The sequence below is a fragment of the Gobio gobio genome, assembly GCF_949357685.1.
Source record: "Gobio gobio genome assembly, chromosome: 22".
Lineage (NCBI taxonomy): Eukaryota > Metazoa > Chordata > Actinopteri > Cypriniformes > Gobionidae > Gobio > Gobio gobio.
Window position 1 is genome coordinate 15,574,394 of NC_137118.1, and position 72,089 is coordinate 15,646,482.

General features: G+C 38.0%; 3 protein-coding genes across 6 annotated transcripts in view; all 3 read right to left on the reverse strand.

Annotated features, from left to right (window-relative positions):
• Positions 1 to 2,593: 2,593 nt before the first annotated feature.
• dpysl2b (dihydropyrimidinase like 2b) lies at positions 2,594 to 30,776 on the reverse strand. Its single transcript, XM_079804936.1, has 14 exons — positions 30,492 to 30,776; positions 19,753 to 19,841; positions 19,294 to 19,478; positions 16,359 to 16,523; positions 16,132 to 16,193; positions 11,270 to 11,350; positions 10,822 to 10,890; positions 10,591 to 10,711; positions 10,050 to 10,206; positions 8,621 to 8,762; positions 8,238 to 8,408; positions 6,287 to 6,466; positions 4,245 to 4,410; positions 2,594 to 4,038 (listed from the first exon to the last, which is right to left on the reverse strand). The coding sequence occupies exons 1-14, from the start codon at positions 30,531 to 30,533 to the stop codon at positions 3,947 to 3,949; spliced, it is 1,722 nt and encodes a 573-aa protein (XP_079661062.1). The 5' UTR covers positions 30,534 to 30,776; the 3' UTR covers positions 2,594 to 3,946.
• A 15,551-nt stretch (positions 30,777 to 46,327) lies between these two features.
• On the reverse strand, positions 46,328 to 69,132 carry bnip3lb (BCL2 interacting protein 3 like b). Of its 3 annotated transcripts, none has more exons than XR_013815597.1 (7): positions 68,823 to 69,110; positions 61,448 to 61,667; positions 59,243 to 59,315; positions 59,037 to 59,134; positions 56,464 to 56,613; positions 48,072 to 49,241; positions 46,328 to 47,381 (listed from the first exon to the last, which is right to left on the reverse strand). XR_013815597.1 is itself a non-coding variant. In XM_079804926.1 (6 exons), exons 1-6 carry the CDS (start codon positions 68,899 to 68,901, stop codon positions 49,193 to 49,195), a joined length of 669 nt encoding a protein of 222 aa, XP_079661052.1. In that variant the 5' UTR covers positions 68,902 to 69,132; the 3' UTR covers positions 46,328 to 49,192. The 3 variants fall into 3 exon arrangements, 1 of the variants encoding a protein (XP_079661052.1); XR_013815598.1 differs by having other exon boundaries at positions 46,328 to 47,597; positions 48,969 to 49,241; positions 68,823 to 69,050; XM_079804926.1 differs by having other exon boundaries at positions 46,328 to 49,241; positions 68,823 to 69,132.
• Positions 69,133 to 70,012: 880 nt separating this feature from the next.
• Positions 70,013 to 72,089, reverse strand: part of ppp2r2ab (protein phosphatase 2, regulatory subunit B, alpha b) — a gene marked incomplete at its 5' end in the record, with an annotated part of 25,815 nt that continues 23,738 nt past the window's right edge. The window contains one exon of one of the 2 annotated variants that reach the window (XM_079803822.1): positions 70,013 to 71,231. In XM_079803822.1, coding sequence (XP_079659948.1) covers positions 70,952 to 71,231 — 280 coding nt within the window. In that variant the 3' untranslated portion in view covers positions 70,013 to 70,951. The remainder of the gene's footprint in view (positions 71,232 to 72,089) is intronic. The other variant, XM_079803821.1, reaches the window with a different exon arrangement.

The window sequence follows — 72,089 nt, forward strand, 5'->3', positions numbered from 1 at the left end:
CCCATTCAAGTTAGTGCACACATATTAGGAGTAGTGAGTAGTGAACACACACACACTGGAAACGTGGACACACACAGTGACCGGGAGTAGTGGGCAGCCATTTTGCTGTGGTGCCCGGGGAGTGATTGGGGGTTAGGTGCCTTGCTCAAGGGCACCTCAGTCATTTCCTGCCGGTATTAAGAATCAAATCTGCAACCATCAAGTTACAAGTCCGACTCTCTACCATTAGGCCATGACTGCCCCATGTCCCTTTAGGGGCTCCGTAGTTTCCTCACTTTGGAACAAACAAGTGTGTGTCTTTGAGTACACACTAAGCATACAACAAATAAGCAGCAGTGAATTTGCAAGGTTAAACCTTGTCAGTGCTGGAATGAACTAGAGCTTGTGTGTGTTTGTGTGTATTCCCCTCTGTTGAGTCACAGAGGAAAAGGCAAGCAATGGAGAATGATGATACAGGCCAAGATTTTGCCGATGTGCATGAGGGAAAAGAAAACAGCTGGAGCATGGGTTTACTAAATGAAAAACAGACTATACAAGAAAAGTTCCGCCATCGCTAATCCATGTTGAGATTTAAGCAAGGCACATTTAAACCGGTTTTTATTACTTCTGTTTACTTAATACTATGCCTCCTTCGTCTGGGCTGAACATAAGGTTTAGCACCATCCACAAAACGTGGATTATCGTTACTGTTAAAAAAACCTCATAAAATTAAAACGACAGTTTTGTGGCATTAAGTCGATGTCGTTTTAAGGCTAATACTCATAAATGTTAGCAGATAAACACATTTTAAACGTACAGTCTTTCCCTTCAGGATAAATGAACCAGAAATATGGATGATTCTTGTGCCTACTACACATTTTTGTCCAATCAAATGCACTCTGGAATGTCCCTCCCACAATACCACACACAACAGGCTAGCATTAGCAAATACCAAATCATAATTAATGGCTGTGATGTACCCTAAAGCCATTTAAAATGAAAAGATGATCTTTCCATGTGTTCGGCCAAACTTCCTGTCTCAGTAGGAAATGTCAAACACGGGAAAAGAAAACTGTTAATGCACCATAGGTTATATCAGCTAACCTAGCGAGCTAGCTGCTCGATGCATTGCCCTTTTGGCTTGTAGGGCATTTTTTTTTTTCATGTTTTCAGACCAACTAAAACAAAAACAAACAGATTAATAGAAATATCTCATTCATTCTTTGATAAAAACACAACAACACCACCAAAACATGGAGCTGCCATCAGCACAGCTGTTGAAAGTCACCTTTAACATACTCCATTTTATTTTTATATTATGACAGTATAGCATTTTACTACGGCACTAAAATGGATGTCGACATTAAGAATGGAGCTGACAACTCATACTCAGAAAAGCCTTTCAAAAGCACTATGACGAGTAAAGAGGAAAAATCTGGCACCTTGTATCGGTTAACCGGCTATTTTTACATTTAACAGCCTTTCAGTTGTTCTAAAAAAACATGAACAAGCTCTTTTGTAGCAGTACTCAACGCGATCAGTACATCTCCGGCACAGCTTAGTTAAAAAACGAAACAAAAAAGACATTAGAAAGTTGCGGCATAATCACTCAATACTGTAAAATCTCACGACTCACATGGCATATTCGTACTGCACTGTAACCAAACCTACAGAAACATCCGTCTGTGTGTTTTTTTTAGCCCTAAAGCCTAAATTATACTTCGCTTTTTACACATAGGAAAATATCATCACAAAAATGTCATCAACATAGTTCATGAGCAGCTTGTTTCCGCCACAGAATACAAAAATAAAAAAGGTAATTGCGACTTTTTATCTAACAATTCAGATTTTCTTCCCTCGCAATTCTGGCAAAAAGTGATAAAGTCAGTATTGTGAGATATAAAGTCTGAATTGTGAGATATAGATTAAACTCGCAATTGCGAGTTATAAAGTCAGAATTGCGAGTTATAAAGTCAGAATTGCATGATATAATGACAGAATTGCATAATATTAAGTCAGAATCGCGAAATATAAAGTCATAATTGCATAATATAGTCAGAATTGTGAAATATAAACTCGCAATTTTGACTTTTTTCTTGCAATTCTGTCATTATATTACGCAATTCTGACTTTATAACTCGCAATTCTGACTTAACACTCAATTCTGACTTTATACCTTGCAATTCTGAGAAAAAAGTCGGAATTGTGAGATGCAAACACAATTGTGACGAGTAAAAAATAGATTTTTATAACATCTTCCATCATAACTTCGATGAGAAATAGAGCGGACAATGGACAAGGAATGAAACATTCTAATGCGCATGTCGAGCGGCCGTATTCGCGTATTAATATCTCACAATTCTGACTTTATATCTTGATATTCTGACTTCCTATCTCACAATTCTGACTTTATATTTCGCAATTCTGACTTTATATCTCATAATTCTGATTTAACACTCAATTCTGACTTCATATCTCGCAATTCTGAGAAAAAATTCGGAATTGTGAGACGTAAACACAATTGTGAGATAAAAAGTTAAAATGTTTTATTCTGTGCCAGAAACAAGCTTCCATAGATTTTTGTAATTGCGAACATGTTTAGAATTTTTTTTTTGCTGATTAATTTGTCCACAAGGTGGCAATACTAGCCATGGTAGTTGTTTCATAGTCGAAAAAAGCAACGGGAGGATTAAAAGATTGTGGGAGGGATTAAGAAATACCTGTAACTCTATTTTAAATAGTAAAAAATGTATTCATAACTTCGACGAGAAATAGTGCGGACAATGGACAAGGAATGAAACATTCTAACGAGTATGTGTCGAGCGGCGCACGCCTGCAAAATGCGATACACATACGCTACTTGTTTGTGTCAAAATTGCAGTATACTTTAGGCTTTAGTGCATTAGGAAGTTGTTACTAATTTCACAGCGTCACATCCACGTTGTTCTTTAAAAGAGACGATGTCCTTTAGCTAACACCTGCTAAATTTGTAATAATTCTCTCAGTAACAGCTCACTGTTTCTTCACGGCCAAATACAACCTTGACTTTCTCTTATTCTTAACCTTTAAGTATTAAAGCAGCTTGTACAAAAAAGAAAGAAAGATCGAATTTATTTTTTTTCGAATGAGGCCAAAACAAGGTTTCCAGCTCGAATCACTTGTGGTCCTCTCTTATTTTCTGCACCGATGCTAAGCTGCTTGTTTTTACATGCGGTTTCTTCTTAAATAACATTAACATTGCTAATTAAATATCTCAGGTTGTGAAACAAAACATGGTTTTTAATTAGCAACCACTGGAAAAGCTGTCTTTTATTGACTGGTACAGAAATAATCGCATTAAATGCCACAAAAAGGGCACGGGCGGAATACGGTCAGGTGTTCATATTGGTGTAAACTGATTGTTTGAGTAAAAAAAAAACACGTAATTAAAAAAATCCTAAAAAATATAGACATTCCTAATGTTACAGATTAAAAGTCCTAATAGACTTTTAGCCACGAACAATGACACAAGAAACCCAGTTCTCTAACCCATGCCTTGTTAATACGTAACAATGCTAAACAGCTTCTCTAGTATACACACTTGATCCCTCTGATTTCAAACAGCAAATAAAGTTAAATACAAAAATAATAACATGACTCATGGTGGGTAGAAAGTACAGTATAAAAATCATACAATCAGAAGTGCTCAAATGTGGATGTTACATTTTTCCTTCTCTCTTCACATGAGGCAAATACTTTTTTTTTTTTTTTCTCTGGATGTCTCCTTTAGGAAGTGGTGTAGGGTTGGGAAAAGAAAAACAAGGGAAAAGGTCGAGAGCTCGGGGGTTGGGAGACTAGGGAGAGAAGAATCATAGGCCCTGTGGAGGGTTCGGTTCTTGATGTGACACGGTGGTCCCGGCAAACACCTCCGTTTATAGACATCCCTCCCCCCAACCCCTTATTCTCCTGTCCGCTGGAGGACAGGGGTCTAGCCCAGGCTGGTGATGTTGGCCCTGCCACCAGGGGGCGCAACAATTCGCTGGGTGTTGCGGCGGGGGATGTTGTCATCAACCTGAGCGCCTGAAACGGATAAATCAAAAGGAAATCACCTTATGATGCATATATATATTTAATTCTGGCTGGTACAGATGGCCCGATAAATCAAATCAAATCAAATAAAGTAAAATAATATACATTTAAATAAAATACTACGAGTGAATTTAGGTACTGATATGTCATGCATCTCAATTGATTTCTAATTTATATAGGCTACTTGCGATGCTCACCAGAAAGACTGAAGCCAGACTGGTGCAGGTTGCGGACCGGTTGAGCGGGCAGCTTGGCAGGAGAGGTCTTGGCAGAGGAAGCGGGGGTCACAGCTTTAGGTGTCACTGAGACTTCACAGACCGGCCCGTCGTAGAGACCCCGTGGGACGCCCCTCAGTTCAGCAAGCTATGAAAAAATAGTGCATGATAATATTAGTAAAACACTGATAACCTAAAACATTTAGAAAACCACAAGTATTTATACAGTATGCATACACCACTTATACATTATAAATGTCTTTACTGTTACTTTTGATCAATTTAAAGGAATACTCAACTATTTTTGAAAATGGGCTCAGTTTTACCGTTTTCGAATCCATTCAGCCGATATCTGGGTCTGGCCGTAGCACTTTTAGCACAGCTTAGCATAGATCATTGAATCTGATTAGACCGTTAGCATCTCGCTCAAAAAATGACCAAAGAGTTTCGATATTTTTCCTATTTAAAACTTGACTCTTCTGTAGTTACATTGTGTACTTAGACCGACGGAAAATGAAAAGTTGCGATTTTCTAGACCAATATGGCTAGGAACTATACTCTCATTCCTGCGTAATCAAGGAACTTTGCTGCCGTACCATGGGTGCAGAAGGCGCACTGATATTACGCAGCGCCTGAAAGTAGTCCTCAGCTAGGTAAGGTAGTAAATATCTTCTGAATCGTCTCTCACAAATGTCTTCTTGGTTACAAGGTTCCTTGTGCAAGGTTGTCACGATGGTTATGTTGACGGAAGTTAGCCTATTTTCAGGCGCTGCGTAATCTCATTGCGCCTGCTGCACCCATGGTACGCCAACAAAGTTCCTTGATTATTACGCAGGAATGAAAGTATAGTTCCTAGCCATATCATTTTCCATCGGTCTTAGTACATGATGTAACTACAGAAGAGTCGAGGTTTAAATAGAAAAATATTGAAACTCTAACGGTTTAATCAGATTCAATTATATATGCTAAGCTATGCTAAAAGTGCTACAGCCAGAACCGGAGATCGGCTGAATGGATTCGAAAACAGTATAACTCAACTGTTTAACTCTGGTTGGAAAATGAGACTATTTTCAAAAATATTGTAGTGGTCCTTTAATACATCCTTGCTGAATAAGAATATAAATGTTGTTACAAATGTTGCAAAGCTTTCTATTTCAGATAAATGCTGTGCTTTTGAACGTTCTATTCATCAAAGAATCCTGAAAAGAAATGTACACAACCGTTTTCAACTGTGATAATAATAATACATTTTTCTTGAACAGCAAATAAGCATATTAGATATTAGCATATATGAAGGATCATGTGACTGATGACTGGCGTAATGATGCCGAAAATTCAGCACTGCATCACAGAAATAAAATACATGAAAAAAAATATATTCAAATATAAATCAGTCATTTTAAATTGTAAAAATATTTCACAATATTCCTGTTTTTACTGTATTTTGCATCAAATAAATGCTGTCTTGTTGAGCATGAGGCTTCTTTTAAAAACATTTAATCATATATATATATATATATATATATATATATATATATATATATATATATATATATATATATATATATATATATATATATATATATAACGTATACAAAACTGCCTGTCAAAACTTTGAAATAATTACAATGTAATGTGTCTCTTATGATCACCAAGGGTGCATTTATTTGATCAAAAATACAGTAAACCATTAATATTGTGAAATATTATTACAATTTAAATGCTGCTGCTCAAGATGTTTTTTTTTTTTTATTATAATCAATGTTGAAAATAACAATGCTGCCTTGGTGAGCATAAGAGACTTTCAAAAACATAAAAATAAAAAAATTATAACATATACTTTTGTCCAGAAGCTTATATTGTATTTATTTTAAATCAGTATTCTATAAAACAAAATATATATTATTATAATAGAATAGTTTATAGTATAATATTCTATAAAAATTATATTGTAAAAAAAAAAGTATCTATAGATTTCAGATTAGAATACCTGATTAAAAAAAAAACTTTGATCTATAACTCACCCTGCTGCGAGCCTTTATCCTCTTGTAGACATAGTCAGGGAAAGGCTTACGGGTCACGTAGCGTCCAGATCCCTCTGTGGTGTGGAGATTTCCATCCTCCAATACGATCTTTCCCTGGCTGATGACCACCAGGGGCACCCCACGCACCTCGGTACCCTCAAAGATGTTGTACTCCACTGCCTGTAAAACAAGAAGCAACGGCGAGACGCTGCATGTTGAAACTTTGTTTCAGGCTCAGGATCAGCACACAACCGTACTGTTCATTTGCAAACATTTCCAACGTCATTTGCACAAATACTGCTCTCCTGGAGGGATAGTTATGTTGCTCTAAAATTCCTTTCATGCATGAAAGCATGAAATTCCGGTGAAAATGGAGGTTGATGATATCCCATGTTGGAAATCATTATTGATCCTTTCAGACAGCTATAGAAATACAGTACAAAGAAAACACAGAATGTTGGAAATGAGAGGGAGTGAATGAGGGAGGATGTATATTAAAGTTTACAGGGTGTGTGTGTGTGCTGGCACGTGTGAACACCCTTCAGAATGCTACTGGCGCTTTGCTAAAAGCAATACAAGACGTCCCATAAGACCTAAAAACAGCATGAGGTTATTCAGTGAACTTGATAATCAACACACACACATGGTCATACACCAAGCGGTTTCCCACGTCCTGGATACACACACACACATACACATTGTGTTTTCATGTTTTAAAGGGACTTTCCATAGACATGATGATTTTTGTACTGTACAAACTGTATATTCTATCCCCCTACACTAACCCTAACCCTAAACCTACCCGTCACAGAAAACTTTCTAAAAATTTTCAAAAAACATAATTTAGTCTGATTTATAAGCTGTTTTCAACATGGGGACCAAAAAATGTCTCCACACGGACAAAGATTTCGGATGTTGCCATCTTTGTGGTGACATTTTGGCCTGGACCACACACATACCCCACACACAACATTCAAAAGACAGCTGAAAACTCATCTCTTCCGTGAGTACTTGACCTCATCTTATCTAAAAAAAAAAAAAAAACTATTTTCCTCTATTCCGTCCTTATTCTAGCTTATGCTACTCTAGGCAGTGTCCAAAACTTAGTATTTCAGGCACTTTTTGTAATTTCACATGACGGATCACTTCCTGTATTCCTCAGTTGTTTTGGATAAAAGCGCCTGCTAAATGAATAAACGTAAAGCCAATGTGTTTTAAGCTCATGAAGACAAATAGAAGACATTAAAAAAAGATCATCATGGCGTTCTGCACACTGCTACGCCTCCAAACCAGGAGGGAGACATCAATTACCCAGGCAGAGCTGAGAATGACATCACTCGCATGACTAACATGCCCACGCCCAACATTTGGTCAGCACAACCAATGTTCTATGGTCAGGACTGCAAACCACGTCCTTAAAAACACAACTTTCCTCACTGGTTAACTTATACTGAGGGACATAAATTTGAAGGCATGAATACAAGTCAAATACACACACAATCATTAATGTTAGGAAAGTAAATAGGGTCAATTTGGATTTCTCTCGCTTGGCATGGAGTGTTTGGCATGGAAATGGATATGACAATGCTGATATTTTCGGTCTTAGTTGAACAGATCTGCTACGCTGCTGCTGCAGAGCACGTACGGGACTTGCTACTGCCAATACACACACGACACGCTGCTGTGAGAAAGTAAGACATGCTTCTGCTGTACAATATAGCATACATGAAATAAACATAGCAGATGGAGCTGGGGAAGGTGGAGGGTTTCTGAAAGTGTGCTGCAGCAAATGCTGACCAAGTATTTGAAGGATGAGCAGCGAGCTCATTGGCTACTGATACAGCAGGAACCAATCATCTGTGCCCCATTGAGACTGATGTGATTGCAATCTAGAGTTTCACGACAGAACTTTGTATTGCGTGTCGGTTTTAAATCTGACAGCAGAACTCACCAGATTGTGGGTCTTTGCTGAGATGATCTTCGTAACGTCCGGGTCCCACAGAACCAGATCAGCATCTGAGCCCACAGCAATGCGGCCCTTGCGTGGGTACAAGTTGAAGATTTTAGCAGCGTTGGTGCTGGTGACGCCCACAAACTGATTTTCGTCCATTTTTCCAGTTACCTATGAACACCAGGGACCACAGGGAGAGATTTGTCTTGTTTGTGTTTGTGTCCACTTGAGTGTGCTTGTCTGTTCAGCTGGGACTATTTAGACTCACATAATTACTGACTGATTTTGTTTAAATGATTGAAGGAGGAGTAGAATGCTGCACTGTAGCAGCTTGTGATTAAATGTCACTCCTTACTGTTTGCAGACTAGTATTTCTGTCTCACCACACATTTGTCCCAGATGATGGACATCCTTTCCTCAGTGCCATTGGTTCCTTCAGGGATGAGGGTGAAGTCATCTTTACCCACAGCTCTCTGGGCGGTGTTAAAGGTGCAGTGAGAGCTTCCTGTTACCTGCAGATCCCCACTATGAGACAAATATCATGTTAAGACAAAACAAATGAGAATGTTCTACAAACAGTTACATTTATATACTAAGCAAACCCTTTTTACACTTAAGTCACGCCTTCACATCTTTAAAAAAATCAAACTATCAAATGGACAAAAAATTAGAACTAAATGGAATAACATTTTATGGAATAAAAAATGTAACTAAAATTCACAGGTTTTGGTCTTAAAAGTGCCTCAGAACTCATTTTGGTACGTTTACTGTAAGTTGTGATCACGTCTCAATCCACATTCTATTCACCATTATTTTTCTCCATTCACCATTATTATATTTTTTAATGGTGCTTTGACCATTTTTTTGATTATTATTATAATCATATTGCTAAAAAGTAAAAATATGAATGGATTATTATTAATAATAATAATATGTGTTTTATTATTGTTATTTAATATTAACATTTCGTTATTTTACTATTTTATCCATTGATCATTTTATATTACTATTATTATTATTATTATTAGCATCATTAAATGTCATTAGTCTTATTATTATATTGCTAACAATAAAAAGTGTATAAATTAAATAATAATAATCATTATTAATATTGCTAAAATACTAATTTAATATACTAAGTACTAATTAATAATACAAATAATAATCATGTGTATTATTATCGTTATTTAATATAATTTAATATCAAGATTTCTTTATTTTATTATTTACTATATTGTCATTATTATTATTATTACCATCATCATTATATTGATAAAAAAACTATGAAATGATAAAAACATTATAATTATATAATATAGCATATAATAATGTATTAATTAATAATAATGAATTCCTTACTTTTAATAGTATTCAATTCACTATTATTATTCATTCATCATGTGGATTGTATTTTTATATTATTATTATTAATATTTAAAATAATACAATAATTGTGTAATTTTTATTCACTTTGAATATTATCTTGTAATTATATTTTGTATATTCAATTTCATAATTTAAAATAATAATAATAATTTGATTATAATTTCTTCAATTTGATGTAGCATTAAAAGTAAACCACACTGCAGACCTAAACTGAACTGTACTCAGACCACTTCCTGAGTTGAGTTGAGTTTGCTTCAAAGTCGTCTGAGTTCATTTGGAACTTACACACATTAGCCACAGTTCTTTGAACCGCTCTCAGGCCCCATAAATTAAGTTAATATCTCCTGGTACACTTAGGGCTCAACCACCAAAACGAATCAAATCAGCATTGCATACTACAAATAAACAGACATTAAATGATCTAACCATGACAGCAGTGAGTTGAGATAGTCCGGTGTGGTGGGATCTGGACTCAAGGGTGGGGACGTGACGTAGGCGGCGGCCTTGGCCCAGTTCTTGCTCCAATAGTGCGAGCCGTCCGTGCCAAGACTTGCTGTGATTGGCTCTCCATACACTACGGTGCCTAAATGGTTCAAAGATACTGAATTAGGAACAGCATATATAATTTCGCTCTAATTCCCTTGCCTAATTCTGTAGCCTGACCACTATGATGTCATTCCTTGCTGTCTAGCCAAGAACAGCTGAGTCATAGCATGCTGTATATTTTTTTTTGCGCACGACTGCAGTGCATCCCTGCTCATAAAACCTGCCTCCTTGCTTGTCCAGACTTATAATACCTCATTTTAATAGCGCGGAGAGAGTGGGATTTGATCAAACCACATCAGAATGTTCTTCCATATTGGTAATTCAACCTTGAATGTTTCCACTAGACTTGGGTACGTTGATAACTTGTTATTAGGGTCGCCATATTTAGTTTTCTATTACAATACATTATTTTGTGTCTCACCTTTTTTCCTGGCCTGGGCGATGACATCAGCAGCACTCTTGCTCATCACCTTGGTGACGTAAAGAGGGCAGTTGGTCTGATTGGCCACTGTTACAGAGCGGTTGACCGCTTCCGCCTCCACCTAAATGATCAATAAAACCAATTCAATACTAATGTTTTCTTCTACTGAACTTCAGGAGAAAACTGTGAGAGAATGGAACATTTCTTTTCCCAGAATTCACTGCCATTCACCTCCTCTGGACGACTGAGGACATGTCCCTCTGGTCCAGTGATCCCCAACTCCAAAATCCTGCGCTGCTCCTGTTGAAAGAACGACAGAAGGAAACAGAGCGGGATGGGAAGATAAGAGTAGCATGAGATCACTGAATATATATTCTCAATATATATACTGTATACGTTAAAAAACAATACATTTTATCTCCACAACCAAACTTTGCCCTCATTACAAAGAGTTTGCTTATCTTTATCATGATAAATACACGTAACCCTGAGCCAAAAGTCATCTGCAATTAATTATTTCGACCTCGTGTAGGAATATTTGCTTCAGTTTTGCTTGCCAATATAAAGTCTGAGTGTTCATTGTGGAACATATGTTTTGATTTAACATCTCCAAACAGTTTATTGTTGATAGTAACTCTTGAGTAATGGAGCTCAGTGCTGGACTCTCTGAAGATCTCACCTCGGCTATGATGTCTCCGTTCTCAGCATGGACCTGAGCGATGGCTCCGAGGTCCCGAACTACACTGAACACTTCGTAGATCTGCACAGAAACACACATTTGAACTCGCTTAAAATATGACAGAAGTGTGCTTAAAACAAATGCAATGGTCACCGCCAGACTATTCAAGCATCATTTGTTTATACATTGCCATGGGACTCTATTTAGACATACTTTCCTCCTTTTTGCACAATTCTCTATGAGAATTAGAACATAAACAACCTCAAAAAACTTGGTACAGTGCCCCCTAAAACTGTGATGGTAACAGATGGAAGACTTTAAAAAAACACAAAAACATTTTAAATGCAGAATTCCATGATTGATCAATCCTGGGAGAAATCATGGCATTTCTAAGTACACTGGAGTATCATGCTCCAACGTATTTAAAAAAACTATGGTTTTACTATGGTACATTTCCAAAATCATGGTAATACTATTGGAAACTTTTCTAAGTGTATAGTTAGGGTTAAACAACAAAAGTCACACTAAACAGCAAAATAAACAAATAAAATAATAGTTTAAAAAATCCAATGTAATTCAAAACCTTAGTAACACCATGGTATTTGTGTATGTACATAGTCAGGAAAAGTCATATTAAAGGGCTAGTTCACCCAAAAATGAAAATTCTGTCATTAATTACTTACCCTCATGTCGTTCGACACCCGTAAGACCTTTGTTCATCTTCGTAACAGAAAATTAAGATATTTTTGTTGAAATCTGATGGCTCAGAAAGGCCTCCATTGGCAGCAATGCATTTTGCACTCTCAAGACCCATAAAAGGTAATAATAATAATAATACATTTTATTTGTACTGCACTTTACATTTGGAACAAATCTCAAAGTGCTACAGTTAAGATCATTTAAGAAGGATAAAATACCAATAGATTGAATAGTTAAAGATTGAAGGTACTAAAGACGTTGTTACAAAGTCCATCGCACTACAGTGGTTCTACAATAATTTTATGAAGCAACGAGAATAGTTTTTGTGCGCAAAAAAACGAACAAAATAACGACTATATTCAACAAGTGCTTGTCTTCCGTCTAGGCCTCTGATGTGAACAAAGCACCACGACGCATGCGCGAGAATATGACGTAGCGCTGGCGTTCGGGCATCCAGGAAATGCACACTTTAGCCCCATTTTGACCACTATGCCTAGACCTAAAGCACGATCAATGTAGAATTCAACAGCTTAGATACGGCGCGTGCTCCTCGCTTCCAGTTCATGTGTCAGAACGCCGCCTCTACATCATATTCTCGTGCATGCGTCGTGGTACTTCGTGAGTTCACATCAGAGGCCTACATGGAAGACAAGGGCTGTGTTCGAAATCGCCTATTCCCTACATTAGTCCACTGATATAGTCCACTTTGAAAACGAGTGAGTGATTTCAGACACTAAGTGCGCCGGAAAGGCTGCCGTTTTTGCAGTTTATGCTTGCTGTTTATTTGAAACGTAGCAAACCGGCAGCTCCAGTAATAATGAAAAAATGTATCTTGAACTCTGCCACGGAAACTAGCATGTATAAAACTTAATCAAACAATATAATAATCATTTTAAAAAGGAATGTATACCTGTATGCATGATATTGCGCTGGACCAGTGCGGTTTGGAAGATGGATGGACGATTGATTCAGCTGTGTGGGCACTATTTGAGGGAACAGCCATTTAGTGGTGTGCGAAACCATAGTGGACGATTATTAAGTGCACTCATTCAATCCCTCAATGCACTGCAATAACGAGTTTACAACCGATGTATGCTCGACGGCTAGAGAATACCCATAATGCACTGTGAGAGTCGCGCCGTGCATTGTTCGGCAAAAGGCGGATTCGAACCACGTCAAACCTTGACGCCATGCGTCTTACCGCTACACTATTTTTACTGCGCAAAATTTTGAGTTTTCCGTAGTTTTGTCTGCCTCAACCAGACGTTTAGTAAACAAGCCGATATATTTGTACTTAATGTAAATTGCATCTACTCCAGTAACATTTTTCCGTGAAAGGGCCCACCCACATTTTTTTTTTATTCTGACGCCCATGCAATATAGTATTAATAGTAGCCTACTATATAGTATAAAATATATACTATACTATGTATATTTTATACTAAAAACTATAAAAAAGTCTTTATTTTTAAATTAAATGCTTATGAGTTACTTTATTATTCATTACCCTTTCCCAGTGTAAAGAGCTATAGGGTTAACTTTAAGCTTGTTGGCTCGTTTTTGGAGTAGTGGAGTAATGGAGAATGAGGGTACATGGGGCGAATCGGACAGCGGTAAGTTAATTCATTTAGAGTGCGACTCTCACAGTGCGTTGAGAGTACACAGACTGGTTGAGAGTGAGAGCGATTCAAAAGCATAAGGAGTCGTTTCTCGTTTGCTCTTGCGGGGCTTTGCTGTCATACGCCGATCGGTCTGCGCAGCGCTGGTGCATCGAACAAGCATATTCTCCAGCGCGTACATCTACTGTACAGGGAGTGCAGAATTATTAGGCACGTTGATTTTCTGATCATATTTTTTTTCCAGGCACATTTGACCAATTCCAAACCACAGTAATCCTAATAACTACTATTGATTTAGTATTTAATAATGTATAAGTGATATATAATTGTTCATGAAGGCTGGAAATGAAAATCACCTTATATTCAGGTGTGCAGAATTATTAGGCATGTTTTCTTTTACAGATAAATTGAGCCAAAAAAGAGATTTAACTCAGACTGAAAAGTCAAAAAGTATGAAATGCCCATGAGAAGGATGCAATACTAATGCAATACTAGACATTGCAGTTAAGGCATGACCATTGGACAGTGAAATGCTCGTTGGGTCAGCAGGATCTGACAAAAACAGGTGGTGAAGAAAAGACACCTGTTAACTGCAAAAGAATTAAGAATTAAGGTGAAGAATTAAGGGTGAAACCATCAGGAACCCTTTAGTCTCCAGCGCCACCATTTTCCAGAGCTGCAACCTACCTGGAGTCTCCAGAAGTGAAGGTGTCAGGATCTCAGAGACTTCAGTTAGGTAAAGAATCCTAAAAAAATGACCCCCACTAGATAAGAATCACAAGCTGAAGTGTTGTAAAATACATGAAGAAGGTTTTTTTATAGGCTTTATGGACAGATGGGTTGAGAATGACTCTTGAAGGACCAGCACCACATCCTCTAGTACCACTGTTTGAAGAATTCATCTTCCAGAATCTGGCAGTACGTTTTGGGAGTTCATTTTTAGTCCATCTCTGCAAAACGGACTTCAGGATGGACTAAAATGAACTCCCAAAACGTACTGCCAGATTCTGGAAGATGAATTCTTCAAACAGTGGTACTAGAGGATGTGGTGCTGGTCCTTCAAGAGTCATTCTCAACCCATCTGTCCATAAAGCCTATAAAAAAACTTTCTTCATGTATTTTACAACACTTCAGCTTGTGATTCTTATTTAGCTGGGGTCATTTTTTTAGGATTCTTTACCTAACTGAAGTCTCTGAGATCCTGACACCTTGCACTTCTGGAGACTCCAGGTAGGTTGCAGCTCTGGAAAATGGTGGCGCTGGAGACTTAAGGGTTCCTGATGGTTTCACCCTTAATTCTTCACCTTAATTCTTAATTCTTTTGCGGTTAATAGGTGTCTTTTCTCCGCCACATGTTTTTGTCTGACCCTGCTGACCCAACGAGCATTTCACTGTCCAATGGTCACGCCTTAACTGCAATGTCTAGTTTTGCATTAGTATTGCATCCTTCTCATGGGCATTTAATACTTTTTGACTTTTCAGTCTGAGTTAAATCTCTTTTTTGGCTCAATTTATCTGTAAAAGAAAACATGCCTAATAATTCTGCACACCTGAATATAAGGTGTTTTTCATTTCCAGCCTTCATGAACAATTATATATCACTTATACATTATTAAATACTAAATCAATAGTAGTTATTAGGATTACTGTGGTTTGGAATTGGTCAAATGTGCCTGGAAAAAAAATATGATCAGAAAATCAACGTGCCTAATAATTCTGCACTCCCTGTACACTCGTTATTGCGGTGCATTGTGGGATTGAATGAGTGCGCACAAAAACGTCCACTATTGTCTCGGACACCACTACAAATGGATGTTCACTCAAATAGTGCCCTATTTAAGGGTATAGGGGGGCGATTTCGAACACAGCCAAGCACTTGTTGAATAAAGTCGTTATTTTGTTTGTTTTTTGCGCACAAAAACTATTCTCGTCGCTTCATAAAATTATTGTAGAACCACTGTAGTGAGATGGACTTTGTAACGACGTCTTGAGTACCTTTTATAGGTCTTGAGAGAGGAAATGCCATTGCTGCCAATGGAGGCCTTTCTGAGCGATCGGATTTCAACAAAAATATCTTCATTTGTGTTCCGAAGATGAACGGAGGTCTTACGGGTGTCGAATGACATGAGGGTAAGTAATTAATGACAGAATTTTCATTTTGGGGTGAACTAACCCTTTAAACTTAAAAATTAAATAAATAAATGTGCTTCAAAAAATACCATGGTTTGACCATGATACATGTCCAAAACCATGGTAATACAAGGCTTTTTATTAAAAAAAGAAAAGTAATATTATAATGCACACACACACACATAATAAATAAATAAAAATACAAAAAAGAAACCAATGTACTTTTAAAATACCATGATTTTGACCACATTGTCTTTATGTATGTATGTATAGTCCAAAAAATGGCTTCATTTTCTTTTCTTCTATTTGTCTCTTTTGATTTTGTGGTTAAATATGACCCGGGTGTGTTTTTGACAGGTGTCATGAGATCCTAAGAGACAAGTAAGTAGGTGCAACTCACGGAGGAAGTCATACCTGGGAATCAGTGAGCTGGAAAACGTCTTTGTAAGCCAGGTAGACGAGGAAAGAGTTAATGCCTGCACACAAAGACGGGGTATGAAATTACAGAGGGAAATGTCGGTGAGACATTAGGTGAAACAGCACAGCAGCAGAATTCCTGACCGATGGAGTAAACGCTAACTCGGGTGGGTTTGTACAGCAGATACAGATGTTCACACGAGGGAATGCTGGCAGTGCTTTACCGTGATCTTTGACGAGTGTCTCCATCTCCTCTTGAACACCCTTGTGCCATTCGGTGATGTCCATGTGAAGGGAATAGTCGCAGCACGCTTTGCTGTCCGCCCATTCCCGCCACTGATTGAAGGCTGAGATCAAACTTGTCCCGGGTTCAGCCACCACATGATCGACTGTTCAAACACACACACTGGTTAGGCAGATATTAAAGAGCTCCTACAGATTAAAAAGCACTTCAATCAGTAAAGTAATGCTGCTCTGAGCTGAAATGAGGACAAACAGAGACATTAAAACAGTCTCTTGTACTATTTAAAGCACACTGTCTCCATCCGGTCTGCCATACTGTCAGACACTAAATGATGGCTTCATCCTAAAGGATACAGACGACTCCGGCACTCCGCCAAACATTACAGCTTTGATAACACTTACGAAAAAGTATAACACAGCAGTTATTGGATAGCAGGTCTAACCAAAGCTTAAGTGTGTTATCTGTATTAAGACCATAGGAACCAAAGGCAAATTGGAGAAAGTGTGAGTGGTGCTTGCTAGGACATTACTAGATGGTTGCTATGGCTAGAGTTTTGCTTACTGGCCCAAGTTTCTGTGATTTTCTGGTTCCTGAATATTAGCTAAGTTGCTAAGGTGTCCTGAGTAGTGTTAAAAGCATTACTATGCATTTTGCTCAGGTGTTGTGGGTGGTTGCCATGGGGTTGCTAGGTGGTTGCTTTTGGATTGTTGATGGCTTCAAGGGCAGCGATAGGGCATTACTATGCATTTGCTCAGGTGTTGTGGTTGGTTGCCAAGGTGTTGCTAGGTGGTTGTGGGTGGTTGCTATTGGATTGTGGTGGCTTCAAGGGCAGCGATAGGGCATTACTAAGCATTTGCTCAGGTGTTTTGTGGTTGGTTGCCAAGGTGTTGTTAGGTGGTTGTGGGTGGTTGCTATTGGATTGTGGTGGCTTCAAGGGCAGCGATAGGGCATTATTATGCATTTGCTCAGGTGTTGTGGTTGGTTGCCAAGGTGTTGCTAGGTTGTTGTGGGTGGTTGCTATTGGATTGTTGGTGGCTTCCAGGGCAGCGATAGGGCATTACTAAGCATTTGCTCAGGTGGTGTGGGTGGTTGCCAAGGTGTTGCTAGGTGGTTGTGGGAGGTTGCTATTGGATTGTGGTGGCTTCAAGGGCAGCGATAGTGCATCACTATGCATTTGCTCAGGTGTTGTGGGTGGTTGCCAAGGTGTTGCCAGGTGGTTGTGGGTGGTTGCTATTGGATTGCTGGTGGCTTCCAGTGCAGCCATAGGGCATTACTATGCATTTGATCAGGTGTTGTGGTTGGTTGTCAAGGTGTTGCTAGGTGGTTGTGGGTGGTTGCTATTGGACTGTGGTGGCTTCAAGGTCAGTGATAGGGCATTACTATGGTGTTGTGGTTGGTTGCCAAGGTGTTGCTAGGTGGTTGCTATTGGATTGTTGGTGGCTTCCAGAGCAGCAATAGGGCATTACTATGCATTTGCTCAGGTGTTGTGGTTGGTTGCCAAGGTGTTGCTAGGTGGTTGTGAGTGGTTGCTATAGGATTGTTGGTGGCTTCCAGGGCAGTGATAGGGCATTTGCTCAGATTTTGTGGGTGGTTGCCAAGGTGTTTCTAAGTGGTTGTGGGTGGTTGCTATTGGATTGTTGGTGGCTTCCAGGACAGTGATAGGGCATTACTATGCATTTGCTCAGGTGTTGTGGGTGGTTGCCAAGGGGTTGCTAGGTAGTTGCTTTTGGATTGTTGATGGCTTCAAGGGCAGCGATAGGGCATTACTATGCATTTGCTCAGGTGTTGTGGTTGGTTGCCAAGGTGTTGCTAGGGGGTTGTGGGTGGTTGCTATTGGATTGTGGTGGATTCAAGGGCAGCGATAGGGCATTACTAAGCATTTGCTCAGGTGTTGTGGTTGGTTGCCAAGGTGTTGCCAGGTGGTTGTGGGTGGTTGCCAAGGTGTTGCTAGGTGGTTGTGGGTGGTTGCTATTGGATTGTGGTGGCTTCAAGGGCAGCGATAGGGCATTAATATTTACTCAGGTGTTATGTGGTGGGTTGCCAAGGTGTTGTTAGGTGGTTGTGGGTGGTTGCAATTGGATTGTGGTGGCTTCAAGGGCAGCGATAGGGCATTACTATGCATTTGCCCAGGTGTTGTGGTTGATTGCCAAGGTGTTGCTAGGTTGTTGTGGGTGGTTGCTATTGGATTGTTGGTGGATTCCAGGGCAGCGATAGGGCATTACTATGCATTTGATCAGGTGTTGTGGGTGGTTGCCAAGGTGTTGCTAGGTGGTTGTGGGAGGTTGCTATTGGATTGTGGTGGCTTCAAGGCCAGCGATAGTGCATCACTATGCATTTGCTCAGGTGTTGTGGGTGGTTTCCAAGGTGTTGCCAGGTGGTTGTGGGTGGTTGCTATTGGATTGATGGTGGCTTCCAGGGCAGCCATAGGGCATTACTATGCATTTGATCAGGTGTTGTGGTTGGTTGCCAAGGTGTTGCTAGGTGGTTGTGGGTGGTTGCTATTGGACTGTGGTGGCTTCAAGGTCAGTGATAGGGCATTACTATGGTGTTGTGGTTGGTTGCCAAGGTGTTGCTAGGTGGTTGCTATTGGATTGTTGGTGGCTTCCAGAGCAGCAATAGGGCATTACTATGCATTTGCTCAGGTGTTGTGGTTGGTTGCCAAGGTGTTGCTAGGTGGTTGTGAGTGGTTGCTATAGGATTGTTGGTGGCTTCCAGGGCAGTGATAGGGCATTTGCTCAGATTTTGTGGGTGGTTGCCAAGGTGTTGCTAAGTGGTTGTGGGTGGTTGCTATTGGATTGTTGGTGGCTTCCAGGACAGTGATAGGGCATTACTATGCATTTGCTCAGGTGTTGTGGGTGGTTGCCAGGGCATTGCTAAGGAGTTACTACATGGTTGTTATGGTTGTATACACATACTGATCATGGTGGTTCCTCCAGCCAGTGCAGCGCGGGTGCCTTGGTAGAAGTCATCTGCAGCAGTCATGCCCCTGTCAGGCATCTGGAAGCGTGTGTGCACATCAATGCCGCCTGGCATCACCATACGTCCATGGGCATCGATAGTTTTCACCCCACCGGGCACTATCAAATTTTCTCCAATTTGCCTGTGGGTGAGATTGAAAAAAGCAATACAAGTTATCCAATTTGATGAAAATGAATTTAATTTCAAGGGCCAAACAGTTTGTCTTCTGTCTGTCTGTCTGTCTGTCTGTCTGTCTGTCTGTCTGTCTGTCTGTCTATCTATCTATCTATCTATCTATCTATCTATCTATCTATCTATCTATCTATCTATCTATCTATCTATCTATCTATCTATTTAAATTCCTCTCATTTGATTAGCAATCTGTTATATATCAATTTAAAATCCCTCATACTCACTTGATCTGGCCATCCTCCATATAGATGTCGGCACAAAACGACTGATCATCATTCACAATCTTAGCCCCTTTAATCAAGAGACGTTCACTCTGTAAAGACAGATAGAAGTTGCCTTAGTATCCTATCAAATTACATGTGCAAACTGTCGATTCACCTTGGCACAACACTGACGAAAAAGTGCTGCAAGGTGAAAATGGTGTTAGAAGCATTAATTGAATATACACTCAACATTAGTCAGCACTCATGAGAATACAACGTAATATACTACAAAAATACAAATTTAACAGGAGCCAGTAAATCCGAGCTTATAAGGCACCAGTATAGAGTCACCCACATTCTTTTTAAGAAGCATCACTCAATTCTGTGGCCTTCACAATTCTAAACACATGTTCACCATGGAACATTTATCTGTCACTGTGCTACAATGTGCTCTGTTAAAAATGGAAGACACTGATTCACTCTCTTACAACCTGAGCTGAAACTGCTATTTCTAGTCTAATATGTAATGCATCAGTGGTGGGGATTTTGATTCATCTCAGTGACTCATTTGAAGCCATTCGCCAAAATGATTAGTTCTGATTCGCTCACTGATTCCTTTAGTGACCCTTTCAACAGGGTACAGTTACACTAGTAGAGTGAGTCTTTTGTGTGTTATGAGTGAGTCAATAATTCACTCAACCAATTGCATAAAGACACTAGACCTAAAAAATGCTAGAAGTCTTATTACAATATGCATGTCTACAAAATTCCTATACAGTTAGGTTTATATCAAAATTGTGTATGGTCATTTTTACAAATTTATACACATTCATAATTGCTTCACCAACTTTATCTCCATGTAGTAAACAAGACAGAACTGAAGGAACTACAAGCAGATACTCATTCTCAATGTTTCAATTGTTCAGTTCGTTCACGAGCGAGATGTCCCAGTTCATTCAGTCTCGATCAGACTAAAAACACTGACTCATTTTGTGAAAGGGGGCGTGTTCATTCAGTAGATAAACCAATGAAATGCTCCTTCACAGCCTGCACTCGAATTCTATTGGTTTGTCTTTTACACGTCAGTGAATGAAAACGGTGATACAGTACAAGTGGACAAGAATGATCTATTACTTATTTACTTCCAAATACAGATGTTTTGTTTGTTCGTTTTTTTATCTTGATCTTTAAGTTTTTTTTTTTTTTTTTTTTACAGATATTTAAAATAAAACTTGTATCTTTTGTAGTAATTCAATAAATAATTACTTGAGTAAAGAAAAAATAAAATAAAATTATAAATTATAAATTAAAATAATATATATAATAAAATAAAATTTTAGTAAATAAATGAAGAATTTTAATTATATAAATGTGGAAGCAAATAAATTTATATATAAAAAAACTATTTATTTACTCCCCAATTTATTTAATTTGGTCTTTTACAGTATGTCTGATGCACAAAAACCTAGAAACTGCAAATAACGATAACAGAACTATTATATATTATTAAGTCAGTTATTAAGTGATTATGCAATAATAGTGTGATTAACATGAAAATAAGTGAATTTAAAAAATATTTATTTATTTGCTACACAAAGATGATATAATAATGAAAAATAATCTTTCTGAATTAATTACATAATTGCTTGAGTAATGCAAAAATAAATATATTATACATAAATATTAACATAAAACTATCATCTTTATATAGCATAAAACACTCATTCAATGAAAGGGGCGTATTTGTTCATTAGGTCTAAACAATAAAATGCTACAGGAAAGCAGTTTCACACTGCATTGAACAAAAACAAAAAAAATACACAGTACAATAAAGTGAACGAGAATGAATTGTTAATAGTTCGCTCGAGTCATCCCAGTGTCCCAAAGTGTCCCAAATTGGTACTTTATACATTTCCCAAGCAATGAATGAATAAGATATAAATAGTTTATTTTTATCTTTCCATACAGCATTATGCCTCTCTACAGTGTGAAGGGTAAAGTTGGATCGACACCCCGGTACGGACGCCACCACCCAGGATTATCTTTACATTCAGAGCCCCAGAAGAACATTCATTTTTCTGAAAGGGGAGCAGTGGAACAATTCCAGTCACAAGGCCCTCGGCATCGTACGGGGACAAAGGCGGCTCTGTCTGCGTTTCTGCCTCTTTGCGTGCTTGTTGGCAACCCAGCAACATGAGGCCCTGGGTGGCTTCCCAAGCCCTGCCCTGATTCACTTAGTGATGAAAGAAAATACTCCAGTGACCTGACATCTCCTACTATACACATCTCAGGCCAACATTAGAAGAAAACAACGCCAAATACATACTGTAAACCCTAACGCTCAAACTAATTAATTGGTTTTGAATAGGGCAAACTTAAACAAAAGGTTTTTCGAATATTTTTTATTTATTTTGAGTTCACAAAACTGACACATTTGAAGTAATCTGAATTTTTCATTGTTTTGAGTTTTATGAACTTGTTTCTTTTAATAACTTAAATTTAACTGAAACTGGGCAAGGATTTCTATTTCCCAGCATGCTTTGCCATGGCACTAAAATTAAGTGTTATATAATGTTTTTTTCTGATAGATTTAGTAGTGATTAATGCTTATTTAGAAGAGTTTCTGTTATGTTGGGTTTTTTGGGGGGTTAACATCATGGTGACGAGTGGAACATACTTGGTTTGAGAACCGATGTTTAAGGTGCTGTATGTACGTTTTTGAATAATTTTTTTTTGTTTTTCATAAAAATACCATAATATATTTGCAGATATGTAGGAAACATGCTAAATTCACCAACTTGTTTCTCAGAAAAACAATGCTACAGCCAGTTATTCTAATTTGAAATGTGCGTTCCATGTCGGAATGTCTGTTTTTGTTTTGGTCTGTGTGATAACGCACTTTGCCAGTTTACCCAAAAGTATTTTGACACCACAGGTTGCCAGTTGGCGGAAAACACAGCGTATTGTTGCCATGGAAGCCAGCATAAAAAATAGGTCAGAGATCGCAGATTCAACCCGACCTAAAAAGCCTCAGCATCCATCGAAAAATCTCTATGAACGAGAGCATATTAAAACACAAATAAATCAATTCATCAACCTACAGTGTGGCTTTACAGTGTGTGTACAACCTACAGTGTGGCGGGGGAAACAACGCTCTCCAATATTTAGAATTTGGACAGCAGTACCAAATTCAATCCTACATACCGCACCTTTAAAGGATTAGTTCACTTTAAAATGAAAATTACCCCATGATTTACACACCCTCAAGCCATCTTGGGTGTATATGACTTTGACTTAAAAATGTATAAAGTAAAATATCTAGTTCCGGCGGATTGCCTTACATTTTCAACTTACAAAGAAAGTGTAACGCAAAATAAAACAAAAGTGTCCAACGTCATACGTTACACCAATTATGCCTGTTTCGTAAGTTGAATACGGAAGGTGGTGTGGTGGAAGGGCCCTGTTCACTGCCATAATACAACTTGGAAGAGCCAGAATATTTATATATAACTCTGATTGTATTCATCAGAAAGAAGAACGTCATATACACCCAATATGGCTTGAGGGTGGGTAAATCATGAGATCATTTTCTATGAGAACATTTTTTAACCGTAATTATTACATTATAAACCTTTAAATTATATGGTGCTGTCCCTAAAAACCTAAAACGTTACTGCCGTATTTTCTACGGTAAAGTTCTGGCAACCACAGCTGCCGTTTTTTTCCCGTAAATTTTACGGGGATTTTTTTTACAGTGTAGTGTGATTAACATGAAAATAAGTGAATTTAAAAAATATTTATTTATTTGCTACACAAAGATGATATAATAATGAAAAATAATCTTTCTGAATTAATTACATAATTGCTTGAGTAATGCAAAAATAAATATATTATACATAAATATTAACATAAAACTATCATCTTTATATAGCATAAAACACTGTTTAAAACACGTTTTAAAAATGTTTAAAACACATTTTAAAGTGAACTAATCCTTTAAAATGTTCTACACTCACCTAAAAGATTATTAGGAACACCAAACTAATACTGTGTTTGACCCCCTTTCGCCTTCAGAACTGCCTTAATTCTACGTGGCATTGATTCAACAAGGTGCTGAAAGCATTCTTTAGAAATGTTGGCCCATATTGATAGGATAGCATCTTGCAGTTGATGGAGATTTGTGGGATGCACATCCAGGGCACGAAGCTCCCGTTCCACCACATCCCAAAGATGCTCTATTGGGTTGAGATCTGGTGACTGTGGTGGCCATTTTAGTGCAGTGAACTCATTGTCATGTTCAAGAAACCAATTTGAAATGATTCGAGCTTTGTGACATGGTGCATTATCCTGCTGGAAGTAGCCATCAGAGGATGGGTACATGGTGGTCATAAAGGGATGGGCATGGTCAGAAACAATGCTCAGGTAGGCCGTGGCATTTAAACAATGCCCAATTGGCACTAAGGGGTCTAAAGTGTGCCAAGAAAACATCCCCTACACCATTACACCACCACCACCAGCCTGCACAGTGGTAACAAGGCATGATAGATCCATGTTCTCATTCTGTTTACGGCAAATTCTGACTCTACCATCTGAATGTCTCAACAGAAATCGAGACTCATCAGACCAGGCAACATTTTTCCAGTCTTCAACTGTCCAATTTTGGTGAGCTTGTGCAAATTGTAGCCTCTTTTTCCTATTTGTAGTGGAGATGAGTGGTACCCGGTGGGGTCTTCTGCTGTTGTAGCCCATCCGCCTCAAGGTTGTGCGTGTTGTGGCTTCACAAATGCTTTGCTGCATACCTCGGTTGTAACGAGTGGTTATTTCAGTCAAAGTTGCTCTTCTATCAGCTTGAATCAGTCGGCCCATTCTCCTCTGACCTCTAGCATCAACAAGGCATTTTCGCCCACAGGACTGCCGCATACTGGATGTTTTTCCCTTTTCACACCATTCTTTGTAAACCCTAGAAAAGGTTGTGTGTGAAAATCCCAGTAACTGAGCAGATTGTGAAATACACCGTCTGGCTCCAACAACCATGCCACGCTCAAAATTGCTTAAATCACCTTTCTTTCCCATTCTGACATTCAGTTTGGAGTTCAGGAGATTGTCTTGACCAGGACCACACCCCTAAATGCATTGAAGCAACTGCCATGTGATTGGTTGATTAGATAATTGCATTAATGAGAAATTGAACAGGTGTTCCTAATAATCCTTTAGGTGAGTGTATATTGCTGTGCTCATTCAGCAATTCACCCTTCGCCGGGAGTTTGATTGACAGGCGATCTGACCAATCATAATCCGCCATTCGCCGAATTCGCCATTTTTGTCCGACAAAGCAGTCAAGAGAGTTTGTAGATTAACTTTGGTGGACTTGAACTTGAAAAACGGTGTGTACTGACGTCTTTCCGCGGTTGAAACAACATTCCTTCTTTAGTCCATTCATGTTTATTTGATACAATAAATTAACTAGAAGGAAGAGATGATCGGTTCACATCACAAGCAGCTTTAACTGAGGCACTACAGCGACCTGTGTCACCACACATTAAAAAGCCAAAAAAACGGTATTTATTGTATACATTTCTTTAAAAAATTACAACATTTTAGAGTTGAGACTTTAATTCATATTAAAAGTAACCTGCTCTGTCCTGTCTGTCAGTGCGTTGTCAGTATCCTCTCTGCTCTGCGATGTGTTTTTCACTACGTGAGAACATGCGTGTGGTGTGAGAGCGCGGCTTGTCGGACATAGCAACGGTAACTAAAGGGGGCGGGTCTTTGCGAACGGTCAATTGCTATGTGAATGTTTTCAAAGCATTGTTACCAATTAGCAAGTTAGCATTTACTGAATTAGCTAGTTAAAGCTAGCCAAGTTTCCTCTACTAAAAATATTTAAATTGAGATGACATGATAACTTTAAGTTAAATGAATGAACTACACTGAAAAAAATGGTGTGTTGGATTTACATGATTTAATCATGTACATCGGTTCCACATGATTCAATTAAGTTAAACAAACATCATTTGTTCACATAATTTCAACATAATGGAATTGAGTAATTTTTAAGTAACCGAATTGAGTAGTCTCACAATGATTTTAATATGGCTCCCTAACAACAGTGGTGCACACGGGGGCTTAAGACCCTGCCTCTTTAATCTAAACACATGTTTATTTTTTTATATTTTTGTTGTCACTTACTGATCTATAACACAGTACTCAGTAGCTTTCATTATATTTGCCAGCAATAGCACATCATATATGTTTTAAGTGAGAAAATACTCATTAATGACATGTGCTGAGTCAGTCCACAGCCTAAGCAATCGCTCCGCTCTTCTCCACTATGGTAACCCAGTGTAATTTAAATGGTTCGAATAATTCCAACAAAATTAAACATTAAACACTAATAAACAATAAAAAGTCTCCCCCTTTTTCTCATATTGCCCAAAAACACATAAAATAACACTAAATTTCAACAATTTTACTCTAGTCGTCAAGTCCCAAGCAAAGCATGCTGGGAACTACAGTTTCAGCAAAAATCATTTTCGAGTACTTAATTGGTTCACATTCACCCCAAATAATTTAATCTAGTAGATTGCACATTTTAGAGAATTATTTAGATATTAATCGAAAGCAATGAAATCATGTTAAGAAGAGAAACACAAATTTGTTGCGTAGATCACAAATAATACGATTAAGTAAATTGGACATGTGTTTTCCTGTTTTTTCAGTGTAGCTTACTCAAATATTTCAAGATCAATTAAAATGTCTGAGTACAAAATAAAAATATGTAAGTTCTGCTTACTTAAAAATGTCTTAACTTGGAAATTTTGATGTAACTGAGTTTTGCCAACTTATTCAGGTTTACAGTGAAACGATGCTTCATTTCCTTTAGTATTTAGTGAGTTTAATTAATAGACAAACCATCAGCTTCTACAGAAGAAGAACACATTCCTACTTTTAATGTCCATATCTTTTCAGAGGGGCTTCTGGGACCATGCAAGTGGCTTTGGCGGTCAGCCACACTGAACAGCTGCTTCATAACATGCATTACATAACGCCAACAATCAGTGCAATCCATTTCCTCAGTCCCTGTGCACAAACCAACCAATCACAGCCGTCTATGCCGGGCTAAAGCATTGTGACATCATCTGAAAGGTTATAATGTTAACTAGAGGAAGTCTGAAAAAAAAAAACAAGGACTCCATGAACTGGTGCTTGTTTTTGGACCTTTTCCAGAGTCACAATGCTGGATATCTAGCGCGTGAGAACACTCACAGGAAGTCTTCTGGTTCATGTTTATAATAATGACCACTGCTTGCCATAAATGATAACGTGAGTTTGAACAGACATGCTAACATAACATGTCACATGAATATTAATAGTATGGTATGAACCATAAAGGACAGACTAATTTAGTGATGCTTCGTGCTCATTCCCACTCGAGAAATAATAATCCAAGTTGACTGACTTCCAGTTTTGGGGGTTTAACTTGCAGTTCCATCGCTCACTGATTTAGAAACAGATTTAGTTGAGTCAGAATCTAGTTGCCAGCTTGATCCGCATATGATCCTCTTTCAAAGAAAACTGAAAGTGTGCCTTGTATGTTTGCGTATGGTGCCTTTTTCCCCTATGAAGTCACTATGTTATTTGGCAGGTATGAGTCAGAGATTGTGCTTTGTGCTGGGCGTGAACATGAGACACAACAACAGGTCAGCAGAGCATTCTGGGACAGGTTACTGGGTTGCACTGGAGCTGCTGCGGTTGCCATGGTAACCAGATGCATGGGCTGAGGAAGGTTTTTATTGGAATCATTTACCCTGTAGATTCAATAACTGCAAAATTCAAAAAAGTACATGCAAAAGAATTATGATATAATCTTAATTCCTTATTTTTTCAAAGATTTCTTATAAATGTTTAATATTTATACAATACTTATTTACTATTTATAGATTTACTAAATGCAGATAATAGCTGAGTTTTAAATACATATATTTTTTTATTTATTTACTAAATAAATATTATATTTTATTTGAATAAATATGTATTTATTTATTTTACTTTAGTAGGCTAATGTATTTAATTACTACAGAACCATGATGGATATTTAAAATAAAAATACCATCTTTATTTAGTAAATAAATGAATATATATTGTAAATACATTACTTACATAGTTACTAAATACAGATGATAGTCATATCATAAATAAATATGTATTCATTTATTTACTAAAATATTGAATGTGTACTTATTTCCTTTACTTAAGTAATTTCTTTAATTACTACAGAACCATGATACATATTTAAAATAAAACTATCACCTTTATTTAGAAAATAAATTAATGTAAATACATTACTTATCTACTTACATATTTTTTTACTTAAATTTAAATATTAGTTAAATATGTAGTATTTACATAAATACTACAATATTTAAGTAATATTTAATACTTAAATATTTTTAACAGATGATAGTCTCATTTTAAATAAAAAAAAATCAATTTATTTACTGTTTTACTGTAATAAATATTTATTTATTTATTTCCTTTACCAAGGTAATTTAACTACTACTAATATTTCAAATAAGACTTTCTAAATAAATGCATTTACTAACTACAGATTTTTTTGTAATGTTTATTTATATATTTGCTTTATAAATAACTGAGTAGGGCAAAAATAAATACATATCAAAATATCAAACTTTCATCTTTAGTAAATAAATTAATTAATATTGAAGCAAATATAACATTTAAATATTTGCTCACAATTGATTTATTTTTGTCTTTTATTGTAGGTCTGATGCTGAAAAATCTAGAAACGGCAAACAAGAACTATCATCCGTCAAGTAAGTTAATAACACGTGGTTATGTAACAACGCCTGCAAGTTATTAACATGAAAATAATTGAATTTACCTATGCAGTCAATTAATTTATGACCATAAAAATTCTTTACTGATATCTGACCTCATAACTACGGCTAAAAGTGACCAGGCAGGTGGTGACTTAAAGCTAACATTCATCTTTAATGGGGCACAAGAAGGTGTCAGTCACTTTCCTCCGCCTGTCTGCGCAGCTGACCAATGCAGCTGGTCCGCCCAGACCCACCCATTAACCATTCCAGCCAGCCTACATCACACCAGCCATGCTGCCATATGCTTGTGTGTCAACTATGTGTGCATCAAACCACGCCTGTATCTATTTATGCAGGAGAAGGGGGAAAAAAGACAGGAAGTACAGATCTAATAAGGTCAATCCGAGTTTGTGTCTGTCATTTGCAAGGCCATTTCAATTGCTCTTAAATATGCGTTCTACAACTAGCACCAGAACAATTCACCCAATTGTGCTGAAGCTTTCAGAAGGACAATATTTATGCACAGGGTCTTTGTGTCACAGTGTTTGGGAGGTCCGCAGTGAGCAATTTCGGGTCGAGACTGCACATGAATTCCAGTACAGGGAGAACAAGAGGTGACGACTGATGGGGCCAAGCTGTGACTACAGTTAACGGATGCAAAAACCGGGAGACATTTGCACTCGGGATGTCAATCGACAGATCTGTTTCGAAGCGTTTAATACTTTACGATGTGCCATAGGCGCAACACTAAAAGACTAGGGGTGTGGCACAGACTCCACAAGCATTTCTCTCCATGAGGCTTCAAATGGGGCATTCTCCTCGCAATATTCTCCCTTGTTTCTTATCTGAATGCATTCCTTGCAGCATATTTGAATCTTTTTGCTATAGGGATGTAGCCTCGGACTGGCTTTCCTCCAACCTCTTAGATCTTAGTAAGAGCTGGATGTGGTTTCCCTAACATGCTGGATGTGGTTTCCCTAACATGCTGGATGGAAACCACAGCCCACCTACTTCTCATTCAACATAGCTTAGAGGATCTAAAAGGGTGTCCTGAAGCTCTCCCGCAAAACCTCAGCTGAAAGTGCTTCCTTTGAAAAGAAACAAAGGCACACCCGCCACCAGCCGAGCCGAGTGGGAGCTCCATTCGACCGTCTCCGAGCAGCTATTTGCAGCATGTATTACAATAAAACAGATCATATTAGGTGCATTGTGATGCCATACATATATGTTATAATCAGAGGGGTGGGGATGCACGATAATGTATTGTGGCCCTACACAGTTATTTCAATGCATGGCTTGGCCAAATGCAAAAATACATATAGGTCATGAAGTGCACCTATTATAAATCAAGCCCACTGTACTGAGGAAGGAAATATGATAATTTCCCCCAGGTTTTCCATGCGTTTTTCCATTATCCTGTAGCCTACCGCTCCCTGAAACACGTTAGTGTGCGTTTTGTTTGCGTAAAAGTCACATTGGTCAAATAGCCTAGATTTGATCGTTGGTTGTTTAAATGAAATTATTAGATAAACGGTGGACTCATATGCTTTATTCGTTAAAGAGTGTAACAGTCAGCAAGGTAACGCTGCAAACAGCTTCATTAATTATAAAGGGAACGTTTCCGTTTTGTTGCGTCGCGATGTAGATGGGGTGTGAATCTCAAACCAATGCTGCAGTACCGCTTCAAGAACTATATGATAGACTTTGACAGCTGAATTTCGCTTTAAAAAAAATCACAAGCTAACCGGCTCCAAGCATCCGAGTAACGTAACATTCTCGGAGCGTTCTCGAGCGTCGCGTTTAGCTCGAATCGGCGTTCACGAGCGTTGCAAATCAAACACATTTATTCTCAGGATTTGAAACATCTCTAAACATGCTTTATACCAAGCAAATGATTAAAGAAGATATTCCATAACTCACGGTTATGCGGGGAATATTCTTCTTGCCCTGATAGCCAGACATCTTCGTTCTGCTCTATTCCCTTTGACGAACCGTTATCACAGTAATAATGGATGCAACGATCTGTTTGGGAGGGGAAATGGCTCGGTTTAGGACAATTTTTGCTGTCGGCGAACGGAAGAGGCAAAAGCGCTGGAAATGTAAAGGACAAAGGACCTGTGCCCAATATCTCCTCTCCACTGATGCACCAAGTCCACCCAGACTGTCTGAGACAAAACGAGAGATTTTCATAGAGGAGAGAAGCGCGCATGCGCACAACCCCGCCCTGGATAGCCAGCAGCTCCTCCTCTGAGTCCAGAGAGGGTGACCAATGTTTCAGACAATGGTTTTAATGGCACATCACATCAGTGTTTGCATGATCTGATCAAAACGGAAACGATTTTTTTTTAATGAAAAAAAAAAAACTGTTTTAGCAATGAATATTAAACATGATTTTATGCTAATGATTATGCAGTTTAATAGGTCAAAGACGTGACATTTGTTTCTGGGACAATTAATTAACTGCAAGTTTAAAAAAACACATTTAAAAAAATCGATTTATAAGGATAATGATTTGAATTCGCTACGCCTCACCAATGTGTAGGCCTATATAAAAAATTAAAATATTTTAAATATCTGAATTAAAATGCATGTAGATAGGCTACTTTAGTGAGCCTAAAAGTCCAAAAAAGGTCTAAGTGGTGTAACTGTCTGGATATTGTAAAAAATAATAAAAAATATCTTATTAGAATTTCTTGAAGAAAAAAAAGAAAATAGCAATAAAGCATTTTCATATTATTCATTAGGCCTATTTGATTCATTGTTTGTGATATAGGCCTACTATACATATATATATAGAGTTTTGATCTTGACATTTCTAGACCATTTTATGAAAAGGCTTGTTTTATTCAGGTTTGTTTTATTCAAAACCAAGAAAACAACTATTCAAGCTTTTTGCTTTTTACTTTGAATATTTTGTTTGAAATGGTTTGATAGTAATGCTGTGTGCACAGTAAGCAAATAACATAAATGTGATTGCCTCAGATTGCCATTATGAGTAACAAAACAATATGTTTGCACAGTTTTAGCTCAGGCAATTCAGAATATAGTACATCATAAAACCACACTTAATACCTTTTAACATCAATCGTTTGCCTCAAATAATGCGCAAAGACTATAGCTCAACATCCGGGTCTGTCTGGCTACTTTGGTCTCGATGCAGTAGACTTAAACATGCTATTGATCTCTGCGGTCATTAAGGCCCGTCAGTGAGGAAACAAGGAGTGGCTTTAAATCACACTTGCCAAAAAGAACCATTTCCTGTTTGGTATGGATGACAAAGCGCTTTTTGTATAGTATCATGTACAACAGTAACAGCATTCAGTGAAATGGCTATACAGTTTTATGTGAATAAGGAGGTTAATTCTGAATATAAAGAGGGAAAACAGGCATATGAGCTTTTTAACAGTTCCCAAGTTATTGCTCGAAAGCCCTATTGGGGCACACTTCAATCATCGTTCGGCTTCATTGTCTCTGTAGCTATGGTTACCGCATCCAGATACCAATACCCACACATACATCCTCTTGAATTACTGGGCTCTTGGGAACAAGAACTGGACTGTAAAGTCCATTGTACATTTCCTTATTAAAAAATGAACTAGAAGGGCTGCACCTTATTTCTAAATACAAACCTTTGTGAAGTATAGACCTTATGCACCAGTTATTGCAGTGGCTCTGTTTATTTCTATGGCATGGCTGTCGAAGAGTAATTAGCTAGTGAAGTGGATTAACTTGTCGTAGTGTTAACGAAAGTTATCATGAGCAGTGTAATGTTTGAAGCGGAAATCATAACAAATGTCAGCAGACCGGGAAGATTTTAAATCGAGCGGTTCATCCATAAATCCTTAAGATCTTACCTTAAGTGGAAATGCAAACCGGAAGACAGAACACAACAAGAGCAGGGCCGAAAAGGGGCGTGGCTACATAAGGTCTATAATGACCACTGAAGTTGTACGCATCCTTGACCTTTTTACTGTGAGAACAACAGAAAAGAGCCTTAAAATAATTCACAGTTTTATTCACACGCTACAACCTTAAAAATAAGGAGGGGATATTGTACAGTCAGCTGGTTGTTAGCGCAAAAATGAAGGGTGATCAAATTTTGTATCATCCAGAAGGAATACATTTTACGATAATAGCATATTAATCGACGATAATCAGCTGCATATCACTACTTATTAAATAAGTCAATAAATGGACAGAGTTTAAATAATTTTGTCATACAAGAATAGGAGTGTAGGAGATTGGTTATATACAGTTTTAGAGCTGTCAAATCGATTAATCGCATCTGACATAAAGGTTTTTGTTGACATAATATATGTGTGTGTATATATATTATTATATTTAGACATATTACATATGTGTGTGTATATACACAGACATGCAAACACACACACACACACAACTAAACTGAAATAATGTGGGCTGTCGACACACACACATATACACACACTCATATATTATGTAAACAAAAACTTAATCGCGATTAATCGATTTGCCAGCACTAGATTTTACAAAAATGTTTGACAACAGGATGCTGCAATTGACCAATCAGAATCAAGTATTTCAGAGAACAGTGTAATAGAGTGCAACAGTGCCCGCCCAATCAGAATCAAGTATTTCAGAGAACAGTGTAATGGGGTGCAACAGTGCCCGCCAACTTTTCTAAGTGCGCTGGTTCTGTTTTTTCCCATTAATTTCTCCCACCAAAAAAGGCTTATTTAAAAGAGTTATAAGCCATGAACCAAACCTACCAGCTATGAGGTGAATCACTAGACTGGGTAAACCCAGCCCGATCTGCCGGCGATTTCACCCAGCAGCTCAGGCTGGAAACCTGTACATATTTTTATCCTGCTTCTGTTACAAATTTGCGGGGACCAATCACAAATCGGCTTATCCACCTGGCACGCTATAAGAGGGTTTAACACAATGACGGATAGAGAAGCGATGGATCTTTGGTCTGATTGGTTGAAGGACTCTCCAATTGCGTACAGAGTCATTTGAACTATGCGCATTGATCACGCCTCTTGTGGTCTGATTGGTTGAAGGACTATCCAACTGCCTACAGAGTCATTTCAACTATATTGATCACACCTCTTGTGCAGTAAAAATACAGAGCAGACTCCCCAGACTCCCCAGACTCTTAAAAGATTGACACAATCACAGCACTTCAAACTTTCATTTAAAGAAAAAAAGTATTTGAAAGTCGGACAAAAATACAAAATGGCTGAAAATACAAAAACAGTGAGGGAAAGAACTACAATCCCATGAAGCATTGCAAACAGTATAATCGTATAATATCAGTATAATATATAAAATGTTGATTATATTATTGCAAAATATGCTTATATAGTGAAAAATTGAAATATTTTGAGAGGGTAGGGAAACCGACTCCATTACATCATTTGCAGTGCTTTATGGGAGTGGGCGGAGCTAAAGAGATTTGCATTTTGCTTGTTTCGACTCTGATTGGTGTAATTTTCTGGACAGCATCATGGGTAATGTAGTTTTTCCACTTTGAATTCTGCTGTTAAACATGATTATTTTAAAACTAAGCTGAAATAATGTGGGCTGTCGACTTCAACAGATGCAAATACTATCAACTAACAACCTCGTAGCTGACAGTAAGGCTGACTTTAAAGGTTTATATTTTAAATCAAATAAGTAATCAATTTACCTATGGAGAAAATGAATGGAGTTTTTACTTCTGGAACCTGACTGTTGCACTAGGGGTGCAGGGATAGCGTCAAAACCCGATTAAGTGTGTGTGTGTGTAAATTACAATGTAAAGCAAAGCGTACAATCGTTGTAGAGCAAAAAGAACAGTCAAGTTATGTTTACTCATAAATTGAAAAATCCCATTATAAAAACCCCACAGGAAAATCTGGAGGGAACCAGTCTTCCAGGTTTTGACGTCATGCCTGCAGCAATAAGTTCACATTTGGACTGCAAATTTATGGATCGATAACAAAAATCATGTTATTAAAAGAATCAAGGAATTTTACTGTAAGTAAGAGAACAAAAACATTCACAAACCACTTTGGGTGAAAACATATGTCAAACGTTTTAATGATTTTATACAGTATTCATAATTAACTGGATTCTAGTAACCATCTTACCTTATTAGCTACATTGTGGAAACCTACCTTTCAAATTAAGGTAGGCCTACCTATATAAATATACTCCAAGCTATATGTTTTTGAAAACTGTTGATTGTTATTATAAGCAAGGGAGGCTTCATTTGAATGAAGATTGATATGCAATCAGACTGCTTCCACCCACATGACAGTGCACAATCCCTGCAGCTCTTACCTTGTCGTTTAGGTTCTGCAGAATCTCTTTTCCGGCACTTCTCCTGATCTCCACCTTTCGTGGTTTGGAGACATCCTTCTGCCTCTCGATCACCCGACCTTTCCCTGAGGACAGCGAGTCAAAGTCCAGCGTCTTGTTGTCTGACGAACCCTCCACCGGGCAGAACATGCCACAGAATTTCTGCCGTGGCTGGTTGGGGCTGGAGCTTCCCATGTTCTGGAAGAACCCAGGCAAATCTCCGATAGCAGACATTTCTCTCAGTGAATACTGTCAGATGGATGCAAAGGCATGTAAACCTCCGGTTAGAGAGTTCAGTGGACACTGAATGTTAGTTTTTCCATAGGGAGGTGAGAAACAGCATCACATGTGAGGCGAGGAGGTTCCTACAATTCCCAAATGCAATTTTTTCTTCTAATGAGATTATAATTAAAATAAGAATCATCTAAGAAAAAAATAAAATCCTACTGGGTGAAAATATCAGAAATTAAATAAAACATGATTGACATTATGATATGATTAAATGAGTTGTCAAAAAAAATGTTTTTTATTATGCACACCATTCAGCCCTGCATATAACATGCGATTGATCGCAACTAGCAAACACTTCAATGAAAAGCCCTTTAGAAAATATGCCTACTCATGTTGAACAATCTGTTGGACAATAGAAAACATGAAGGATTTATGCAAATAACTGTAAACCATGCAAACGATGTTATGCTATGTTATTTAACGCAACGCATCAGGATTTAAAAGCATTATATCGCGATGCCAGATAGACAGACAGTTAGAGAAAATCCATGGATGTTACCGTACAGTAGAGTGAGACCGACGGAGGATGAGGTGATGCTCTGCTGGAGAGATGAGAGGAGAAACAGCGGAAGCGATGCGGTTTTTTGAGGGTTAACGATGAAATGTGTCCACAACTGAGGGCTCTTTCCCCGGATGACTTGTCACTTAATGTCCATTGTGTGATAGCCTACTATTGTTAGCGTTCACACCGTTTGTTTGGTGAACACGCGGTTGATGTGGTAGATAAAGATAAATGTATGTTAGGTTTAGTCATAGAATGGATAATGACTCTTAATGTTTATTGTTTTCTTCTAAAGACTCGTTGCTCTGTTAGTTGAAGCGCCACGCCCATGCAGGTTAAAGTTAAGGGCGCTGTCCTTTCAGCACCACGCGCTGGAGTCGCGACCAATCACGGAGGTTATAATAATTCATTTGTTTATATGACTTGGATTATAAATGGACTAGCTCTTGTGCTCCGTCTGAGCTTTTCTTATGCACATGTGTCAGATGGACGTAAAGCATTTGACTGTCGTGTTACGTATCGTTTATGAAGGGAAATGTATAAGGACTTAAATGGATAGTTCACCCAAAAATGAAAATTATCCCATAATTTACTCACCCTGAAGCCATCCTAGGTGTAAATGACATTCTTTTTTCAGACGAATACAATTGGAGATATATAAAAATTGTCCTGGCTAATCCAAGCATTAAAGCTGCTGTCCGTAACTTTTTTGTGTTCAAGATTTACACAAAATGATATAATGAGAATGTACAACATGAATCCATTTTCCAAACCGTGTTTTTGTCTTACCCTGAATCATTATGTTAAACTTATAATAAGTGTTTATATTGGGACTATTTCAGACCGGTCTGGTAGGAACTGCTGCGGAGGAGCACAGTCCCTGCGTGACTTGCCATAGACATAAACAGAGAGAAGTAGCTCCGGCTCGAATGTTCTTCCGCAAGACGCATGCAGTTCTGTTTATTAATATTAACCGCTAGAACACAAAAAGTTACGGACTGCAGCTTTAAATAGGCAGTGAACGGGAGCACAAAATGTGAAGCCCAAAAAAGTGCATCCATCCATTATAAAAGTTACTCACACAGCTCTGGGGGGTTAATAAAGGCCTTCTGAAGAAAATCGATGTGTTTGTGTAAGAAAAATATCCATATTTAAAACTTTATAAAGTAAAATATCTAGCTTCCGATAGACCACCTTCCATATTCAATTTACACAGAAAGAGTAACGCTTCTCGCAGTTCAAAACTTATATGTCCAACGTCATAAGTCGCGCCAGTTCCGCTTTTTCCGTAAATTGAATACGGAAGATGTTCCGCCGGACACTACACTCTTAAAAATCCTGGGTTAAAAATAACCCAAGTTGGGTTGAAAGTGGACTAACCCAGCAATTGGGTTGTTTTAACCTTGTGGTAGGGTTAAATGTTTGCTTAAAACAACCCAATTGCTGGGTTAGTCCATTTTCAACCCATGTTGGTTTATTTTAACCCAGCATTTTGTAGATATGTTATTTTATAACTTGTTAAATATGGGTATTTTTCCCTACACAAACCCATCGCTTCGCTTCAGCAGGCCTTTATTACCCCCCGGAGCCGTGTGGAGTACTTTTATAATGGATGGATGCACTTTTATAAGCTTCAAATTTTAGGCTCCCATTTAGTGACATTGTAATTCTTTTTAATATAACTCATATTGTATTCGTCTGAAAGAAGAATGTCATTTACACTTATAGGATGGCTTCAAGTTGAATAAATCATGGGGTAATTTTTCATTTTTGGGTGAACTATCCCTTTAACGATTCCACTTCCATTTTCATAATTTTGAAGAATAAATATTTTGGGGAAAATGTAGGACTATTTCTTATTGCTTTAAGTAGGCTACTGTCTGTAGTCACATGATGACATCATTTCAGATTATATAATTTTAAATACAAATCTGTATATATTTTTTGTTGTTGCATGCATACATTTACATTTGTCCTATATTGACTATATAGCCCATATGACAAAAAACTGAATTAACAAAAATTTGGTAATTTATTTAATTATTATTTAATTTATTTGATAAAACAACAAAACTCGATGTCTAATTATTCTATTACACTTTACCATTTACGAACAATCAGCCAATAACTATACTGATTTAAGTCTCAGCTTTAAGAAAGTAAGGCCCAGATTAACAGAGAGGGTTTGGGTTAAGCCAGGATTAAGCTTTAGTTCAATTAGGGCATTTAAGTAGCTTTTATAAACGTGTCTTAGAAGAAAACAAACATTACTGGTGTGCATCTTGACACATAACAATGCTCTGACATATTTTAAGGTATGTCAGTGCAAATTGCTTTCATTTAAATCAGCTCAAACATGCATTGCAGTCTGGGACTAGGCTTAAATCGGGGAAAACAGGGGTAAAAGTTTTTGGCTCATTTCGAGTAGGACGACATTACGCTACTAAATAATATTATGTGGTTCAGTAACTGATCCAACTGATACATAGAGGTTTTGAGTATAGCTAGAAAGAAGTGGTCCCATTTTTTTAACCAATGAGGTTCATTCTCGTGTTATGCATCACTTTTGAGCCATTGCAAGAACCAACGAGGTTAATTCTTGTGTTACGCATCACGTTTGAGCTTTTGCAAGAACCAACGAGGTTAATTCTTGTGTTACGCATCACGTTTGAGCTTTTGCAAGAACCAACGAGGTTAATTCTCATGTTACGCATCACGTTTGAGCTTTCGCAAGAACCAACGAGGTTCATTTTTCGTGTAACGCATCACGTTTGAGTTTGGCAAGAACCAACGAGGTTCATTCTCGTGTTACGTTTCACGTTTGAGCTTTCGTAAGAACCAACGAGGTTAATTCTTGTGTTACGCATAATGTTTGAGCTTTCACAAGAACCAATGAGGTTGATTCTCGTGTTACGCATCAAGTTTGAGCTTCTGCAAGAACCAATGAGGTTCATTCTCGTGTTACGCATCACGTTTGAGCTTTTGCAAGAACCAATGAGGTTCATTCTCGTGTTACGCATCACGTTTGAGCTTTCGCAAGAACCAACGAGGTTAATTCTCATGTTACGCATCACGTTTGAGCTTTGGCAAGAACCAATGAGGTTCATTCTCATGTTACGCATCATGTTTAAGCGTTCGCAAGAACCAACAAGGTTCATTCTCGTGTAACGCATCACGTTTGAGTTTGGCAAGAACCAACGAGGTTCATTCTCGTGTTACGTTTCACGTTTGAGCTTTCGTAAGAACCAACGAGGTTAATTCTTGTGTTACGCATAATGTTTGAGCTTTCACAAGAACCAATGAGGTTGATTCTCGTGTTACGCATCAAGTTTGAGCTTCTGCAAGAACCAATGAGGTTCATTCTCGTGTTACGCATCACGTTTGAGCTTTTGCAAGAACCAATGAGGTTCATTCTCGTGTTACGCATCACGTTTGAGCTTTCGCAAGAACCAACGAGGTTAATTCTCATGTTACGCATCACGTTTGAGCTTTGGCAAGAACCAATGAGGTTCATTCTCATGTTACGCATCATGTTTAAGCGTTCGCAAGAACCAACAAGGTTAATTCTCATGTTACGCATGACGTTTGAGCTTTCGCAATAACCAACGAGGTTAATTCTCATGTTACGCATCACGTTTGAGCTTTCGCAAGAACCAATGTGGTTCATTCTCATGTTACGCATCATGTTTAAGCGTTCGCAAGAACCAACGAGGTTCATTCTCGTGTAACGCATCACGTTTGAGCTTTGGCAAAGAACCAGTGAGGTTCATTCTCGTGTTACGCTTCACGTTTGGGCTTTCGCAAGAACCAACAAGGTTAATTCTCGTGTTACGCATCATGTTTAAGCGTTCGCAAGAACCAACAAGTTTCATTCTCGTGTAACGCATCACGTTTGAGCTTTGGCAAGAACCAACGAGGTTCATTCTCGTGTAACGCATCATGTTTGAGCTTTGGCAAGAACCAACGAGGTTCATTCTCGTGTTACGCTTCAGGTTTGAGCTATCGCATGAACCAACGAGGTTAATTCTTGTGTTACGCATCATGTTTGAGCTTTTGCAAGAACCAATGAGGTTGATTCTCGTGTTACGCATCAAGTTTGAGCTTTTGCAAGAACCAATGAGGTTCATTCTCGTGTTACGCATCACTTTTGAGCCATTGCAAGAACCAACGAGGTTAATTCTTGTGTTACGCATCACGTTTGAGCTTTTGCAAGAACCAACGAGGTTAATTCTCATGTTACGCATCACGTTTGAGCTTTCGCAAGAACCAATGAGGTTCATTCTCATGTTACGCATCATGTTTAAGCGTTCGCAAGAACCAACGAGGTTCATTCTCGTGTAACGCATCACGTTTGAGTTTGGCAAGAACCAACGAGGTTCATTCTCGTGTTACGTTTCACGTTTGAGCTTTCGTAAGAACCAACGAGGTTAATTCTTGTGTTACGCATAATGTTTGAGCTTTCACAAGAACCAATGAGATTCATTCTCGTGTTACGCATCACGTTTGAGCTTTTGCAAGAACCAATGAGGTTCATTCTCGTGTTACGCATCACTTTTGAGCCATTGCAAGAACCAATGAGGTTAATTCTCGTGTCACGCATCATTTTTGAGCTTTTGCAAGAACCAATGAGGTTCATTCTCGTGTTACGCATCACGTTTGAGCTCTCGCAAGAACCAACGAGGTTCATTCTCGTGTTACGCAGTACTTTTGAACTTCCGCAAGAACCAATGAGATTTGTTCTCTTGTTTCACACAGTTTTGGTTGAGCTTCTATTTATGTTCTCTGATCAATGTTTATATGTGAATAAAAGCCTAAATTCAATCTTTTCATCATATAAAGCAATTGAGTCTCTTCAGAAAATCGATCAACGATCTCTTTATGAGCTTTTTGAAACGTCAATAGTTGCGTAGCTGTCTATTCTGGGTTTGGAAGGACATGAGAGTGAGTAATAAATGACAGAATTTTCATCTTTGGGTGAACTAACCCTTTAATCCATTAAAAAGAACCAAATCACAAGGGTCCTAATCCGTTCGAGAATTTTTTTCACGCTGTATTCACAGTGGTGGCAGCGCCATCTTTGAAAGCCAGGCTGTGAAGGATAGACATCCCTTCAGTGGGTTGTTAATGTGTTTTCTTAGATTGTTCTGCTAACAAAACACTGCAAAAATATATTTTCAATACATTTCTGTTGACAAAAAACTACAAACAACATGAGATGTGGAAAAGTATAAGTGATTTAGGAGCTTTATGCAGATTTTTACACCGGACACCATTGAGATATCTAACTCTCATAGACTTGCTTTCATTCTAGTAATAGCTCTGCTCTGAATAAGGTCTATAGCAACACATAGTCTTATTATCCTATTCGAAATAGTTTGCGTTCAAGTAAAAAGCCCATATATTTCGCTCACAAATATCTGATGTTGCTGTTTTTGCTGAGTATGTTGGCAACTGGTACAATTGGTGGAGAGTTGGAGACACATTCTGTTCGCTTCTCCAAAGCGCCCTCACAATAATAGCTCCGAAAGCCCAGTTTCCATAACAACAACATGCTACCCCGCTCAAAAGAGTCACTGCATTAGCTACTGTCTTTGCAGGCTGTTGGGACTGAGGAGGGAAGAGGGAGACAGTTGTGCCACAAAAGGAACAAAGGATCAACTCGGTTCCCAAATCAAACATCAGACATACATGCATAAAACTGATGCTGCAAAGAGAAAACTTAATAGACTTTTCCAAAAACACTCCTCTGGTTAACAGGAGTCATTATGTGGCTCAGATAATGGCCTTGTGTTGGAGCACACAAGCATGCATACCTCAGTCATCATTCATTACGGAACCTCAGAACACCTGTTTCAGCCAATCACAAGACTGGAAATTCAATTACAGCTCCTCCCCCTACAGCCTATGCGGTTGCCATGGGTTACTGCGAGGAACACTAGACTAATTCAAGCAGGAACTACATTTCAAAATCTCTTATTTTAAGGACATACATTATTTAAAAGAGTATAAAATACACACAAAGTCCCCACGTGTGACAAATTATTCAGTACTTTTAAACTCAAATAATTCTGCAGTGTGAATACGGCACGGATAAAAAATTTTTTATTCATGTCAGAGCAGCATGTAGGCTATTACGGTTCATGTCGACGTCAGTGGATAAAACTTAACGTATTCGTTTTCTGATTCGATTTGGGCACTGGATTGTATGTACTATTTATTTTTATTTTAATACATTTTTAATTTCCTGGCAGCTAAAGTTAATGTGCCATTGTGAGTATGTGATACATCTTGTGCTTGGCATTGATTAATTAATAATAATAAAAAAATCTGACTCGATTTGTGTTGTGCTGAAGAAAACGCCCTACAGCAATTGCCGACTCATCCATCATTTGACAGGAGCAAACTGTGAAAAAAAGATCTGTAGTTGTAGGCAACTGTATCCATAAGCAGATACCACAAGATAATGGAATACAGATACAATATCCAGCTCGGTTAGAATGAGGCACACCCTTAATTTCCCATATGCGCCACTAGAGGGCAGTTGAGGAACGCTTTGGACTGCTAACTCCATCTAAACTTGATTCATATTTAATTAAATTAAAACAAGGTGAACTCACAAAGGCAGTTTGGGCGCTTTAGTGTCGGTAAATTGGTTTCAGCCTCTTAGCTGTGGGCAAATGCATAGCACCCCTCGAGGATACTACAAATGAATTTAGCATTTCAAACAAAATCAATGGATACAATGGACTCAGTGCTAATAGCTTTTCTGCACACTGCTGTAAAATCGATATATTAAGCATTTCGACAACAGATATCTCATATAAGATGCCCTCATAGTCATAACTGGCACTGCGGTGCTCATTCAACCCTTGGTGATCCATAGGGAACTGTGAAAATCCACATTATCTCAGATGACACAGCAAAAATATGACAGGCATTTCATATTCACAGTTAGGATGAGGGCATGGACTTTTAGAAGAACCATGAGTCAGATAAGGCCAGGAAGTTGCAAGAATGGTCCAAACTCGTGTTTAGGAGGAGCTGATCTGCCCTATCTCAATGAGAAAATAAGCCACACTAATGGGAAGAATGTAGTAAGATCATACGAACTGAGAGCTGCATGTAAAATGACAAATGGTTGATGAAAGGACCACAGACGTCACTGTCTCTGGTCTGGTCTGGCTCCAAAGTAATCATCTCACAGAAGTATCAACAACAGCTCGGTGTGTGAACTGTTATAGAGCCGAGGGAGATCTGACCTCGGGTCGAATTCCCAGACGTGTGCTTCGAGCTCTTAATACAGGCTAATTCTGGCTGCTAGCATTGCTGGGTGGTTACATATTCTATGAGCAACAGTCATAGTGATGACACAGCAAAAAGTGTATTTTTATTGAAATAATAAGAAATTGACAAAATTGTGCAAGAATGACAACTAAATGTGCACCACTGAAGTTCCATTACTGAACAAGTAAAAACATGGTTCTTTATCTGATCCAATTACAAATAATAATCATGTTTTGAGTGGACGGGCCGGATTTGGCGGGAAATGTTCAGTAACTTTGGTGGCAGACTTTGTAGGATTTTTATTTTCTAAATTCTTCTTCTTATTGGTGGTTCTTAAGGTGCGGTCACATTTACCATTGTTCAGCACATTTACACAGTCATTTCAATATCCATGCAATAGTGAATTTCCGGTAAGGGCGGAAGATTTTACCAAGCGTTCTCACGTCGAATTTGCTGCGGATTCAAGTTTGTTGAACTTTGAACATGTGAATTCACTGTATTGACCAACATGAAGAACTGAGGTTAGAAAAACAACTCTACAGGTAACATGCAATTATATTCTTAAACTATGGAAGGTTCTTCCACAAAATAAAAAGGTAATTGCGACTTTTTATCTTACAATTCTGACTATTTTTCTCGCAATTATGCGCTTACATCTCACAGTTCTGACTTTTTTCCCCTCGGAATTGAATGATATAGCCTAAGTCGCAATTGAGAATTGCTAGATATAAACAAGCAATTTTGAGGTCAAGTCAGAATTGTGAGAAAAGTAATTCGTAATTACAAGGAAAAGTCTGAATTGCAAGGAGAAAAGTTCTGACTTTTTAGATAAATTTCGCAATTATCTTTAAAATTGTTTTATTCCATGACGGAAACAAGCTTCCATATTAAACCATAGATGAAAATGTGTGAATAAATATTTTATTTTACGAAACCAACAACAACAATAAAAAAAATAGCTGCGAGCAGCAATTATTGGGGTTCAAGCGTTTAAGGCATGTAAGCAAATGCGTAAAAAGATAATGTTTTATTAAGTAAGCATATAACCATTTAGATCATAGCAACACAGGCAGTTTACTATCGAAATTTAGTTTTTTAAAGGTTTTTGACAGTTATAGCACCACCTCTTGCTCAATCTCTACCGCTTTTTTTTTAGGTGTCCTTAGAGTGTGCCCATACAATATCTCATTTTGTTTTGAAGTTATAGACACTTATATTTATGAGAACATAAAAATGACCCATGGGCGACATTGCTTGGATTTTTTTGCCACTTCCTATCAAAACTTTGACATTTGGGAATGATTGTTTAGCTATCGACCTATGTTTTCTAATTCCCTGCGGTGGTTTTGTCTCGATCGGACTAATAGTTTCGACTCTGCAAGGATTCAGGTGTCTAAGGAGGTGACTTCAATGAAAAGTGCTGACTTGAAACTTCTCAGGATCCTTCAGGGCATCGTGCCGATGACGCATACCGAGTTTCTTTCTGATCGGCCTCCGTTAACCTTGTCTAATAGATGCTCAAATTTCATTGGCCGATGGCGGTCATGTTTTATGAGATATGGCAATGTCCTCATAGACAGACACGGCACCCTGGATAAAGACACTGCATGTCAGTTTTCAAGTCAATCGGATTAACGGTTGGGTGGTTATAGCCATTTTCTTGGTTTTTGCTGTTATAGCGCCACCAAGTAGCCAATCATCGAGATATTTTATGTGACCTTAGATTGAGCTCTCCTGAGTTTAGCGAAAATATCTCGTTTCAATCACGAGTTATAGACATTTTAGTAAAAGTGGCCCCGGTCACATCAAACATTTGGCTCCCCTTAGCGACCGTGAATCAAAATAATTATTTTTTTTTTTTTGATAATTATTGATATTCACTCTCCAGAGAATATTTCTGCACTGGTTTGGTCTCTTGTTCGCAAAATTTCCCGAAAATGTCGCCTGAAGGACGATGACGCAAACAGAGTTTTGTTCTGATCGGCCTCCGTTAACCTTGTCTAATAGATGCTCAAATTTCATTGGCCGATGGCGGTCATGTTTTATGAGATACACCAAATGTCCTCATAGACAGACACGGCACCCTGGATAAAGACACTGCATGCCTATTTTCAAGTCAATCGGACTAACGGTTGGGTGGTTATAGCCATAGATATACATAATAAAGGCTAAATGTCTCGTCCGCGCTGCTGGCCAATGGAGGTCGACGTCCGCACCTGGCGGCCATCTTGTCACAGTCAGCTCGCTCACTCGTAATATTGTGTTTTCATGGTGCATGCACTTTTTAAATAACCATAACTTGCTAAATTTTCGACCGATTTTCAAACAGTTTGGTTTGTTATAAACGTCAGAGATGTAGTTATGACACTGCATACTTATGAATAATTATTCATAATTTGTTCAAGCATCCAGAATTATAGCCACGTTAATAACGTTTGTAAGAAACCAAACCATTTGTAAATCCGTCAAGATTTTAACGAGATAAGAGTATTTGTGTTTGTGCAGATTACTCACCTTACATCACAGAGCTCGCCACAAAGCTTGCCTGTGACAAGATGGCCGCCGGTGATGACGTTAGAGACTCCTCCGTAAGACATCTAGCCTTTATTATGTACATATATGGGTATAGCAATTTTCCTGTTTTTTCCTGTTATAGCGCCACCGAGTGGCCAATCATCACAATTTTTGATGTGACCTCAGATTGAGCTCATACAAGTCTCCTGAGTTTAGCGAAAATATCTTTTTTCGATCACGAGTTATAGGCATTTTAGTAAAAGTGGCCCCGGTCACATCGAACATTTTGGCTCCCCTTAGCGACCGTGAATCAAAATTGCATTTTTGGTGGGATTTTTTCTGCACTGGTTTGGTTCCAATCAGGCAAAAAACCTAGAAGTAGCTCACAAAAGACTTGAAAATGTCACCTGAATGATACGCAAATCCAATGTAGTGTGTCCATCTTGAGCCCAGGATTCCAAAGATATAAGACACTTGAGCCTACACCTAATGTTTTAGGAGTTATGAGCCTTTTGACCGCTGTAGTGCCCCCGTCTAGCCAATCGGGGCGAGTCTTGGTGATGTTGTAGGCAGTGTGAGTACTACCAGCCCTCAAAGTTTCAAGTCTCTATGACTTATGGTTTGGTCTGCCCGATCACTTTTAGGGGAGAATGCTGCGGGGTTTCAGCGCTACGCGCTTGAACCCCTAAAAAAAACCATATGCATTAATTCTGGTACTTGAAAATGAATTAATAAATAAATGACGTTATGGATATATTACATAGCCTATGTGTGATGCAATGTTATTTGTGAAGTCAAACAAAGAAAAGAAAAATAAATTCACAATAACAGTCTGAAATGCAGATTGTTCTTTCAATTTTAATTTGAAAACTTTGTCATTGTCGAACAGGGAAGAAAAAAGGTCTGTCAAATCAATAAACTCAAATCATTTTTATCATCACATCGCAGTCTGAAGAAAGTATCTCCACAAAGGAGGGTAACTCACTTCTTTCCAACCACAATTTGAATGCCAATATAAACAAAAGAAATAAAACCCCTTAAACCATCCTGTACTTTCTCTTCTAGTTTGCCTTATTTCTTAAAGATACAAAAAAAATCCAAACAAACAAAGCATATGAAAAACCTTCCAAAACTCACGTTCACAAACAAGATGGTGCAAAACAACAAAAAGGAAAAGCTTGTGGCACAGAACACGCACATGATGACAGGAAATGATGGCAGGACGCCGTATCAAACATGATTAAGGAGACGAGGCACAAAGTTCATAAGAGTTGAGCTCTCAGTTGGTTTTGGCAGCTGTGTTCAAGGAGAAGTAATTCCTTAGATAATGAAAACGACAGGAAACGGGTTCGCACATCCATAATACACTTAAAAAGAGACAAAAACACAACTAGACTTGAGAATAATTTCACTTCAGTGTTGAAAACACAAATCCTGTTTCCAGCGATGAGGACTGGGGCGTGTCCATGATAACACAGTCACCTGACATGCTGGAGTGTTAGTGTTCACTTAATGTGTGCGACTATGACTCTGTAAGTGTGTGAGGTCAATATTAAAATTCCGTCATCATTATTCAACCTTATGTAAATCCAAGTGCAAAATGTAGATGCAAGCTGCTCCAGTTTATCTCCATTAACTTTCATTGTACGGAAAATAGCAGCACGGACATTGTTCAAAGATTCTTCTTTTGTGCTCCACCGGAAAAAGAAAATCATACAGGTTTGGAATGACATTAAGTTGAGTAAATAATGACAGAATGTTGATTTTTGGGTGAACCATCCCTATAATTAAAGAAAGGTTTCTCTTGTGCTGTTGCCATTTAAAGGGATAGTTCATCCAAAAATGAAAATTAGCCCATGATTTACTCACCCATCCTAGGTGTATATGACATTCTTCTTTCAGACGAATACAATTGGAGTTATATTAAAAAGTCCTGGCTCTTCAAGGCTTTATATTGGCAGTGAATGACATCCATAAAACTGCATCTATCCATCATATAACTGCTCCACACGGCTCCGGGGGTTAATAATGGCTTTCGGAAGCAAAGTGGCGAATTTGTGTAAGAAAATATCCATATTTAAAACTTTATAGAGTAAAATAACTAGCTTCTGGCGGTCAGTGGTATGTGAGTCAACAGGCTGGGCAACAAACTCAAGCCCCTCTTCTCGTATATCGAAATACTCCGCCATTTCTCTCAAAAATTCTCGTTTTAGACTGTTTTGTTTTGCTCTATCCTCTGCGCTTCTGCGTTCATCAATACGCATGCTTCAAGGATTCCAGGGTCAAGGGTTACTCTTTTAGCGCAAGTCGGCTTGCTGACCACCAGAAACTAGTTATTTTAGTCAATAAAGTTTTAAATATGGATATTTTTCTGACACAAACTCGCCACTTTGCTTCAGAAGGCCTTTATTAACCCCCTGGATCCGTGTGGAGCAGTTATTTGATGGATAGATGCACTTTTAAGGACTTCAAAAATGACAACCATTCACTGCCATTATAATGCTTGGAAGACCCAGGCCATTTTTAATATAACGCAGATTTTATTCGTCTGAAAGAAGAATGTCATATACACCTGGGATGACTTGAGGGTGAGTAAATCATGGTCTAATTTTCGTTTTTTGGGTGAACTAACCCTTTAAGTTAACATCATGGAAATGCTAGAAATCAGTATGAAAGTGTGTATCAAAAGTCTAGACCAAAGCTGTTGTCCTTGTTAGCAAGCCAAAGCTCTTAGCTTTGAATCCAATCCAGCTTAATGCTAATGGTACATTTTGTGGCATTGCAAAATAGGCTGTGTTGTAGAAGCCTAGTTATGAATCACTTGGTCCTGATATGTATGTGAAGGAAACTATACGCAAGCAAAATGACACAACAAACATAGAGGACAGATAAAATAATAATAGCGTTATTCTTCTTCCATACAGGGATCCGTTAGCCCCATCCGACCGGTATTTATCTACGTTTATGAGATGAAATATTTAAAAATATATATGTATCAGAGGTGCTGTCTCTGTCAGGGTTGTGTAAAAGATTATGCAAAACTTGGTATAAAATTGCATGCGATGCAGTCATAAACATGTATTGCATCTGAGCTATTAATTTCCCGTCTTCACCAGATGAGTTTGGGGTCTACGGAGAGCCCTGTCCTTCCCAAAACACTTCCAGGTCCATCATCCCGGCATTCAGTCCATGAAGTAAATAAAAAGAATTTCTAGTAATAAATCAAATCTTGGCTATCACTCAGGCATGCTCATAAAACTTCATTACGTCACTATATTTTGGTTGACCCCATTTGAGGGTGAAAACTAAGGGGATCCTTTATGACTCGTGAGTGGCTCACTCTTGTGACCGGAACAGAAAGGGGAGCTAAACAGACACAGCGCTGCCTCCTAGCCGAATCGAGCTAGTGCAGAGCTAGCGTGTGCGTGTTTGGGTTCACGCAATGCCCCAAATACTTCTTTCAAAATGAACTTAAATGCTTCTGTGTTAAAAAGGGATACAGAAAATTATCAACTAGAAAGGGCCTGAAATGAAGAGATGCTTATCACTAATACTTCTCAGTATGGAAAGGCTGAATAAAGGAAATACTGAAAATAGGTGGCTGAGAATGAATAAAGGGGCAGCAGGGGGCTTCTTCGTACAAACTGCTACCTTCTCCCTAATCCACCTGGGCCATGCCTGAGGCACTCGATCAGAATTGTGTTCAAATGGAACTTGCAGTGGGAGTTGTCAGTCTTTTCCCGATATAGACCCTGTATTAGAGATAGAGTGTGAGATACAAGACAAAAGAAAGAGAAATTTAAAAAGTCAGACACGGTATTCATGGAATATTATTCTGTTGTCAAGCTACATACTTATCAGGGGTGTGTGTAATACGAACACGTTCTGCGAGGTTTCAATAGGAATCCGTTTGAGGGCGAAAGATTTCCCCATGCAGATTTCGCAATAGGGGTGTGAATCGTTACTGGTCTCACAATTCAGTTTGATTATCTAGAGCCCTATAAAATCAGTTAAAAAAAATGTCCTAATTCCGTTTTTTTTTTTTTTTTTTTTAATGTTTCTGGATTCCATTTTACATTTTTTGGTTAAATTAAATTGATGTACTCAAAAAGCAGTGTCTAATTAATTTAAATCATGACACTAATACAATTTAACAATGATTTATTAAAATTATTATTTTTTTTTTTACATGTTTGGGGCCCTACTAAGTATTTTTTTTTCTTTCAAATTCCATTTTATACATTTTTTTAACCAAACTTTGTTTTCTGTTTTAAGTTTTCTGGATTCCATTTTAATGGTTTAGTTAAATTTTAATAAATCAAGGGTTTAAGAATCAATTCTATTAAATGTTTTTTCCCCCAGAAATTCTGTGTTGTGTATTTTATTTTTCCTGGCAATAAATTGAAGGCATAAAACGTTTTTTTAATTTATCGTTTAATCATATTATTATTTATTTTTTTGTCAAGCAAACGGCTGCACAACAGAGCTTTCCTGTTAAAATTAAAACATGGAAGAAACATTTTGATTATTTCTTAAATAAAGTTAATAATAATAATAATAATAATGTTAGTATCATTATTACATTGAGATGTAGCTAAATTCTACTGTCCAACAGTAATATATTTGTCATAATTTCTTCAGGTTAAACCAAACTTTTATTTTGACAGGTTGCCGTGAAGACCGCTGAGTTTCTGTACGTTTATGATAGCTTTTATCAAATGAAATAGTAAAATGAGATCATGCGACAGAGGCTATAAACACTGCGAGTGTCACACTTCAGTGTGAAACCATGCATATGCGCCATTCATTCAATCAGAGACACACAGAACATGCATGATTCATATTTAAAGAGCACCTATCATGGAATTTTGAAATTTACCTTTCATGTAGTGTGTAACATAGATCTAAGTGAACAAAAACATCCTGCATAGTTTGAAATATGACAGTGCACCGTGTATATAGTTATTTTCTTTCAAAAGTAAGAGTCGACTCTGAGTCATTTTTAAGAATCGTTAGAAGACCGAAGCTTTTTCTCTGACTAGATGACGTCAACTTGTCAAGTTATTTGAATATGATACGCCCACTTATTGCGCTCCAAGACGCCAGTGAAAACTAGAAAACATCATGGCGACGAGACGCTGTGTTCTGAAGTGCGACTCAAAAGCAAACTTTTTTCATCTGCCCAAGGATGAGCATTTGAAGACTAAGTGGCTTGAAGACAAACCATACATCGTCGCGATGGAGTGTTTATTAGTCGTCAAATGAATGTTTCGCGATCTCAGGAAGCTTTTATTATGGACTTCTATTATGGCACATGGTTCTTCTTCGTCTGTCTGTACATGGACTACATGTGCACAGAGCGCCCTCCGGCTGCCAGTATGAATTGAAAACAACACATAAGAGACTCAATCGCTCATGATTAGGCTATATCTGCGCATTTTGAGGAAGTATTGAATAAAAAATACTCCTCTGTTTAGAAATTTGACACAGACATATGAGAATCTATCAATATGTCTCCTCATCTGCACACATTTGAACTAAAAGCCCTGAGGGATGTTTATTTGTCGCGAGTCTTCGTGAGGAGAATAGAGGAGTTTTTTGAAAAGTGAATCACTAAAAGAATCATTTGAGAATCGCTGTCAAAACAGGTAAAAATAAATGCATATTGTAAGAAAACTAAAGTCTTTTTTGTCATTGCATGCAAAACTGTTGTTGGGGACTTCTAAAACAATATTTGGAACATTTTAAATGCCATGATAGATGCTCTTTAAATAGTCTTTTTAAATATTAGTCGGTTTAATAGTCACAGACATTATTCTATATCGCGATTTGATTTAAGTGTACTGACCTACTTTTGATTTATTCATTCAAGATGTGACAAATTCCATGAAATTCCGTTATACAGTAAATTCAGTTTTTATGACCGGATTTCACGATTCGTCCGTGTTTTCCGCAACATGGAAATCATAGGGCCCTAATTATCATATAGACGTTTTCGATTCTATGTCACAATGCATCATGATGCGTTGCAATCAAGCGGCAACCTCCCGCAGTTTCTCTTGAAGCCAGTACGGAAGTGACATATACTGAAATTCATCGACTGGTCGCTAGGGACAGGCTCCAGAAGGGAGCAGAATCTCATTGAGCCCCATGTTAAAATGCCCAACTTTACAGCAGAATAAAACATGTTTACAGCCTGGTACAAATTGTGGTTTTGGTCTATAAGGCTAACTTTGCCCTTCATGACAATTGTGAGGGGGGTGAATTTTTTTATAACTCATTCGTTTACATTATATAAAGCATTAAAGTTCTGCATAATTAAGGGCGCGGCCACTTCGAGTGACAGGTGGATGGCCATTTATCTGGGGCACGTTCAAAGCTCAAACCGGTGCGCAACATTTTGCTACGGTTTCCGGTTGAACGTCATGTTTCCAGGAAACGGTGTGCAACAGTGTGCAACAGGTTTGAGATGTGTTTTATCTGGTTTGGTGGGCGTGTCAAAAATGTCAGCCCAATCAGCAGCAACATGTATATAAAACACGCGGTATTAAAGAGACAGCTCACACAATGGGTCCAAGTACATTTGTTTACAAATGTGTCCACTGCAGCTCAGTATGTATACACAACAATTGAAGACATTAGAAGACATGATTGTCGTAAAAAAAAAATGTTTACAGTATATATATCAACATGATGATGTATTTATTTATATTTTTAGCTTCATTGCAAGGGAAATTTCATGGTAATTAAGTGCTTTACATAAAAACGAGAAAGAAAATACAAGCTATTAAATAAGTAAGTATTTAATACTAAAATTAGTATTGATTACCAGGAGATAAAAAAAGGTTCATTAAATTGGATTGGGATGTTGTCTTTTATTCTGGACGGCAAGTGCAGTGATTGCATGAATTTTGCAGTATTAAACACGTATTTATATCGATTTCATCAGGCTCCGAAAATTCCTCAAAAAGAACACAAAGACTGGCCTTCTCGGCTGCCATAGTTACAACTCTTGCGTCAACAGAACAGGGTGTTCAACGCTGCACCGTTTCCATTTAAAAAACGTTTTGCAACGTTTTGTCGGGGCTGAACGCAGCCCTGCTGTCTGTTAGTCATCGCGTCACTTCAGCTCCGCCCATGTCCCGCCTTTTTGCCTATTTTCTGTTATCCGGGAGTGACGCGCGATGACCCGCTGCCACGTCACAGACACTACGTCCATATTTTTTTACAGTCTATGGTTTCAATATTACTGCAAATGGCTACATTTACAAGCAGTAAATACAAGCAGTCAGATATATGAACTTCATGGATGTAGTCAAACAAAACAAAAGCGACAATATATAATTTTTCGCCGTTAGAGGTCGCTTATTCAAAACAAACTCGTAGCTTAATGACGGCGAGATTTTGCTGAGCTTTTATTATGCCGCAGACGTCCGCTTTTTCCGGTCATGTGTATGTGGGGTAACGCAGTGCCGTTTTATAATATTAGATACATTTAAGTGTGTTGAAAGTTATGTTATAATGCTACTCTGTGCGTTTGCTCTGCGGCTACTATGAGACACTTGTTGCACACTGCAGCAAGATAAATATTAGGCATGGTAAAACATGGTACTCATGGTAAATCAAGAAAACCAGATTTCAACAAGAAGACTAACTTTGTTGTGCTTCATAACAATGTTTTGTTTTCTGTCGATGAATGTATCCAAACAGTTGCTCACCGGTCTAATAAAACACATAATATATTAAAGTGTCTTTGGTGTTTCTATGGTTTCCCGGAAATCAATATGATGTCATTGATACGTGACGCAAGGACACGGCCCGTGTCCTGGTTAAAATTGCTTATTTAAACATTCTTGGAAACATTTGGGATAATGTAAGTACACAAGTCAACAAAATATAAAACACTGTCCTAAGTATTTTATTTAAATACATATTTTAATTAAAAAAATCTTACATATTGGCCCTTTAATAATAATGAATTAATTAATAATAATTAATTTGTTACATTTATATAGCGCTTTTCTAGGCACTCAAAGCGCTTTACATATAGAAGGGGAATCTCCTCAACCACCACCAATGTGCAGCATCCACCTGGATGATGCGACGGCAGCCATATTGCACCAGAACTCCCACCACACACCAGCTGATTGGTGGAGAGGAGACAGAGTGAAGCCAATCTGTATATGGGGATGATTAGGAGGCCATGATGGACAGGGGCCAATGGGCAAATTTGGCCACGATGCCGGGGTTACACCCCTACTCTTTATCGAAGGACATTTAATGACCACAGAGATTCAGGACCTCGTTTTAACGTCTCATCCGAAGGGCGGTGCTTGTTACAGTATAGTGTTCCCATCACTACACTGGTGTGTTAGGACCCACACAGACCACAGGGTGAGCACCCCCTGCTGGCCTCACTAACACCTCTACCAGCAGCTACCTGGTTTTCCCAGATGGTCTCCCATCCAGGTACTAACCAGGCTCCTGCTTAGCTTCAGTGGGAAACCAGTCTTGGGCCTCAGGGTGATATGGCTGCTGCCTTTAAGTCTGAATACAGCAGACGACAGAGCATTTAGAACTAATAAACACTAATAACTACTAAACGCGCATGAAACTGTCAACTACTGTATTTAAGTTACAGCAGGGACGTCACTAGGATTGGAAGAGTTTTTTTTAAAGGGTATTTGTAACTTGCGTTTGCAAAATCTTTGCACTCACATCTAGAGCTACACTTATGTCAACAACCAAGTAAACCAAGTAACCAAGTAAAACGTGATAGACATATCTTCTTCTTCGATTTCTACTCTATTAAAGAAAAGTTACTGTAATGTTAGCTTTTAGACACATCAAAGCTGCATGGGGCAATTTACTTAGGCCAGACTTTGTTCCTGATGAGTTACTATAAGCAATGACTTAAATGCTATCTGTCTGCTCATGTAAATGTATGATAAAGTAATAGCATACTATATCTAATTCCTCTCTATATAAGATAAGTTGTCCACAGAATGCTATTTAATTACACAGAACCGCATGTATTCAACCAATTTTTGAGCTAAAATACAAATATACAGCTAAACCTAAACCTAAACCTAAATTGAGCTAAACCTATACAAATACCACAGCTGTACAATTTTCACATCCTATACTAAATTTACCCTATACAATAGCCTACTCATCTGGATTGAAGCAGCAAACATTCAGTGTAAGAGTAAACAAATGACATAACATTATTTAAAATTTGAATCACAGCTTATAGTGTTTTGACATCGACAACCCAAGTGCATTTTACCTCAAACTTGCAACTAGCTTACTTTCTAAAGTAGCAATCGCTTCTCGGGTCGACATTAACACCATGACAAAATTATATTCAGAATTAAAAATATTTTTATACCACTTTTTAATGTGTGATTGTGTAAAGGTGTTCACGAGATACCAACCTTTCGCCAACTTGCTTTCAACGTCGAACACTTGTTCTAATGAAGACGGCGGTGTGCACGGAGGGGAGGGACTGTGTGTGTGTGGCGTGTGTGTGTATGTGAGAGAGAGCGTGAGTGAGAGACGCAGGGAAAGGAAATGCAGCTGAACGTTATTTGCTCTATGAAAGACATTGATAAAAGTCGAAAACTAAGGACATTTAATCTATAATTTTATTTAATTTTAGTTAGTTTTGCCAAACACACATTACAGTTTTCGTTAGTTATCGTTTTTTTGTAATGACTCGTTTGTATTTTTATTTCAGTTAATGACAACCCACCTAGTTTTCGTTTTTTCGTTCATTTTAGTTAACGATTAAAACCTTGGTAACGACGAGACGAAGTGAATCCTCCGGGCAGTTACTTGCAATAGCACTCCGGTCTGCAACGCTCTGAAAGCTGCCACAGTTCACACCAATGCAACGAGACGCGGTGCATCATCTTGATAGCACAACGACTCTTTGTACTTCTGTCCAACTTCCGACTTTTCGGCAATTTTTTTGTAGCTGGATATATATCATTTGTTGCGTCTAAATATGAATGAGGATACGGTTATTGATAAATCGAATGGTTATTGTTGTTCTTAATATCATTTAGGTGGGCTTAGGAACATTTTGGGGTAGCTTCAGCCCCCCTAAAATAGGCCTAACGACGTCCCTGAGTTACAGTAATGCTCCTACACACACTCGCACAAACTCACGCACACGGTCACAACGCTGTAAATGTTAAAATAGTGTGTGCAGTTTTTATTACTCGCTTTTGTGTTTCACCTCCTTCCGCCATTTTACGCTAGAAAGACAAGCATGTATGCAACCAAAGACAGAGAAACGTCAGAAGAATCGCCGAAATCTGCAAGCTTTAATCTGATAGGCTGGTTATGTGCAACTTCCAGAAGTCAGGGTGCTTAGGTTTATTATTGGTCCACTGGCAAACCAGAAATAGAGTTGTATTTTCAAGGTACTGGGCTATTTCGAGAAACAAATAGTTGCGAGGTTTGACAACATTTCATAGTATAGTGCATTTCGGAGTTCCAAGCACATAAATGACTGAGTGAAGTCATATTTACGAAGGGGAAAGTTGGAATTGTAGGTGATAAACGAGTTTCCAATTTGTGGCGTTGGAAGGTGGTGTGTTGATTTGAAACACTGTGGAAAAACACTGATCTATAATATCATATAAGTGAGCGGAAAGCAAGTAGTGAATTAGAATGAAGGATTTTGCAAGCTATTTTAATTTTACAAGCCATATTTCAATCATTTTTAAGATGTGATGTAGGGAATAACTAAAAGACAATGAGTGTGACGTTAATTACTTAACTTTTTATGGTTTGTTTTATGCATCACAAACAGTTTTGGTAAGATGTGTAATCTTTATCATTTTGTTTTTTCAGATGTAGTTTGGGTTTGTTGTTCACAATATAGTTGTTTTGGAGTTTTTTTAGGCTACTTGAAGGCAGCTTACACTAGGTGTGAAGTGTGATTGCGTTTTAAGGTTTATCTACCCGAGACCCAGGACCAGGATGTGGGACAGAAGCAGCGAGGGGATAAACACTTTGAGGAACTCAGCAGAGAAGATGCCTCCTTTCTTCATGGCTCCTGTCTTCCTCATGCTGAGAGTCACTGAACGCCGGGGGTGGCGGAAATGAAACTCCCTGTCACAGAGATAAATCCAACACATCATCAACAACACAGCATCATACCACCTGGAAAAAATATATATATTTGGCATAATCCTGACATAAGCACCGTTTTAAATTCTAAGATGCCTTATTTTGGCAGCATTGCAGGAGACAATCCCATAATGCATTGTGACAAGCTCGACTGAAAATTAACACAAATAGAGCTTGGGAAAAATGTATAAATGATATAAACTAAAAGTCAGTAAAAATTAGAAAAGGGTATAATAAACTGTATAACTTAAAGCTGCACTATGTAACTTTTCCATCCACTAGAGGTCGCCTATTCAAAACAAAGGCATAGTTTATTTACGCCACGTTTGAGCGCAGAATCTTGGGACAATCTTGGGTCTTCTTCGGTGGAAAAGAATCGGGATAAGACTCGGGCAGAAATCATGTTCATGGATGCGATTATTAACGTTACTGTAGTATGAAGCAGAGCAGGACAGAGTGTTGTGGGAGCTGAGCAAGGCCGCTGGAGCGATTGTTAATAAGAAGAGCACAACACACGCCTCGCGAGCTGCGGGACTTCTATTATGGCATAGTCGCCGGCTGGACTTTTATTATGCCACAGTTGCCAGGGCCACTTTCGCTTTTCCGGTCATGAGTATGAGGTAACGCAGCTCTGTTTATCACATAAGACACATCTGAGTGTGTTGAAAATGATGTTATGACGTTACTCTGTGTGTTCTCTCAGCGGTGAGAGTAAAGCGTTTCTGCAAAATAAAACCGGAAACCTAGGGCAATGCAGATATGACGAAATTGACAGGCAACTCCCTCCCAGTTCCTTGGTTAAAATAGCAATTTTCTTACGATTTACAAATAGTTGGAAACATTTAGGATATTGTAAGTACTCAACTGAACAAAATATATAACACTGGCCTAGTGGTTTTTGGATATTTTACTGAAAATGTTTTACATAGTGCACCTTAGATTTTGTGCCTGGTAGTGTGTTTTGGTGCTGATTAGTGTTTTGAAGAGCTAGCCTAGCTACATGCTAATGTCAGAATGAAGCAAAGCTCACTCATTCACTAATCTCTATATAGTGTATGGCATTTGAGTGCACAATCTGCAAGGAGTGAACAAAATAGAGTATGAATTCAGACGCTTAAGATCCGGTGGCTCTGAATTGTCAAAACCCCTCTCAAAATGCTTGCTACGTATGCAAAAAATGCTGAAAATCGAACCCGATCTGAATTTTTTTATGACGGATGAAAGTTTCGGAGGCAGTGTGTAAATGTGATTGACACAACATGAGGTCGTATTTATTTTTAACATGCAAACATTTCGGACTCAAGGACCTTTACGTATACACTGTGCGCTGAAATGGCTTACTTTATAAAATAATATTAATAACAATAACAATGACTTTATTTTGTAATATACATACTTCCGTGCCGGCTTTGTGGTTTCATCGATTGTATATAAATTAATTGGTTTGTCATGTTTAATTTGTGTTCATAATCATTAACTTCTATTTTTTTTTTAAACTAAAATAAACAAATGTAAATTATTTCATGTTTTTTTTTAGTTCTTTAGAAACCCTGACCCTATATGGTCATAGAGTGCCCTCAGGCGACTGTTATGAATACATTACATTGAATAATACACTACCTACAGATGATTAACGAATATTTTTAAATCGTCCACCAAATTATCAGTTTTACAACAATGTCACAAATGATTAAAACACCTGGCTGTTAGTAAAACATAAATTCGTTAATGACTAAATAATATATTTTAACAATATAAAACAAACTTTATTCATATAATTTTAAAATTCAATTTTATTCAAGTAATGTTTAATAAAAAAAAACATAGAAATAAATGTTAAAGCAGAAATAAGAAGGCTGTAAAGTAATCTCTCGTTTGAACTCATTCGCTCCCGCTCTTTTGCCTGCTCTCTCAGTCCTCTCCACATTGGATTTCGGGAAATAGTGCTTCAACGAGTGTACATCGGAATGTACACTCAAAACCAAAAACGAGAGTGGGTATAAAGTAGTAAATGTAGGGAATGACGTTGTTCACTCAGAATTCGGACACCACTACAAAATGGCCGACACTCTAAATATAGTGCACTAGTGGATATGGAGCGATTTCGGACACAGCTCAAGTTTTGCCATGTAAATAGCGAATCCGCCATGGTGCAAGTGCAACTGGCTTTTAAAGGGAATGGGAGATGATACTCTGATTGGTGTACTGCTCTTTACGCCCCAAACACTCATTAAGAGACTTGGTACAACCCTTTCGGACCATGCGCCTGGCGCGCCGACTGTTTTTTCCGTCATTAAACTAGCAAAAGTGGATTCGGACATGCTCTAAGTGCACCTGCACCATGCCCTAAATGTAAATACAAACTATCATGCTATATCAATGATACTAAATAATACTAGGCTTACTTGGGCGGAATATTCTCTGGTCTACTTGACCAGTCTGCCACCCGATCTGAATCCTTCATTAAGATGTCATCATCTCTGATCTTCTCCATGACTTCCTCCTGAGTGACACGAACACACACCCAAATACAAACACAGAGAGGTAATGAAGATAAGCCAGAGTACGCTCCATAAATTAGATGATCCACAATGTTCTCAAGAGGAAGTACCTGACTGTCCCTCCTCATGTCCACGTCGAAAATGATCTGCCCTTCATCCTGAGGACTGTGGGGTCGAGGAGGGCTGTGGGAGAGGGAGCAGTTCGGAGTAGGTTAAGAAATGGCTTAATTTAATTCATTATGACTTCAAAAGACTACTTTTATGATTATCTGTTGCAATTTTTGTCCTTTTATGGCAATATGAAATCACCAATCACTTTCATTGCATGGAAAAGAGCAGCTTGAACATTTTATTAAAAATCTCCCAAGCACAAAGAAGGTCATACAGGTTTGGGAATTGCAATCAATGTAGTTGTTTTTGTGTGTGTGTGTGTGTGTGTGTGTGTGTGTGTGTGTGTGTGTGTGTGTGTGTGTGTGTGAACCATTCCTGTAATGTGTGAGAGGAATTTAAGGGTTAGACTCACCCTCAAGTCATCCTAGGTGTATATGACATTCTTCTTTCAGACGAATAAAAACGGGGTTATATTAAAAAAGTCCTGGCTCTTCAAAGCTTTATAATGGCAGTGAATGGTTGTGTTGTTTATGAAGTCCATAAAAGTGCATCTATCCATCAAATAACTGCTCCACACGGATCCAGGGGGTTAATAAAGGCCTTCTGAAGCGAAGTGGCCCGGAAAAATATCCATATTTAAAACTTTATAGACTAAAATAACTAGCTTCTTGCAGTCAGCGGTACGCATGTTGACTTGCGGTGAAAGAGTAACCCTTGACCCTTGAGGATAGAGCAAAACAAAATACTGGTCATGAATTAGTCTAAAACGAGAATTTTTAAAGAGAAATGGTGGAGGATTTCGATATAAGAGAAGAGGGGCTTGAGTTTGTTGCCCAGTCCTATCCGCGAGAGGCGTTAAAGCGTGTGATGCTCCTACACATCACGTCAGAGGTTACTCTTTTAGCAGAAGTCGACTCGCATTGAGCTAACCGCTGGAAACTAAATTATTTTAGTCTATAACATTTTAAATATGGATATTTTTCTTACACAAACGTAGCACTTCGCTTCAGAAGGCCTTTATTAACCCCCAGAGCCGTGTGGAGCAGTTATATGATGGATAGATGCACTTTTATGGACTTCATAAACAACACAACCATTCACTGCCATTATAAAGCTTTGAAGAGCCAGGACTTTTTTAATATAACTTTATAATTTATCATTTTATTCGTCTGAAAGAAGAATGTCATATACACCTAGGATGACTTGAGGGTGAGTAAATTATGGTCTAATTTTCATTTTTGGGTGAACTAACCCTTTAAGACTGTATACATATGAGAAAGAAACATTGTATTCCTACAGTAAACATCCTGAATCATATGATTCACCGAGTTCGAGTGAGATAAGGGTTATTATGACCCAGCATGAGGTGTGACCAAGTGTAATTTTGTATGGATGTTTATAGCACTACTCTCCATCTATGAGGTCATTAAACTCAAGATGTGAACTCATTTGCAGATGACATATGTGCATGTGGACTATGTAAACAACATCTTAAAGGGATAGTTCACCCAAAAATAAGAAATTCTGTCATCATTTACTCAATCATGCTAATACTCAAACTTGTGTTAGGCGTAATTAAAGGGATAGTTCCCCAAAAATGAAAATGTAATGTTTATCTGCTTAACCCCAGGGCATCCAAGATATAGGTGACTTTGTTTCTTCAGTAGAACACGAACCAAACTCCAACCGTTGCAGTCTGTCAGTCGTATAATGCATGTGAATGGTAACAAAATCTATGAGAGTAAAAAAAAAACATGCACAGACAAATCCAAATGAAACCCTGCGGCTAAAGCATCGGAAGTGATCGCGCGCTCAAGGCTGTGGGACATAGGGGTGTATTAGTGGTAAAAAATTATATAAATACTGTTCGGTTTCTCACACAAACCAATCGTTTCGTGTCTTAAGACATCACTGTGTCGTCATGAGCCGCAGGGTTTAATTTGGATTTGTCTGTGCATGTTTTTTTTACTCTCATAGATTGTGTACCATTCACATACATTCTACGACTTGACAGACTGCAACGGTTGGAGTTAAAAATCTTCATTTGTGTTCTACTGAAGAAACAGTCACCTGTATCTTGGATGCCCTGGGGATAAGCAGATCAACATCAAATTTTCCTTTTTGGGTGAACTATCCCTTTAATATGGTGAGTAAATAATGACAGAATAGAAATATTTGCTATAATTATGCCATATGTTATCTACCTGTCGCATGAGGAGTTACTGCGGCTGGATTCGTGCTGGGCATCTAGTAGGATTTTTTCCATGTCTCCATTGTGGATGGAAGACGATGAGGGAACGTGTTCCAGCCCCCCCACCATCCCATCATCCTCCTCTACTACCTGGTCTAGAGGGGGCTGCACTGAGGAGCTGGAGGACGAGAGAGATGCAGCGTTTCTGTTCATCTCAAGCTCTACCCATGACCCTAAAAAAAAGACATCACAACAATAATACAACTACAAAATATTTTTTACAAAATGTTTTCAGCTATGGGAAACTATGTATGGACCAAATCTCACAAAACTTCCTATTTTGGTTCATAATTCATCCTTCTTTGCTCAAAGAAAATGAAACCTGTTTTTAGGACCATTATGTGTTTTTTTTTTTTTTATAGTAAAATTGTGGAAATTTTTCGTAATTATCATATATAATATTCATGCATTAGTACTGTTAGTGAGACAAGTTTTTAAAGGTCCTTTAACTTGATCATAAAAACGTGTCGCTCATGGCTAAAGACTGAATAAATTAAATGAAGTCGTGACGTAACGACCAAATGACAAAATGTGTACGTAGATAAACTTTGAAAAGCAAGAACATGTCCTGAGGGATCGGACTATAATTTTTAAATTAATAAAAGTAATTTTTTTCTCAGCTATAGAAAAGATGTAACTGTGTTTATAGCACTGATTATTGAATATTTGCAAATAAAATTATAATTAAACTCTGTAAAATCATGTAGGCGATCCCATGAAAATGTGCATATGCCCAAAAGTGTTTAATTATTTCTAGTAATTTTCCTTACATGTAAAGACTCAGCAAGGAAACATTAAACTGATCAATAGAGCAATATACTGTTAGAAAATATTTCAATTTCAAATAAATGCTGTTCTTTATCCAAGAATCCTGGAAAAACATGAACAATATTACAACATTAATAATAATAAATATATCTTGAGCATCAAATCAGCATATTATAACGATTTCTGAAGGACCATGTGACACTGAAGAATGGAGTAATTTATTACACTTAAAAAAAATTATTTAGATTTTTTTAATTTAATAATATTTCACAATATTAATGTTTTACTTTAACAACTAAAGGCAGAATTGTTGAGCATAAGAGACATAAAACATAAAAAAAAACATAAAAAAACAACCTTTACAGACCGACCCCAAACAGTAGTACATCTACTTAAAGGCACTATATGCAAGTTATATACAATAAGTTATATACGTTACACTGGTAAAAATTGCTGATTTGTCTGAATTTAAACATTGTTGGAACCATTTAGGATAATGTAAGTACACAAGATATATATAACAAAATATAAAACATTGTTCTAGTGGTTTTTGGATATTTGAATCCAAAAATCTTACATATTGTGCCTTTAAAAATAATTTTGTTAGAATGTCAATAACCTCAAATCTTGGACTACCAGATAAAAACTCAATTATTGGCATACATTGATTTTACTGTACATACATTGAAAAATACGGTAACAGTTTACAATATATGGTTTCATTAGTTAACAACTTAGGTACCATGAACTAATAAAGAACTGCACTTCTACAACATTTATTAATCTATGTTAATGGGTTCAACATTTTCTAATACATTATTAAAAAAATCAAAAGTTGTATTTGTTAACATTAGTTAATGCACTGTGAACTAACATGAACAAACAACGAACAGCTGGATTTTTATGAACTAACGTTAACAAAGATGAACAAATACAGTAACAAATGTATTGCTCATGGTTGGTTCATGTTAGTTAATACATAAACTAATGTTAACAATTGAAACCTTATTGTAAAGCGCTACCAAAAACACTGCATTAATAACATCAAATACTAAAGCAAAACGTTAGGTTGATTACGGTAAAGACAATTTGACAGGCAAATGTACTTATAATGTATAAATAAAATAACGTTGCAATGCAAAAAAAATTTGGGGGTGAAATGTGACACTGTATCCACTGTATTCACCATTCAATGAGGCACTGAGACTAACCGAGGCAGACAGTGGGATTTCCCTGTAAGTCGATGGTGGTCTGGCTTAACTTCTATTTACTGTGTGGTGAAAGCGCAGTAAATGCCTCCCTCTCCGGCTCATTACAAGCCCACTGATATATAACTAACACCTGACCTCACCGCCACATACTCTACGTGAGTCTGAGCAGGAACACACTTCTCAGAAGACGGCCTGATAAATACAAACACACAGACTCCTTTCATCCATGACATAGGGATGAACACGGGAAGCTGTCCGTGTTCCCCTTTCACCCACATCTGCTGTGCTGTCTCATCAGAAACCTCTGTGTTATCGCACAGTGAATCCTCTGTTTACCACTGGCTTAACACGCTGCTCCGGTTCACCAGCTACCCGCTGCTGACCAACCAGGATGAGCTAAGTATAAACTGAACGCCTAGCGAGCCAAAGCCCCACTTCCAGGAAAAACAAAAAGAGGAACACAAAGAAGGTCCACATGACTTCCCTGGGTTGAGCAAACATGGATCATGTGACACTGTTCCTGCATTGACTTTACTCAACTCCATCTTCGCATCGGTGGGGACGTGCAGAGGCCGCGCTGGAGTCGACTGACCTTTGTCTCAATCCACCGTCACAAATAGTGCTGCTATGGCAGCCGGCAAGCTGAACATTCTGGCCAACGGTAGAATATGCTGCTTTGGCTGTCATCAGGAGACAGACATAGATCAAAAGATCAGATGAATGATAGTATTACAGAGGCTTATGCTCGCAACAGGGCTGCAAAGTGATAGATGTGTGGCCATGTTAAACTTAAATCTGTGGCAAGACGGGTGACTCTTAAAAAACTAAAATTAAGAATTTAAATTTTGCAAAATATAAATTGTGATTACAATTAAGCACATTTTACCCCGAATTCTCATTATTTCAATAAGTATGTGCATTTTTCCCCCCGTTGTTGTTGTTAATTCTTCTAATTCTTGATGACTCAGGTTACATTTTCATGATAATATTACATTAATATCGTATACTGGGTGGATGGATACACACACACACACACACACACACACACACACACACACACACACACAAGAAGCCTCTTTTGCTTAACAGTTGTGCTACTTAAAGCCACAATAAGTAATTTAGTTAGAGTTCGCTTATTCAAAACAAAGGTGTAGCTTGATAGCCTTGATTTTGCAGAGCTTTTATTATGCCGCAGACGTCCGCTTCAGCTTTTTCCGGTCATGCGCATGTGTAACGCAGCGCTGTTTATCATATTAGATACATTATTTTAGTGTGTTGAAAGTTAGCCTGCTATAATGCTATTCTCTGTGGGTTCACTCGGCGGCTACGGAGACACTTGCTGCACACTGCAGTAACCTAGATCGATATTTGCATGGTAAAACATGGTATTGCCGTAAATCAAGAAATTGATTAAATTGCTAAATCGGAAAATCGAGGGTAACGCAGGTGTGATGTCAGTGATAGGCGATGCACAGACACGGTCAGAGTCCTGGTTAAAATAGCTTTTTTCTCTGAATTTAAAAATTCTTGGAATTCTTGGGATAATGCAAGTACACAAGTCAAAAAAATATTTAACTGTTCTAGTGTTTTTTTTTTTTTCTAATCCAAAAATCGTACATTTTGCGCCTTTAATATTTTAGGGGAAACATGTTTTTCAGAATTCTTTGCTGAATAGAAAGTTTAAGCAGAATTTGTTTGAAATAGAAATCTTTTGACATTATAAATGTCTTTACTGTCACTTTTTATCAATTTCATGCATCCTTGCTGAATTTTGAATTTATGCATGAACTTTATATATAAAATTAATTAATCACAGTTACATTGTCACCAGTGTTGAGGAAAGTTACTTTTAAAAGTAATGCCTTACAATATTGCATTACTCCCTAAAAATGTATTACTATAACTAATTGTGTTACTTGGTTACTTTTTATGGAAAGTAATGCATTACTTTTGCATTACTTTTTCTCACCTGGGCAGGGCCTGATTGTTTTTTATTTTTAAATAAAAGGTTCCATTTTTGGCAAATGTAAAGGCTTTTATACACCAAAAGCAAAATGCAAGGAAATTTTAATTCATGCCTGTACAGCAATCTATTCTGGATTGCAGAAGAATAGGACACAGAAGTTCAACACTCTTAATAAACAAAAACAGAAAAAAAAAAGAAAAAACACAAAACACAAATGTGATGTTTATCTTAAGTCATTTTGCTTATTCATAAGGTTTAATTGGATCATCCAAGGTCAGCAGCAAACACATTGGTTAATAAAGTGAGATTAAATAAAGTAAATTTGCGTTAACACAATTAGTTGTTGCAGGTTTGCATATTCCACTGTTTTTATTAATTTTGAGGAATACTGAATCTGCATTTGTGTAGGTTAGATGAGTAAATACAAGCTCACATTGAGTCTAGAACTACAATAACCATCATGTTTACTGAGAGCACTCAACGGCCCTGTGTAAAAGACGGCGGAGCCTCCGAGCACACCCACCTATTACGTAGTCGCCACGGACCAATGGTAGTACAAAGGTGTTTACTAGTCGGAGCGAATTCAAATTTTCCGGAAAGTTCGCTTTGGCAAGCGAAGTTTGGTTTGGCCTGATTTTGTTCGAAATTACTTAACATCAGTTCGTTCTTCGATTTCGCTTGAAGTATATCGGGGCCTTTACTCCTGATTTCACTCAACATGGTGACAGGAGAGCTGCCAATCAAATAAAAGGGAAAAGAAAGTAACTTGTATTACTTATTTGAGAAAATAACGCAGATATTTTGTTTTTAAATTTAAAAGTAACACTTTACACATTACTTGAAAAAGTCATCTGATTATGTAACTTGGGTTACTTGTAATGCATTACAAATAATGCTTGTCACCAATAAAAATAGCTCAATTAAATTGATTTTTTTTTTCAACTTCTGAGAAAATAAAGTAACCATTTAACAGTTTATTTAAAGGCCATCATTTATTCCTAAACTGCAAATTACCAGACTACGTTTGTTTATTCAGGACAAACACAGAACCTAATTAACAACTTTTAATTTAAACAAGGATAAAATTGTCACATAAAAATAAATATGTAATAGTATTACATATAGTCTCCGTTCACTTTATGGAAGAAAAATGACCAGTACGTGTTCTTCACAGGTTTTGTGAGATTAGTCTCAACAAGTCTCTCTTCACACGTCCTTTAGTACATAGTACAAATCATGTCTAGTACACAGCCAGACTGATCCAAATTGTCAAACACTAAGCAAAACACTGAGCCATCTGTTACACCAAACCAACCTGGCCAAGATGTCACTTCACTTCTCCCCGATTCACTAGCGTTCAGCACTAGAGCATTTGAAAGCTGTGGTCACCACATTGAGATTTGGCCAAGAAAGTCTGCCTAATGTGTGGGAAACCAAGCTTTTTATGATAATGGGACTGTGTTGCTGTAGAAAGTTTCAAAATGTAGTGAATGAAAAACTCAAAGGCCACAGAATTCATTTAGAAAAATGACCTTAATGCAGGGTTTGAAAAGAAAGTGTGAAATGTGTATAAAATGTGTGGTGGAAAAGTGTATAAAAATTGCAAAACTATTCAAGGCATTCAGCAAATGAAATGAATGTTGCATGAAATGTAACTTTCACAATATTTTCCACATTAAGAAATGACTAAAAGGTCAAATGATGATTATTTGTAGCCAATTATTTTTTTCTTTTTTCCCTCAATGTGTTTTATTGGAGAAATACAGATGAACATTTATTTTTTTCATATATGAAATATGCACTTAGTTGCTTGTTTGAAACTTGAACATCTGATGCACCCAATTTTCCGCATGAGCCAACAGATATCCATGTAGTTTCCACCACCCTTCCCAAATGACACGTCTCCACGATTAGCCTACTTACATGAAGCAAACTGCTGCTGCTTCACGATCTCAAAATATCATGACTCATTCCCCTAAACTAACACTCCCAATTCTATTTCTTGACTTTCTTTCTGACACTTTCCACACATAGACACAGTCACATTCGCCTCTGCTAGAAATAGAATTACGAATACTACTATGGTGAATGCTTAGCTCATGAATATTAACCAAGTTCTGCTCACGCTGCTTTGAAGCTTCCCTACACCGTTCGGTCACGTAGCTTAATTAATATTCATTAAGCATGCATTTGCCATTAGTTTATTGGCCAGTTGACTAACGTTCACCGTCTAACGTCTGCCTTTCAGCCAATCAGTAAGGCTTACTGGATCGGTACGTGATTAATATTCATGAACCGAGCCTTCTCCATAGTAGAATTTATTAACTGGCTGGCGTCCTGACTCAACTAGGTCACAAGTGTGAGGAAAGTTCTTTGGCCACAATTAACGCGCACGTAGCTCACTCAGCATTACATTAATATCAGTTGTTTACAATTTATGGCAGTTTAAGTATACTTCCCAATATCTGGTCTATTTAGACAGCGAGATTTAGCAGTATGCTATTTCTTTGCATTTCAGAACTTTCCAGGAATTTCAACAAGATTAGTCTCCTAGTAACTTTAGCGCGTCTTTTAGGAATTTCCAGTAATGTTGTGACTAAAAATGTAATATTTTACCTCCCCAGACGAATGAACTGATGTAGACTTCAAATCGTAGCATGACAAACATATATTTTTTTGTCCAAATCCACACACTGCATCTCTTTGTTTATAATCTGGATCTAATGGACCTTTTCGTCTTCAAGTTATATTGAACTGCATTTCACATGTTTTTTTTTTTGGTCTACCAAGTGATTTAAATACTAGTTTCGTTAATCAAAGTGGTTAGAGGCCAACCAGTTTGTTTGCAACCTCGCAAATTTCAAACAAAGACCTTATAGCTGTCAAGCGTTAGATGTCCAACACATATGAATAAAACACTGTTTCTTAGAGCCCTCTTTCATTATTACGACAGAGAAACACATGTATGTGTTACATATTTATGAAACGAATAAAATTGGTTTCGAGCATCCACAATCTCCATTTTCAAGTTGCTCTAGTTCGCCTTGTTGACATCGGCTTTGGCCAGCCTCCTGAAAACGTATAGTCAAACTACTGGTTTAGACTAAAATCCATCACTTTTTAAGACCCGCCTCAACACACAACCTCAACGGTCATTGGACAGAACGATTGTCAATTAACATGACGTACTTGTTTTACAGCAAACCCCGCCCTCCCCCTGTCTATAATGACACAAAAATGTTGACTGGAACTAAAAAGCGGGTTTTACATTGAGCAAAATAATTAAAAGTAACATAAAACACCAATACAGACAACTCAAAGGCTTCTTTAACAAAGTTTATAGATGTCAGAACAACACAGCCAGGGAGTTCGGCTGTACATACCGTTTAATCCGGGCTCCCCGTTGTTGTCTGCTGGAGCAGCAGCGTCGGACATCATGGCTCTGTGTTGGGCGGCTTGCATAAGACTGTCAGCACCGCACGAACACACTCTGTCTGCGCGCACATTCGGACCTGCGCGCTCACGCGTGACGGAGCCTGATAGTGGATCGGACGATCTGTGGAGCGGACCCTTTTAGATTCGTTAATAACTGTTTTCTGTGGCTGACCCCAGGACAGTTGTAGGAGCGCAGATTTCCTGCAGCGCTAAAATGACGCAAACGGATGCATATCTAATAACAAAGACACTAACATTACGCAATGTCAGAGAGGACTGCTTATTTATAAAACGCACGTGAATTATGGCCAGTTTGTCAATAAACTGAAATTCCATATGGCAAGCCCGCTTAACATTTATTTATTAAAACTAGTACCTATTGTTGTAACTGGTACTTTTTAATTAGCAAGTCGTCCAATACTGACCACTATCTTTTTCAATTTAATAACTACACATTTTTGTGTATTTATTTTGGTCCATAGTGCCTTTTCTCTTATCTCCAACATCTTACCATTCATTACTTATGACAATTACTGACATTTTTAGTATATCTAGAAATTATATTAGATACTAATGCTGTCAACTAGTGCTGTCAAATCAATTAATCATGATTAATTGCATTTAACATAAAAGTTTGTTTACAATGTGTGTGTGTGTGTATATATATATATATATATATATATCTATATATATATATATACACAAACATATACATCTCATACATACATATTATATATACAAACTATGTTAGATGCAAAACTGGAATTGGTATCAGCAGCAACAATTGGAACCAGTCATAAGGAATAAATGTTAAAACAATTTGCCATAAGTCTGACGTGTGGATGAAATCTCATTTTGTGGACATATTTCTGCCTTCATGATGCTTTAAAAAAAAAAAAAAGTTTAATCACATTTTTTAAAAAGATCAGATCAATGTTGCTGATCCATAATCAATCATCTGAGAGAGGATATTTACCTCCATAAAGCTTGGAGCAACCCATAAAATCATCAAATAAGCAAATTTCATCCCTTATTCTCAATAGCATTTAATATTCTATATTGGTTTGACGCCACTCAAATACTTCTGTTTTGCGCCAAGCAAGCTTTGCATATTTCAAAGAAGGACACGACTCTCGTTTAATTGTTTGTTCCATTTATAAATACCATTTCATTATCATAATCTCTATAATCTTTCTCAACTTGTAACTCTTGAGATAGAGAGAGTGTAGACAGAAACCGGGAATGGGTCACAAAGGAAAATAAACCCTGACTGGGTGAGCAGTCCAACTGGAGTGTATGTGTTTGAACAAGTGTAGACTACTACAGCAAACACGACAATGTCGTCTGTGCCACAAAAAAGAACAGGAAAAGCTCTTTGGGCCAATGTGATGGAGGTGGTTATGAGTGCGTGGATTTCTGAAAAGAAACACGGCCGGAACCATTCGTAGCTGTATGGAGTGTGACGGGACATTATGAAATGTATAAAGTAGGAAACTAAAAAAATAAATCTAAAAGAAAACAAAAACACTTATTCTTGAAACAGAATTAAAACAAACTAAACTTGGCAGTTTCTCTGAGAAGATTAAAAAACGGTTACAATGGCACGAACAACATATCGAGGATTAAAGGACACAGGGACACATCCACATGAGTTCAAATTCGTTTTTATACAGACACCTTGAATAAACCAAAGCAAAAAAAAAAAAAAAAAAAAAAAAAAAAACTATGCTTGAAATTTGTCAGAGATTGCCGCCCATTTCGTCCCTGGGCTCGGACTTGTGGGCAAGGGGAAAAGGGATGGAGGGTACAGACACAGGTTGGCACAACATCACCAGAGCAAGGCGCGTGTCATGGTGCCAGAGGCCAAAGCCAGGTTGCGCTCTTCTCCAGACCAGTCTGAACCAGTTAACTCCGTATTGACGGCTGCTAGTTAGCCTGACTAGTTCATCCTGCCCTGGAGTAGGCCAAGGTTGGTTATGTGATGATGGTGGTTGTCACAGAAATGATTTTTGCTAGTTCATCTTTTTTGTTTCCACATAGAGAGGTTCGGAGGTTTTCTTTCCCCATGACGACAGTATTAGTTCACTTTTTCCTGGAAGATGTAGAGGTTGTTGGTGGTTGCCACGGCGATGATATTTTCCTGTGGGTGCCAGGCGGTGTGTAGGATCTTCTTGTTGAAGTCCAGGCTGTCCACGCTGATCTCGTCCTTCTTCCGCTTGCCGCCCGCGCAAACCCTGCGCGGCTTCAGGACCTGCCGGGGCTTGCAGCTCTCGCGCGAAGCCTCCAGGGTGACGTCCCGCCGCTGGGTGCGGTCCAACATTCGGAAGAAGTTGTTGTAGGATCCAGTCATCACCACACTAAGAGAAAAAGTAGAAAACCAGAGAGCCAATGCCGTTAATAAACCCGATTAGGCTAGTTACAGGGATAAAGTAAATTATGACAGAATTCATGTCGTTCCAAACCCACAAGACTTTAATTTTTAAAACAAACATTTATTTTAATGAAACCCGAGAGGTTTCCGTCTCCATTGAAAGGCCAGATAACCAAAAATTAAATAAGGCGTCATAGAATTAAGCTTGTTTCCACCATTCTGACTTTTTCAGAATTCTTCAAAAGTCAGAATTGCGAGATCTTAAGAGCAATGTAGCGCAAAGTTATTACATTGCTCAACGAGAATGCCATTGACAGCGAGTATCCCCCTAACTTTTATCGACTGACTAACTTTTCTGCTAAGGAAATGCGGAGAACGGTTCGAGAACCCGCACTGGTACAGTGTCAGTGGAAAGGGGGCCAAAGGGGTCCAGTAGTAGACCGGATTGCTGTTAATGACTAACACAGTTGAGGAGGAGTGTGTTTAATAGCACTTACGTGTCTTGATGACATGCTAACTCAATCTTCTACTGGCCTTGACCTCCGATATTTGGTCTGTCTAAGAGTGATTAGAGGTTCTCCTGAGATAAGAGCAAGTCTGGGCCCCAACGGAGAGTCACGCAAGATCAGTGGTTGGTCTAAATGTTGACTGACTGACTTGGCTCCATGTTTTAAATCTCAAGAAAGTCGGAAATTAGGCTTATTACAGTCGTACCTACAATAAGTCACAATTCATCTTACTACATACTGCTGTTTAACCCTTGTTTCTACATTTTACCTGGCTGTTTTCGCGCCGAACATGCTTGTAGTACTTTCTTAATCTCCGTGATATGCATAGTTTACTA

What these genes read in the sequence shown, in the direction of transcription:
- bnip3lb (XM_079804926.1), bottom strand. Translation starts at nt 68,901, where the DNA reads ATGCAAGCCGCCCAACACAGAGCCATGATGTCCGACGCTGCTGCTCCA. An exon ending in AGTAACTCCTCATGCGACAG is followed by an intron (nt 59,316 to 61,447) that starts GTAGATAACATA and finishes CCTCTCCCACAG; the next exon opens with CCCTCCTCGACCCCACAGTC. An exon ending in ATCCTGGTCCTGGGTCTCGG is followed by an intron (nt 49,242 to 56,463) that starts GTAGATAAACCT and finishes TCTCTAATACAG; the next exon opens with GGTCTATATCGGGAAAAGAC.
- dpysl2b (XM_079804936.1), bottom strand. Translation starts at nt 30,533, where the DNA reads ATGTCTGGCTATCAGGGCAAGAAGAATATTCCCCGCATAACC. An exon ending in AGAATATTCCCCGCATAACC is followed by an intron (nt 19,842 to 30,491) that starts GTGAGTTATGGA and finishes CTGTCTTTACAG; the next exon opens with AGTGAACGTCTCTTGATTAA. An exon ending in TCCAGCTCACTGATTCCCAG is followed by an intron (nt 11,351 to 16,131) that starts GTATGACTTCCT and finishes GTTTCTGTGCAG; the next exon opens with ATCTACGAAGTGTTCAGTGT.